Here is a 72,089-nt window from a genome sequence, read left to right as displayed (position 1 = left end):
TAAAAGTCTTCCATGATAAGCAGAAACTAAAACAATATGTGACCACAAAGCCACCATTACAAAAGATTCTGCAAGGGATCCTGCACACAGAAAGTGACACCCAACTTAACCATGAAAAGGCAGGCAGCACCAAACCACAGGATAAGAAAAAGCAAGACAGTAGAGAGTAACATCAAGTTAGGTACACACAATCAAACCTTCAAACAACTAAGATAACTAAATGGCAGGAATCACCACATACCTATCAGTACTAACACTTAATGTCAATGGACTTAATTCACCCATCAAAAGACACCGTTTGACAAAATGGATTAAAAAAGAAGATCCAACAATTTGTTGCTTACAGGAGACTCATCTCACCGACAGAAATAAGCATATGCTTAGGATGAAAGGCTGGAAGAAGATTTACCAAGCTAATGGCCCCCGAAAACAAGCAGGAGTAGCAATACTTATCTCTGACAAAGTAGACTTCAAACCTACATTGATCAAACGAGATAAAGAAGGACATTCCATACTAATAAAAGGGGAAATAGACCAAAAGGAAATAATAATCATCAATCTGTACGCACCCAATGTCAACGCACCCAATTTCATCAAACATACCCTAAAAGACCTAAAAGCATATATAAACGCCAACACAGTGGTTGTGGGAGACTTTAACACTCCATTATCATCAATAGATAGGTCATCCAAACAAAAACTCAATAAAGAAATCCAAGATCTAAAATATGCAATAGATCAAGTGGACCTAGTAGATGTCTATAGAACATTTCATCCAACCTCTACACAATATACATTCTTCTCAGCAGCCCATGGAACCTTCTCCAAAATAGATCATATCCTAGGGCACAAAGCAAGCCTCAGCAAATATAAGAAAATAGAAATAATACCGTGCATACTATCTGACCACAATGCAGTAAAAGTAGAACTCAACAACAAAAGTAAAGACAAAAAACATGCAAACAGCTGGAAACTAAATAACTCATTACTTAATGAAGAATGGATCATCGATGCAATAAAAGAGGAAATTAAAAAGTTCCTAGAAGTCAATGAAAATGAAAACACAACCTACCGGAACCTATGGGACACAGCTAAGGCAGTCTTGAGAGGAAAGTTTATAGCCATGAGTGCATATATTAAAAAGATTGAAAGATCCCAAATCAATGACCTAATGATACATCTCAAACTCCTAGAAAAACAAGAACAAGCAAATCCCAAAACAAATAGAAGGAGAGAAATAATAAAAATAAGAGCTGAAATCAACGAAATAGAAACCAAAAAAACCATACAAAGAATTAATGAAACAAAAAGTTGGTTCTTTGAAAAAATAAACAAGATCGATAGACCCCTGGCAAACCTGACTAAAATGAGGAGAGAAAAAACCCAAATTAGTAGAATCAGGAATGCAAAAGGGGAGATAACAACAAACACCATGGAAATCCAGGAAATCATCAGAGACTACTTTGAGAACCTATATTCAAATAAATTTGAAAATCTAAAAGAAATGGACAGATTTCTAGATACATATGATCATCCAAAACTGAACCAAGAGGAAATTAATCACCTGAATAGACCTATAACACAAAATGAAATTGAAGCAGCAATCAAGAGTCTCCCCAAAAAGAAAAGTCCAGGACCTGATGGATTCTCTGCTGAATTCTATCAGACCTTTAAAGAAGAACTGATACCAACCCTCCTTAAACTGTTCCATGAAATAGAAAGGGAAGGAAAACTGCCAAACACATTTTATGAAGCCAGTATTACACTTATCCCAAAACCAGGCAAAGACACCTCCAAAAAGGAGAACTATAGGCCAATCTCCTTAATGAACATTGATGCAAAAATCCTCAACAAAATAATGGCAAACCGAATTCAGCAACACATCAAAAAGATTATCCACCACGACCAGGTAGGCTTCATCCCAGGGATGCAGGGGTGGTTCAACATACGAAAATCAATAAACGTAATAAACCACATTAACAGAAGCAAAGACAAAAACCACTTGATCATCTCAATAGACGCAGAAAAAGCCTTTGATAAGATCCAACATCATTTCATGATAAAAGCTCTAAGAAAACTAGGAATAGAAGGAAAGTTCCTCAACATTATAAAAGCTATATATGACAAACCTACAGCCAGCATTATACTTAATGGAGAAAAATTAAAACCGTTCCCTCTAAAATCAGGAACCAGACAAGGATGCCCACTATCTCCACTCCTATTCAACATAGTACTGGAATTCCTAGCCAGAGCAATTAGGCAAGAAGAAGGAATAAAAGGAATACAAATAGGTAAAGAAACTGTCAAAATATCCCTATTTGCAGACGACATGATCCTATACCTTAAAGACCCAAAAAACTCTACTCAGAAGCTTCTAGACATCATCAATAGCTATAGCAAAGTAGCAGGATATAAAATCAACATAGAAAAATCATTAGCATTTCTATACACTAACAATGAGCAAACTGAAAAAGAATGTATGAAAACAATTCCATTTACAATAGCCTCAAAAAAAATCAAATACCTAGGTGTAAACCTAACAAAAGATGTGAAAGACCTCTACAAGGAAAACTATACACTTCTGAAGAAAGAGATTGAGGAAGACTATAGAAAGTGGAGAGATCTCCCATGCTCATGGATTGGTAGAATCAACATAGTAAAAATGTCGATACTCCCCAAAGTAATCTACATGTTTAATGCAATTCCCATCAAAATTCCAATGACATTCATTAAAGAGATTGAAAAATCTACTGTGAAATTTATATGGAAACACAAGAGGCCACGAATAGCCAAGGCAATACTCAGTCAAAAGAACAATGCAGGAGGTATCACAATACCTGACTTCAAACTATATTACAAAGCAATAACAATAAAAACAGCATGGTACTGGCACAAAAACAGACATGAAGACCAGTGGAACAGAATAGAGGATCCAGATATGAAGCCACACAACTATGAGCAACTTATCTTTGACAAAGGAGCTAAAAATATACGATGGAGAAATAGCAGCCTCTTCAACAAAAACTGCTGGGAAAACTGGTTAGCAGTCTGCAAAAAACTGAAACTAGATCCATGTATATCACCCTATACCAAGATTAACTCAAAATGGATCAAGGATCTTAATATCAGACCCCAAACTCTTAAGTTGATACAAGAAAGAGTAGGAAATACTCTGGAGTTAGTAGGTATAGGTAAAAACTTTCTCAATGAAACCCCAGCAGCACAGCAACTAAGAGAGAGCATAGATAAATGGGACCTCATAAAACTAAAAAGCTTCTGTTCATCAAAAGAAATGGTCTCTAAACTGAAGAGAACACCCACAGAGTGGGAGAAAATATTTGCCAATTATACATCAGACAAAGGCTGATAACCAGAATATACAGGGAACTTAAAAAACTAAATTCTCCCAAAACTAATGAACCAATAAAGAAATGGGCATGTGAACTAAACAGAACTTTCTCAAAAGAAGAAATTCAAATGGCCAGAAAACACATGAAAAAATGCTCACCATCTCTAGCAATAAAGGAAATGCAAATTAAAACCACACTAAGATTCCACCTCACCCCTGTTAGAATAGCCATCATCAGCAACACCACCAATAACAGGTGTTGGCGAGGATGTGGGGAAAAAGGAACCCTTTTACACTGTTGGTGGGAATGTAGACTAGTACAACCACTCTGGAAAAAAATTTGGAGGCTACTTAAAAAGATGGACATCGATCTACCATTTGATCCAGCAATACCACTCTTGGGGATATACCCAAAAGACTGTTACTCCAGAGGCACCTGCACATCCATGTTTATTGCGGCACTATTCACAATAGCCAAGTTATGGAAACAGCCAAGATGTCCCAGCACTGACGAATGGATTAAGAAAATGTGGTATCTATACACAATGGAATTTTATGCAGCCATGAAGAAGAACGAAATGTTATCATTCGCTGGTAAATGGATGGAATTGGAGAACATCATTCTGAGTGAGGTTAGCCTGGCTCAAAAGACCAAAAATCGTATGTTCTCCCTCATATGTGGACATTAGATCAAGGGCAAACACAACAAGGGGATTGGACTATGAGCACATGATAAAAGCGAGAGCACACAAGGGAGGGGTGAGGATAGGTAAGACACCTAAAAAACTAGCTAGCATTTGTTGCCCTTAACGCAGAGAAACTAAAGCAGATACCTTAAAGCAACTGAGGCCAATAGGAAAAGGGGACCAGGAACTAGAGAAAAGGTTAGATCAAAAGGAATTAACCTAGAAGGTAACACCCACACACAGGAAATCAATGTGAGTCAATGCCCTGTATAGCTATCCTTATCTCAACCAGCAAAACCCCTTGTTCCTTCCTATTATTACTTATACTCTCTCTACAACAAAATTAGAGATAAGGGCAAAATAGTTTCTGCTGGGTATTGAGGGGGGCAGCAGGAAGGGGTGGAGTGTGTGGTAAGGGAGGGGGTGGGGGCAGGGGGGAGAAATGAACCAAGCCTTGTATACACATATGAATAATAAAAAAAAAAAAAATAAAAATAAAAGATATTTTTGGTCAATATGTAATTGATCTTGCAAAGAGACTGTATGAATTAAAGAAATTCTTATATATTATTTTAAAAAATTTTTTGAACTTCCATTCACCATATTGTGTATTAAATGGGATACTTGTTAAAAAATTTAAGAATGTGTATCACTGAAGAGTCTTTTTCATAGCAAATTAGAATGTAGGTAGACAGTATCTGAATGATGGGGAGAAATTAACAAGAAAAACAGGAGGTGTGTCACGAAAGTACCACTCCCAGAGAATGAAGAAAGAAGGGGAAGGAATAGGGAGAGGTGCAGGTAGTAGAGATGGAAAGGAAAAGAAAGAGGTGGGGACATAGAGATCAAGCTGGAGAGGAAGCAACCCAAAGTCATGGGATTTGAATGCAAACATTAAAATGAGAGAAATAGAATGGAGAAAAGATGTTGTTGGGAAAACAACAACAGAAGACTGAAACTAGATTCTGTTTCTCACCCTATACCAAATTCAACTCAAAGTGGATCAAAGGCATTAATCTAGGGCTCGAAAACTTGAAACAACTACGGGAAGTAATAGGAAATACACTGGAACATATATATAGAGAGAGAGAGAGAACGATTTCCTAAGTAGAATTCAAAAGGCTCAGCATCTAAGAGAAAAAATGAGCAAATGGGAGTGCATCAAACTAAAAATCTTCTGCACAATAAAAGAAATAGTCACTAGACTCAAGAGTCTTCCCACAGAATGGCAGAAATCATTGCCAGCTATTTATTCAATAAGTGACTAATATCCAGAACATAAAGGAAATAAAAAACCTCAACCCCCCCAAAAAGTCAAAACTTCAATGAAGAAATGGTGACATGAGGTAAACAAGGAATTGTCACAAGAAGAGGTACAAATGGTCATTAGATCCATGAAGAAGTGTTCAACTTCCCTGACTATGAAAGAGATGAGAATCAATGCTACACTAAGATTTCACCTCACCCCAGTAGGATTCACAGTCTTCAAGGGCAAAAGCAACAACAAATGCTGTTGAGGATGCAACAAAACAGGAACCCTTACACACTGTTGGTGGGTATACAAGTGGTACAACCATTAAGAAAACAGAGTGGCAATTCTTCAAAAAGCTAAATATAGAATGGCCATATGATTCAGTGATATCACTCCTGGGCATATATCCTAAGGCACGTAAGTCAGGATACCACAGAGACATCTGTACACCAATGTTCATTACAGCCCTATTCACAAAAGCCAAGGTATAGAAACAACCCTACAACTGATGATTGTATCAAGCAGAATGTGGTATGTATATACAATGGAGTTTCACTTTACCATAAGGAAGAATGGCATGATGTGATTTGAAGGGAAGTAGATGCAATTGGAGGACACCATGTTAGGTGAAGTAAGCCAGGTTCAGAAAGACAAAGGCTGCGTATTTTCTTGCTTATGTGGAAGATAGATCCAAAAGATAAACATATACACAAAACCAAACATGATCATATACAAACCCACATGTAGAAAATGTTTGTAATAGTGGAACTACTCTATGGAATTCAGGGAAGGAGGGAAAGGAAAAGAGAATGATAGAGCATCAACAATATCATAAAACATAATATTTATGAAAGTGATGGATATTTTGATATTTACTGAAAGTTGTTGAAAAGGGGGATTGGGAGGGAAGGGGTGAAGGAGAGTAATAAAAGGGGTGATTGGAGCAAAGTAAAGCATAATCACAATGGAGATACCTAGAAAGAAACCCCTTTGAACAATGACCTAGAAGTTAATAACAAAAGACAGCACTGTAAAATTTGTACAGTGAGTGTGGGATGATACTCATGGGAGGGGAAGGGTGAATGAGGAGATTAAGATTAAGAAACATGGTTGATGGACTTCATATCTGTATATGAAATAGAGCAATGAAACTTCTTGCAATTGCTTAAATTGGGGTGGGGAGGGTGTGGAGCAAGAGAGGTGATAGGGACAATCTAACCAATATACAATATATGCCTATTAGGAATTGTCACAATGAATCTCCCCTATACAACAAATATATCCTAATAAAAATATTTAAAAAGAAACCAATGGAGGTATTAAAAGATTGGAAGTACAACCCATGCTCAGCAGATCAGCAGAATATATATTGTGAAAATAGCTATACTACTGAAAGCACTCTATGTGTTCAATGAAATCCCTATCAAAATTCCAATAACCTTCTTCCCTGAGATAGAAAAGGCAATCCTAAAGTTCATATGTAAGCAAAAAAGACCTCAAAGCAAATACTTTAAAACAACTGAGGCCAATAGGAGAAGGGGACCAGGAACTAGAGAAACGGTTAGCTTGAGAAGAATCAACTTAGAAGGTAACACGCATGTACAGGAAAGCAATGAGAGTCAACTCCCTGTATAGCTATCCTTATCTCAACCAGCAAAAACCCTTGGTCCTTCCTATTATTGCTTATACTCTCTCTTCAACAATATTAGAGATAAGGGGAAAATAGTTTCTGCCTGGTAGTGAGGGGTTGGGGGGGTAAGGGAAGGAGCTGGGGGTAAGGAGACAGGGGGAAGGGGGGAGAAATGACCCAAACATTGTATGCATATATGAATATAATTTAAGAGAGAAAAAATAAATAAAAGGAAAAAAAAGACCTCAAATAGCCAAAGCAATCCTGGGCAAAAAGAGCAACACAGGAAGTTTCAGTATACCTGACATCAACCAATACTATATATACAAAACAGAGCATTTAACCATAAAGAAGAATGAGTTTTGCAGAGTCATGTCTCCCTCATCATCCCATACTGTTCAGCAAAAGAATCAGGAAGTTTAAAATGTCTAAGATTGGATACTGTTTTCAAACCAAAAAATATTACCATACAAGATTGAGGTATGTTCACAGAAGGTATGTGATACATGGACCTGGAACAAAAGGGTTTATTACTCATTTCAAACCTGAAAGAAAGAACAATAATGTCACAAGGGTGTATCCATTCATCTAAAATCCTCAAGAATTACAAGATAATGCATGAAATCCATGAACACCATGCAAGGACAGATGTGTGTCACAGCAGAAGAGGCTCAAAAGAGGAAGTCACGATCATCCATCATGCATTGCAACAGAATCTGCTACTACTTTACCTAATAGGAAGACACTGCCTTCATATAACAGGACAGTAAATTAATCTCTCTCTCTCACTCTTTCTCTCTCTCTCTCTCTTTCTCTCTCTCTCCCTCAATAGAAAGAGTGAGAGATGAACATTGACCATGTTGCAAGGCTATATGTGGAACAAGGTTCCTTAATAAGATATTCTGAAACACAATTGAAACATTTTATGAAGAAAACTAAGAGACTCAAAAATACTTCCATCACAAATACTTCCATCTCAGAGTTTATCTTTCCCTTTATACTTCAGAATGATTGATCCTGCGAGCAGAACAGGCTTTAGGAGATTCAGACACCAAGGTGGATGTGGTTGTGTGGCAATGAGGGACTACCAAAAACCAGGAGAGAGGAAGGGGGAGAAAGGTTACTGAAGACCACTTCAGCCACATAGTAATGACAAGGGAGAGTGAATGAAAAGAAAGCATATCCACAAATTTTCAGAATAAATTGCTTGACATCTATTGGGGAAATATAGAATAATCATGTGCCATACCACACAAAACACCAGTTAATTTTTTCTATTGCAACTTTAGTTTTCTTTCATTTTTAGTCTCTCAATTTTTAAGATTATTATTGTAGTAACAAATTATCAGAAGCCTACACAAAAGCATGCAAAGTATAACTCAATCACATTGCTTCAAGAAGACTTGACTTATAGTAAATTTGGCTTCTTGTGTCACTCCACATATTTTCAACATCTGAATAAATAAATCAACTCTTAAACTTACTGATTCAAACTTTGCATATTAAAAAATGAGTATTTCTCAAGAAATTCTGAAGACCTTCTCTATGTATTTAGAAAAGGAAAATATTTCTTTAAAAGGAAGATGCCTTTAAATAAAGAGAAAGACCAGTTACAATGTATTAAAATTAAAAACTTTTCATCATCAAACAATGGAGAGAGGCCTTTATAAAGCATCATAACATAATTTTTTTTTCTGATTGCTATTCACACTTGTGCCTTTTTGGGGCTGAAATATCCTTTCATGTTTGCCATTATCTGATGGTCAGGGTGTTTCTAATTATGCTCAAGATTCTCTCAGGGGATGAATGATGAAACATCTGAAAACACTATAAAATATGTTAAGTTATAAGCTTCTCCTGAGATTAGAGTGTTTTCTATTCTGTATCCAACTAAATCCAAGGCTGGATGCACTGAAGTAGTGGCTCTTGAACACAAAAGGGCTGACAGTTGGGAAACACACATCTGCTTCATTAGACATGCTCACCAGGAAACAGTTAGGATTAAAATCAAAAAGACTTGAAAAATGAAGGGTAAGATGTTAAAATAGACGAAAATAAATTACTCACCAGGAGAAAGGTAGTTTTGGGAGCTCTTGTCCCAGGAGAGGATTTGGGGGAGATTTGGTGCTACAAATATGTTGCACCAGTGATTGTGATTGTCGAAGATGAAAACCATGGAGCTGCTGGTCCAGGGCATAAGTCTCACAGATGAAGCATCAGGCAATGTCAGCAATGATGGATGCAGTATTTTATTAGTTTTTCATGAAACGAGAACAGTAGCTATTAGCACAGCTATTTAAAAAACCCCAAGGACAAGTGACATTTAGTGGAAAAAATGGAGCCTTTTCTTCTTCATGGGAATGTAGATGGGGCCACAAAAATAGAGTATAGTATGAATGCCCCTATTATTTGTAAATACACATATCATGTGAACAACCAATAACACATTTGGGTACTTATGCAAAACTACTGAAACCAAGATTATGAAGCATGAAGAGAGAGTTGCACTTCTTTATTCATTACAAAAGTGTTCACAGTAGCCAAGATGTGCTGAACATGTACATAGGAGGATCTGCACAAGGAATTGGTGCTATAAATGTGTCACACTTGCTACTTCTGCCTGTATAGAATGAGAACTCAAGAGTCACTGGCAAAGATTATGAGGCACACAGAGAAAATATCAGAGAATGCTATCAGTTCTGCACTCAGTATTTTGCTGTTCTAATTTTCTTTTTTGGTGGAACTGGGGTTTGAAATCCAGGTCTTACAGTTGTTAGGCAGGTGCACTACCCTTTGAGCCACTCCACCAGTCCTGCTATATTTTTCTTGACCAACACTGGGATGGTAATAAAACTCCAAGCATGTGAGGAAATATTTGCAGAAGTACATGCAAAGCGGGTTAATCTATGGAATATATAAAGAACTCAGCTCATTAGGAAAAATTCCAGTTTAAAAATGGGCTGAATTTCTTAGTAGGTGTTTATCTAAAGAAGTTATACAATGGTGAAAATGTCTATTACCTTCATTAATCATTAGGAAGATGAAATGAAAACCACAATGAGATACTATATCTCCAGAAAAAGAATAGCTATTATCAAAAATATCAAATTTATATTATACCCAAGTTTACAAGGGATCCATGATCTATGCATGTCTTCATACAAACTTTTTATTTTGTATTTTTGAGGATAGTGATTCTTGTTATTCAGTGAGAAATAACAGCATTAGTGAGTGCTGAAATGGTGAATAGAAGTCTGGGGCCATCTATTTCATGCCCACATTCTCTTGATTAGGTTTACTTACAATTAATCTAGGAGGGAGCAATATCAGCATTAATGGAAAGCTTATTAAGGGATCCAGTTTATATACCACAGCCATGAGAATCATTCTACCTTAGAGAGAGTATGCACAGAAAATGATTTGTGTGCAGAGGGCACGCAAGGAGCAAATTTGGCCTAAGTAGATCACAGCACAGTCTTCCAATCCTTAACACACTTTAAACACAATTCCACCTGTGCCTTTCTCACAAAAACCTCTATACTAATCTGACGGAAAGCATTAATGTTCTTTTTTTTTTTTTTTTTTTTGCCAGGGAGTTGTCTCATTTCTTTTTTTTTTTCATTTTTCTTTTATTATTCATATGTGCATACAAGGCTTGGTTTATTTCTCCCCCCTGCCCCCACCCCCTCCCTTACCACCCACTCCACCCCCTCCTGCTCCCCCCCTCAATACCCAGCAGAAACTATTTTGCCCTTATCTCTAATTTTGTTGTAGAGAGAGTATAAGCAATAATAGGAAGGAACAAGGGGTTTTGCTGGTTGAGATAAGGATAGCTATACAGGGCATTGACTCACATTGATTTCCTGTGCGTGGGTGTTACCTTCTAGGTTAATTCTTTTTAATCTAACCTTTTCTCTAGTTCCTGGTCCCCTTTTCCTATTGGCCTCAGTTGCTTTAAGGTATCTGCTTTAGTTTCTCTGCATTAAGGGCAACAAATGCTAGCTAGTTTTTTAGGTGTCTTACCTATCCTCACCCCTCCCTTGTGTGCTCTCGCTTTTATCATGTGCTCATAGTCCAATCCCCTTGTTGTGTTTGCCCTTGATCTAATGTCCACATATGAGGGAGAACATACGATTTTTGGTCTTTTGAGCCAGGCTAACCTCACTCAGAATGATGTTCTCCAATTCCATCCATTTACCAGCGAATGATAACATTTCATTCTTCTTCATGGCTGCATAAAATTCCATTGTGTATAGATACCACATTTTCTTAATCCATTCGTCAGTGCTGGGGCATCTTGGCTGTTTCCATAACTTGGCTATTGTGAATAGTGCCGCAATAAACATGGGTGTGCAGGTGCCTCTGGAGTAACAGTCTTTTGGGTATATCCCCAAGAGTGGTATTGCTGGATCAAATGGTAGATCGATGTCCAGCTTTTTAAGTAGCCTCCAAATTTTTTTCCAGAGTGGTTGTACTAGTCTACATTCCCACCAACAGTGTAAGAGGGTTCCTTTTTCCCCGCATCCTCGCCAACACCTGTTGTTGGTGGTGTTGCTGATGATGGCTATTCTAACAGGGGTGAGGTGGAATCTTAGTGTGGTTTTAATTTGCATTTCCTTTATTGCTAGAGATGGTGAGCATTTTTTCATGTGTTTTCTGGCCATTTGAATTTCTTCTTTTGAGAAAGTAAAGTTTAGTTCACGTGCCCATTTCTTTATTGGTTCATTAGTTTTGGGAGAATTTAGTTTTTTAAGTTCCCTGTATATTCTGGTTATCAGTCCTTTGTCTGATGTATAATCGGCAAATATTTTCTCCCACTCTGTGGGTGTTCTCTTCAGTTTAGAGACCATTTCTTTTGATGAACAGAAGCTTTTTAGTTTTATGAGGTCCCATTTATCTATGCTATCTCTTAGTTGCTGTGCTGCTGGGGTTTCATTGAGAAAGTTCTTACCTATACCTACTAACTCCAGAGTATTTCCTACTCTTTCTTGTATCAACTTAAGAGTTTGGGGTCTGATATTAAGATCCTTGATCCATTTTGAGTTAATCTTGGTATAGGGTGATATACATGGATCTAGTTTCAGTTTTTTGCAGACTGCTAACCAGTTTTCCCAGCAGTTTTTGTTGAAGAGGCTGCTATTTCTCCATCGTATACTTTTAGCTCCTTTGTCAAAGATAAGTTGCTTATAGTTGTGTGGCTTCATATCTGGATCCTCTATTCTGTTCCGCTGGTCTTCATGTCTGTTTTTGTGCCAGTACCATGCTGTTTTTATTATTATTGCTTTGTAATATAGTTTGAAGTCAGGTATTGTGATACCTCCTGCATTGTTCTTTTGACTGAGTATTGCCTTGGCTATTCGTGGCCTCTTGTGTTTCCATATAAATTTAACAGTAGATTTTTCAATCTCTTTGATGAATGTCATTGGAATTTTGATGGGAATTGCATTAAACATGTAGATTACTTTTGGGAGTATAGACATTTTTACTATGTTGATTCTACCAATCCATGAGCATGGGAGATCTCTCCACTTTCTATAGTCTTCCTCAATCTCTTTCTTCAGAAGTGTGTAGTTTTCCTTGTAGAGGTCTTTCACATCTTTTGTTAGGTTTACACCTAGGTATTTGATTTTTTTGGAGGCTATTGTAAATGGAATTGTTTTCATACATTCTTTTTCCGTTTGCTCATTGTTAGTGTATAGAAATGCTAATGATTTTTCTATGTTGATTTTATATCCTGCTACCTTGCTATAGCTATTGATGATGTCTAGAAGCTTCTGAGTAGAGTTTTTTGGGTCTTTAAGGTATAGGATCATGTCGTCTGCAAATAGGGATATTTTGACAGTTTCTTTACCTATTTGTATTCCTTTTATTCCTTCTTCTTGCCTAATTGCTCTGGCTAGGAATTCCAGTACTATGTTGAATAGGAGTGGAGATAGTGGGCATCCTTGTCTGGTTCCTGATTTTAGAGGGAATGGTTTTAATTTTTCTCCGTTAAGTATAATGCTGGCTGTAGGTTTGTCATATATAGCTTTTATAATGTTGAGGAACTTTCCTTCTATTCCTAGTTTTCTTAGAGCTTTTATCATGAAGTGATGTTGGATCTTATCAAAGGCTTTTTCTGCATCTATTGAGATGATCAAGTGGTTTTTGTCTTTGCTTCTGTTAATGTGGTTTATTACGTTTATTGATTTTCGTATGTTGAACCACCCCTGCATCCCTGGGATGAAGCCTACCTGGTCGTGGTGAATAATCTTTTTGATGTGTTGCTGAATTCGATTTGCCATTATTTTGTTGAGGATTTTTGCATCAATGTTCATTAAGGAGATTGGCCTATAGTTCTCCTTTTTGGAGGTGTCTTTGCCTGGTTTTGGGATAAGTGTAATAGTGGCTTCATAAAATGTGTTTGGCAGTTTTCCTTCCCTTTCTATTTCATGGAACAGTTTAAGGAGGGTTGGTATCAGTTCTTCTTTAAAGGTCTGATAGAATTCAGCAGAGAATCCATCAGGTCCTGGACTTTTCTTTTTGGGGAGACTCTTGATTGCTGCTTCAATTTCATTTTGTGTTATAGGTCTATTCAGGTGATTAATTTCCTCTTGGTTCAGTTTTGGATGATCATATATATCTAGAAATCTGTCCATTTCTTTTAGATTTTCAAATTTATTTGAATATAGGTTCTCAAAGTAGTCTCTGATGATTTCCTGGACTTCCATGGTGTTTGTTGTTATCTCCCCTTTTCCATTCCTGATTCTACTAATTTGGGTTTTTTCTCTCCTCATTTTAGTCAGGTTTGCCAGGGGTCTATCGATCTTGTTTATTTTTTCAAAGAACCAACTTTTTGTTTCATTAATTCTTTGTATGGTTTTTTTGGTTTCTATTTCGTTGATTTCAGTTCTTATTTTTATTATTTCTCTCTTTCTATTTGTTTTGGGATTTGCTTGTTCTTGTTTTTCTAGGAGTTTGAGATGTATCATTAGGTCATTGATTTGGGATCTTTCAATCTTTTTAATATATGCACTCATGGCTATAAACTTTCCTCTCAAGACTGCCTTAGCTGTGTCCCATAGGTTCTGGTAGGTTGTGTTTTCATTTTCATTGACTTCTAGGAACTTTTTAATTTCCTCTTTTATTGCATCAATGATCCATTCTTCATTCAGTAATGAGTTATTTAGTTTCCAGCTGTTTGCATGTTTTTTGTCTTTACTTTTGTTGTTGAGTTCTACTTTTACTGCATTGTGGTCAGATAGTATGCATGGTATTATTTCTATTTTCTTATATTTGCTGAGGCTTGCTTTGTGCCCTAGGATATGATCTATTTTGGAGAAGGTTCCATGGGCTGCTGAGAAGAATGTATATTGTGTAGAGGTTGGATGAAATGTTCTGTAGACATCTACTAGGTCCACTTGATCTATTGCATATTTTAGATCTTGGATTTCTTTATTGAGTTTTTGTTTGGATGACCTATCTATTGATGATAATGGAGTGTTAAAGTCTCCCACAACCACTGTGTTGGCGTTTATATATGCTTTTAGGTCTTTCAGGGTATGTTTGATGAAATTGGGTGCATTGACATTGGGTGCGTACAGATTGATGATTATTATCTCCTTTTGGTCTATTTCCCCTTTTATTAGTATGGACTGTCCTTCTTTATCTCGTTTGATCAATGTAGGTTTGAAGTCTACTTTGTCAGAGATAAGTATTGCTACTCCTGCTTGTTTTCGGGGGCCATTGGCTTGGTAAATCTTCTTCCAGCCTTTCATCCTAAGCATATGCTTATTTCTGTCGGTGAGATGAGTCTCCTGTAAGCAACAAATTGTTGGATCTTCTTTTTTAATCCATTTTGTCAAACGGTGTCTTTTGATGGGTGAATTAAGTCCATTAACATTAAGTGTTAGTACTGATAGGTATGTGGTGATTCCTGCCATTTAGTTATCTTAGTTGTTTGATTGTGTGTACCTAACTTGATGTTACTCTCTACTGTCTTGCTTTTTCTTATCCTGTGGTTTGGTGCTGCCTGCCTTTTCATGGTTAAGTTAGGTGTCACCTTCTGTGTGCAGGATCCCTTGCAGAATCTTTTGTAATGGTGGCTTTGTGGTCACATATTGTTTTAGTTTCTGCTTATTATGGAAGACTTTTATTGCTCCATCTATTTTGAATGATAGCTTTGCTGGGTAGAGTATCCTGGGGTTGAAGTTATTTTCATTCAGTGCCCGGAAGATCTCACCCCACGCTCTTCTTGCTTTTAATGTTTCTGTTGAGAAGTCTGCTGTGATTTTGATGGGTTTACCTTTGTATGTTACTTGTTTTTTCTCTCTTGCAGCCTTCAATATTCTTTCCTTAGTTTCTGAACTTGTTGTTTTAATGATGATATGTCGTGGAGTAGTTCTATTTTGATCTGGTCTGTTTGGTGTCCTGGAGGCCTCTTGCATTTGTATGGGAATATCTTTCTCTAGATTTGGGAAATTTTCCGTTATTATTTTGTTGAATATATTACGCATTCCCTTTGCTTGCACCTCTTCTCCTTCTTCGATGCCCATGATTCTCAAGTTTGGTCTTTTGATGGAGTCAGTGAGTTCTTGCATTTTCTTTTCACAGGTCTTGAGTTGTTTAATTAGTAGTTCTTCAGTTTTTCCTTTAATTACCATTTCATCTTCAAGTTCTGAGATTCTGTCTTCTGTTTGTTCTATTCTGCTGGATTGGCCTTCCGTTTTGTTTTGCAGTTCTGTTTCGTTCTTTTTTCTGAGGTTTTCCATATCCTGGCTGTTTTCTTCTTTATTGCTGTCTATTTTTGTCCTGAGTTCATTTATCCATTTATTCATTGTGTTGTCTCTTTCACTTTGGTGTTTATACAGTGCTTCTATGGTTTCCTTTATTTCTTCTTTTGCTTTTTCAAATTCTCCATTTTTATTGTCTTGGAATTTCTTGAGTGTCTCCTGTACATTTTGGTTGACCCTATCCAGTATCATCTCTATAAAATTCTTATTGAGTACTTGTAGTATGTCTTTTTTAAAATTATTCTTGTAGGCTTCATTGGGTCCTTTGGCATAGTTTATCTTCATTTTGTTGGAGTCTGGCTCTGAGTTTCTGTTCTCTTCATTCCCCTCTGGTTCCTGTACTAATTTTTTGCTGTGGGGAAACTGGTTTCCTTGTTTTTTCTGTCTTCCTGTCATTGTCCTTGGTGTTGTTACTGTCCCTGTACTGTGTGTAATTAAGTATTTTCTAGCTTGTAATAATAACTGGTAATATTGAGAATGGAAAAGTGAGCTGAGATGGAAAGCAAGAAGTTAAAGAAAAGGGGAAAACAAATATACAGACAAGAGGGAGAAAGCTGAACAAGGTATCAGACAAGAGAGTTTCAAAGGTATAAACAGGGAGTGTTAGTGTACTAATCGACAGTAAGCTGAACAGACAATAGAGTGACAGAGAGAGGATTGAAAATCAAAGATAAAAAAAATAAAAAATAAGTATATGAAAGTAATATCTATTTATAAAAATGAATTAAAATAAAATGGAAAATAGAAAATTAAAAAAAACAAAAAAAAACCAAAAAACCAAAAAAACTTCCAAGTTTATATGCAATGCAATTTCAGTCTTAATAATTTGGATGTCCGTCTCAATCTCCAGTCCTGGAGTTGGTGCCTCAGATGTTGTTCTGTAGTTGTCTCATCAAAGGGGATGCATAAAGTAGAACAAAACTACACTCACACACACACAGAAGAAAAAAAAAAAGCCCCACCAAGTGTCCCCAGTTCAAATGCAATACAGTTTCAGTAAGTTTTTCGGCTTGCAGGTGTAATTCGGTTGTTCTCTCATCAAAGGTAGGGAGAAAAAGAAAAAAAAGCGTCTGGAGGCAGTTCTGAGAGTGGTATCTGCAACTGTGGCTTGCCTGCCTGCTGCTCTCAGCTTGTAGCTGGCGGCGTTATTTATGCAGATCTCTGGGGTGAGCTTAGCACTCACCTGGTCCCACAGGCTTTGTTTGCTCAGAGTTCTCCTGTGCGGGGGAGGGGGGCCTCTGCTACAGGCTTTTCCCTTTCCAAGCACTGGGAAAGGCGACACTGCCCCGCGTTGTCAGGCCTGCGTGTTTATTTACAGTTCACGTGGGAAGTGGGTCTTCCCTCCTCTCACAAGCGTCCCCGCTCCTGGTTGCTGGCGCACCCTGCTCCCGCCAGAGCCTCTCCGGCCCGCCCGGCTCGTTTATTTACAGTCCCGGGAAGGATTCCCTTCCCCCAATCTTCAGCGCTCAGGGCGCCCCACCCTCTTTCCGGCGTGTCTTAACTGTTCTTATTGCTTAGTACTCAGTTTCTCTTTTTTTCCTGGGTGGAGGTCAGTCTGTCCAGGGGGCTATGCTGCTCTGGCCCAGGCTTGTCTGTGGGGGAACCGCGGTACCGCGAAGCTCACCTGGTCCGCGTCTTCCCAAGCCGTATGGGCGCCGGCCACTGGCGGCCCCGGGGGCCCTCCTCGGTTCTCCGTTTAACGTGAAGTGGAGATTCTCTGCGCCGGCTGGAGATGTGGAGGAGTCAAAGTTATGCCTTTTCTCGGTGATTATGCCTGCAAAGTGTGTCTCCAGCGTCTCTCCAAGATTTCACTATAGGAGGGTCGCTTTCTGCTTCCTACCTCTAGCCGCCATCTTGGAATTCCTCTGCATCATTTTCTAAAATAAAAGTGGTACTAAGAAATATTTCACCAGTCTGGAAACAAATGCAATCATATTTCCTCCTAAATAAATGCAATTTACATGCTGGAAAATGTCACAGTTCACTGCTAAATATAGTCTACATTGTCTGGACAACATATATCTGTATAATAAAAATGAAAGTAAATAGTTTAAGTTTGAAATCTTCAAACAAAATAAGAACTATTGAAATCTAACAAAAAGGAAGCAATAAGGTATAGAATATGATCATAAATTGACCAAAAATCTTATGAACATTTGACATTCCCTAGAGTTGTTATTACACAAAGGAAGGAAAAATCAGATCACAAATGACATGATGATTCTCTTCACACAGAATGGTATGAAAGGGCTATTAATATGTTTTTCAAAGGCTATTGGAGGAGATGGAGAGATACTGATTCTTCTGAATAAAGAGGGAGAAATTAAAATGTATGTAAATTTAGCTCTACTGTGTAATATGAAAATATACTTGATCTATCACATCCTGACATTTGTTCCAATTATTGAGAAAATACATCGTGTTAGATATTTATGCATTATCAGTGTCTATTTTAATGTCACCTCTAGTTCTTCCAGTAGGCACAAAAAATAAAAAGCAATAACAATACCATACAGACAACCAGAATAGAGAGCCCAGAAATAAACAAATGCATTTAAAACCCTTTTCTTTTCAGAACAGGGGCTTGAAATCAAGGTTTACAACTTAAGACATGCTTCCATTCCTTTTTTGTGAAGGGTTTTCTGATATAGGATATCATAATCTATTTTGCCCAGGCTGGCTTTGAACTATGATCCTCCTGATCTCTGCCTCCTGAGTAACTAGATTACAGATGTGAGCCACTGGCACCTGGCCCATGTTTTTCTGTGAAAACCAAGAAAATGCAATATGGAATGAACAGCCTTATTTGATAAATGGTGTTAGGAAAACTGGATATCCACATGGAGAAAAAAGAACTTAGTCTCTTATCATTAACAATTACAATTATTAGCTCAAGTTTTATTAAAGACTAAACTCTAAGACCCAAAAGTTTGAAAGTACTAGAAGAAAACATGCAAGGAATCCTTCACGATATAGGTCTGGGCAGAGATATTTCAGCTATAACCAAAATGCCAATAGGACTAACATCAAAGAAGGTTCTGTACAACAAAGGAAACAATCAACAGGGCAAAAGGTCAAACTTTGTTATGTGATTCACATACCTATATTCTTTTCTCACAGAAGAGGAATAATATTTATATAACATACATATCAAAATGGGTTAAAATCTAGAATATATACAGAACTAAAAAGTCTCCTTAGGAGGAAAATCCTATTGAGAAAGGACTGAAGTATTTAGTATGCATTTATCTAAAGACTCCATGTAAATGGTGAGCATATCTATTAACTTCATTAGTCATTAGGAAAATGAAATCAAAACCAATTGAAATACTAACCTCACCATACTAAGAATAGCTATTATCAAAAACCCAAAAATAGTAGGTTCTATCCACTTAGATATTAACAAAAGACAGGACTGTGAAATACATACAGTGTGTGAGGGGAGGTGAATGAAGATTAGGGTGAGGGAATATGGTTGATATATGAAATAGAACAAAGAAACCTCTCACAATAGTTTTAACGATGGTAAGAAGGGGTCAATGGGGGAGAGACAGTGGGAGTGATCTAACTAATGTACAATATAAGCTTATTTGCAATTGTCACAATGAATCCCTCCAATACAATGAATATACCATAATAAAAATTAATGAAAAAATAATAGGTTCTGATAATGATGTGTGTAGGAAGAAGACCCCCCTACTAGCTGTTGGTGGTAATATAAATTGTATACCCCATTTGAAGAACAGTATGGACATTTCTCAAAAAGTCCAAAGACAGACCTACCTTTTGATCCATTATTCCCACTCCTGTCCATATACATAAATAAAAGGAAACCAATATAGCTAAAAGACACCTGCATTTCATTGTTCACATTGGCAAAGTTATGAAATCGAGCTAAATGTCAGGTGAAGGAATAAATGCAATGTGGATTTGCACAATGAAATACTACATTCCAAAAGTTTGAAACCTGTCATTTGTGATGACATAGCTGATCCTGGAGGACATGTGATTAGGTGAGATCAGGTAAGGGAGGGGGTAGGGGCAATAGGGAGAAATGACCCAAGCATTGTATGCACATATGAATAATAAAAAAAAAATAAAAAAAAAGAAAGTCATGCAGTGTATGACTTCACACGTAAGTGTAGTCTAAAAATCTCATCTCATAGATGATCAGAGGAAAACAGTAATTGACAGAGACTGGAAAACAAGAGGGTGTAATTCGTGCTATTAGTTTATAGGAGGAACTGGTTTGGTGTTCTATGGTAGAGTAAAACATTTGTAAACAACAATCATGCATTGTGTACCTAAAACTTTATACAACAGAGATTTGAATGTACTCATCATAAAGAAAGGATAAGTTTAAGGTGATGAATAGATTATGTACCTGCATTGAACAAGAGAAAGCAAGACCATAAATCAAAATAGCATACCATACACTGTGAATTTGTGAAAACTAATAGACTTTTAAAAAGTAACCCTGAACTATTTCTGCAGCCTGACTTTCTTCATCCTCACATCTATCATATTGGTTTTCTTTTGTTTTTGTCAACAGTGGGGTTTGAACTCAGGGCTTTGTTGCTTGTAAGGCTGGTATTCTCGCACTTATGCTTCCAGCAGACATCCACAGTGTTTGGCTCCTGTTTTTTGCAATTCATTTAAATAAATTATGGGGATAAAAAGAAGATATAAAAGGTGGATCCCAATATCTGAATACACAGCAGAATGTGAGAAACTTTACCTCTCAGTATATTGTGAAGATCAACTCAGAATACATTAGAGGTTTCCAGCAGAGGGCACAATGACATATATGAAAATTAAGGAACATTTCTTTAATGTTGTTTTCCAAAAGTAGACTTACTTGGACTTAATGGACTTCTCTGGCCTTTAATCGTATTTAAAAGGCCAGAAAAGAATTTGTTCTTTGAAGATGGTGATTTTTGTTCTTCAAAGGTGTTTGTTTATTAGGAATTACTTTGCCTGCTTTCTATGGATTACTGACAATCTAGCCAGAGCAGTATCACCAACTAATGGGGAACTTATTAAAGAAGCCATTTCATACTCCAGCCAGCAGATTCAAAATTTCATGGGGCATAGCATGGACACCAAAAAATTTCTGTGAGTAGGTCACAGGGTGGGCTTCCATTATGCTCCAAGGGCTACTTTACACACATAATTTCACCTGTGCCTTCATACAGTATTTTCATCTGATTGAAAATATTGATGTTGTTTTAATTAGTTGATTCCAGAATCAACCATGATGGCTCAGGCTTCATTTACAGCAGTTGAAATTATCCTTTCCAAAGTAAAGTTACAAAGCCTTCCCTCTCTGTTTGGTCAGACAAACAGTGTGGTCCATATTCCCATGGCTATAACAGAGTGTAGTGATTTTGCTGCTAGGAACCACATGACCTTGGAAAACCAGAAATGCACATTTTGGTCTTGTAACATCTGCTATTTCCTGAATCTGTGTTGTGCGAAATCAAGGGAGATGGGTATTTTCTGCATTTGAAGGACTTTGCCTGTTGGAGGGGAGAGCAGGTGAAAGGGGTTTGCTGATCTCTTTAAAGGCAGATTCACAAGAGGAAGGTATGATTTGTGAAGTAAATCTTGCCTGAGAAGGAAACCCAGCGAAGGGTAAGGAAGAGTAAAAGATGTCTGGTTTTCAGGTAAATTCATCCCTCTACTATGTCTACTTTTCTGTCTGGAATATTGTACATTTAGAACTTGAACATCTTTACTTTTCTACTTCTGAGGTTCTTATTTAATGTGTTCCTTTCCAATTACTTTTGTTGTACTTCTTTTGATAAATCAAGTTTAAGTCTTTAAAATGCTTCTTCCCTTGAGCATGGTGACAGAGAATGAGTATAAAATGGGGGAGAAGGAGTTATTTTGATTAAGGCACAATATATAAATGCCTGAAGTATCAAGGCAAAACCCCCTTGAACTATCAATATACACTTAATTAAGAAGGCGGGGGTGTGGGTGGAAAAGGGAGAACAATGGAGGGGGTAAACCTAAAATACATTGTAAGCACATATGTGAATATCATGTGTCTCCTTGTATGACTATTATATGCTGATAAAATAATTGAAAAATGCTTCTCCTCTCATAGCAGAGATGCCTATTCATTTTGTTCTCTCCATGTTCTTTTTGTTTGTTTTTTGGTGGTACTGAGGTTTGAACTCAGGGCCTCATGCTTGCTAGTCACATGCTCTAAAACTTGAGTCACTCCACCAGCCCTTGGTGTTGGACGTTTTTGAGATACAGTCTCACAACCTATTTGCCTTCACTGGCTTCGAACATTGATCTTCCAGTTCTCTGTCTCCTGAGTAGCTAGGATTATAGGTGTGAACCACCAGCACCTGGCTTCCACGTTCTTTTTGTCAGGACAAATTCTGTAGGAAATCATGACCTGCAATGATGAAAATGTCTCTGGAATGAGAGATGTACATGGAAACTTGATTCCCCAAGTCCTGTTGAGGATGGGGTTGGGGTGTTAGAGATAAGTGAAGAAGCCAATATGCAGATTGTGAGTTTCATCTGGGCGCTCAGTTAGTTCTTTGTGAACAAGGCAAAGCATAATGAAGTTCATTGCCTAAAAAATCTCATGAATTTATGAAAAAAGTGGAAGAATTAGAAGAATCTTACTCAGTATACAAAGAAGTTGTGTATATTTAACCACATTAGAAATTGCAGGAATGGCATACATTTGTGTCTTGGACTTTTCATAGACTTGGTGGTTATTTATGAGTATATCTAAGGTATGGTTCAATTTCCTCTTTGTTTTTTGGTCACTAATATCGCTATTTTGGCAGATATGATGTAGTGTCTGTGTTTGTTGTCACCTGTTATCGATTTGTCCTGTAATAGTTGATGCTGACTTCATTCACTTGATTAACGTGCTCTGTGTTAGATTGCACCACAATAGAAATGTTTTCTTTACCTTTAATTATTATCTCTGTTAGATTTGCTGAGTGAGTGATGTGCATAAACTATTACATTCAATGCAGAAACTCGACTTTCCTCTTAATTTCTTTTCACTAATACCATCCATTGGAGAAGGAAGCCCCTCCCACTCATTTGCTGGAGAAACTGTCTTTTGCAAATGGAAATTCTGACACAGACCTGTGTTCTGTGCTTTTCCATTTTATTCTACAGAGATGAGACAGATTTGCTATATTTTATTATTTCTTTGTATTATCTGAAAACACAAGAATCAACATTTTCTACATATATGATATTCCTAATGTATTAAGTACATATAATAAGAACAACAAAAGTTGAAAAACCATAACTCAGAAATAGTAGTATATGTTTTCATTTATATCATTTAATGTGATTGTCTAACATAGATAAAAACTCATTGTATGCAGATGAAAATTAAGACACAATCCAATATATTCTATTTACTTTCAAGCTCTCTGTTGTATCACTTTTATGCTCATAGAGTTATTAGTTTTAGGCACATACATATATGTACAATATACATTATTGGACCTTCTCATTTGCATTATGCTACTTGGTAAGGAATTCAGTTATGAAAAGTGTATGTATTTTATCTGTGTATGTTGGCCTGTATATTCTTATTTGATAAATCTTTGATCTTATGAACTAGCACAAAACCCAGGAACTTCTTTATACTACGTAGGTGATAAAATATTCTAATAGAGTGAGAGTAAAAATATCATATATTACTTTTTTGTTTTTTCATGCAATTATATTTGATGAACTTCTAGATCATTGGACTGTTACTTTTATTTCAGGGTTCGCTGACATTCTGGGATGTGGCCATCGAGTTCTCCAAGGAAGAGTGGGAATTCCTGGACCCTGCTCAGAGGGCTCTGTACAGGGATGTCATGTTGGAGAACTACAGCAACCTGACTTCTGTGGGTAAGAATATATTTGTTTCAGAATTCCTAGCTCATCTTCACATTTCCTTTGTAGTCTATTTTGTGTCTTCTTTGTGTAACTCTCAAATATCAGACTTCAAAATTCATTATGTGTTTCTTAGTATTAAATAGCACATTACCATGACATTTTATCTTGTCTTTAACCTTCACATTTTCAAAGTGAATGTGCCTCCTACATCTAGATCAGTGGCAAATTTAGAAATGCAGTAAAATATAATACTGTGGGCCATATCCTAAAGTCAAGTTCCCAATCATTGGTTTTGATTCAGTAGTAGTTTGAGGAAATGAGGATCTGAAAATTGAAAATGTTTCCTAATGTTCCAAAGTACCTGTCAGAAAATAGTGTTTGGGGGATATATTTGTATAGGCTTCATTATGTTGTTTATAATTCCCAGTGCTTTCTACAGAATCTCCAGCAACACTTATATTCCTTTTCGTAATATGCAGGTCTCACTGTCTCTAAACCAGACCTAGTCACCTATCTGGAGCAAAGAAAAGAGCCCTGGAAAGTGAAGAGATTGGAGACAGCTGTGAAACATTCAGGTAGGCAGAGATGAATGAATTAGGGGGACTCAGGTTAGAAGTCCAGAGGACCGGAAATTGTGGATAGTAAACCTGCTGGTTTTTTTTCATTTTTCTTTTATTATTCATATGTGCATACAAGGCTTGGTTCATTTCTCCCCCCTGCCCCCACCCCCTCCCTTACCACCCACTCCGCCCCCTCCCTCTCCCCCCCCAATACCCAGCAGAAACTATTTTGCCCTTATTTCTAATTTTGTTGTAGAGAGAGTATAAGCAATAATAGGAAGGAACAAGGGTTTTTGCTGGTTGAGATAAGGATAGCTATACAGGGCATTGACTCACATTGATTTCCTGTGCGTGGGTGTTCCTTCTAGGTTAATTCTTTTTGATCTAACCTTTTCTCTAGTACTTGTTCCCCTTTTCCTATTGGCCTCAGTTGCTTTAAGGTATCTGCTTTAGTTTCTCTGCATTAAGGGCAACAAACGCTAGCTAGTTTTTTAGGTGTCTTACCTATCCTCACCCCTTCCTTGTGTGCTCTCGCTTTTATCATGTGCTCATAGTCCAATCCCCTTGTTGTGTTTGCCCTTGATCTAATGTCGACATATGAGGGAGAACATATGATTTTTGGTCTTTTGGGCCAGGCTAACCTCACTCAGAATGATGTTCTCCAATTCCATCCATTTACCAGCGAATGATAACATTTTGTTCTTCTTCATGGCTGCATAAAATTCCATTGTGTATAGATACCACATTTTCTTAATCCATTCGTCAGTGGTGGGGCATCTTGGCTGTTTCCATAACTTGGCTATTGTGAATAGTGCCGCAATAAACATGGATGTGCAGGTGCCTCTGGAGTAACAGTCTTTTGGGTATATCCCCAAGAGTGGTATTGCTGGATCAAATGGTAGATCGATGTCCATCTTTTTAAGTAGCCTCCAAATTTTTTTCCAGAGTGGTTGTACTAGTCTACATTCCCACCAACAGTGTAAGAGGGTTCCTTTTTCCCCGCATCCTCGCCAACACCTGTTATTGGTGGTGTTGCTGATGATGGCTATTCTAACAGGGGTGAGGTGGAATCTTAGCGTGGTTTTAATTTGCATTTCCTTTATTGCTAGAGATGGTGAGCATTTTTTCATGTGTTTTCTGGCCATTTAAATTTCTTCTTTTGAGAAAGTTCTGTTTAGTTCACATGCCCATTTCTTTATTGGTTCATTAGTTTTGGGAGAATTTAGTTTTTTAAGTTCCCTGTATATTCTGGTTATCAGTCCTTTGTCTGATGTATAGTTGGCAAATAATTTCTCCCACTCTGTGGGTGTTCTCTTCAGTTTAGAGACCATTTCTTTTGATGAACAGAAGCTTTTTAGTTTTATGAGGTTCCATTTATCTATGCTATCTCTTAGTTGCTGTGTTGCTGGGGTTTCATTGAGAAAGTTCTTACCTATACCTACTAACTCCAGAGTATTTCCTACTCTTTCTTGTATCAACTTAAGAGTTTGTGGTCTGATATTAAGATCCTTGATCCATTTTGAGTTAATCTTGGTATAGGGTGATATACATGGATCTAGTTTCAGCTTTTTGCAGACTGCTAACCAGTTTTCCCAGCAGTTTTTGTTGAAGAGGCTGCTATTTCTCCATCGTATATTTTTAGCTCCTTTGTCAAAGATAAGTTGCTCATAGTTGTGTGGCTTCATATCTGGATCCTCTATTCTGTTCCACTGGTCTTCATGTCTGTTTTTGTGCCAGTACCATGCTGTTTTTATTGTTATTGCTTTGTAATATAGTTTGAAGTCAGGTATTGTGATACCTCCTGCATTGTTCTTTTGACTGAGTATTGCCTTGGCTATTCGTGGCCTCTTGTGTTTCCATATAAATTTCACAGTAGATTTTTCAATCTCTTTAATGAATGTCATTGGAATTTTGATGGGAATTGCATTAAACATGTAGATTACTTTGGGGAGTATCGACATTTTTACTATGTTGATTCTACCAATCCATGAGCATGGGAGATCTCTCCACTTTCTATAGTCTTCCTCAATCTCTTTCTTCAGAAGTGTATAGTTTTCCTTGTAGAGGTCTTTCACATCTTTTGTTAGGTTTACACCTAGGTATTTGATTTTTTTTGAGGCTATTGTAAATGGAATTGCTTTCATACATTCTTTTGCAGTTTGCTCATTGTTAGTGTATAGAAATGCTAATGATTTTTCTATGTTGATTTTATATCCTGCTACCTTGCTATAGCTATTGATGATGTCTAGAAGCTTCTGAGAAGAGTTTTTTGGGTCTTTAAGGTATAGGATCATGTCGTCTGCAAATAGGGATATATTGACAGTTTCTTTACCTATTTGTATTCCTTTTATTCCTTCTTCTTGCCTAATTGCTCTGGCTAGTAATTCCAGTACTATGTTGAATAGGAGTGGAGATAGTGGGCATCCTTGTCTGGTTCCTGATTTTAGAGGGAATGGTTTTAATTTTTCTCCGTTAAGTATAATGCTGGCTGTAGGTTTGTCATATATAGCTTTTATAATGTTGAGGAACTTTCCTTCTAGTCCTAGTTTTCTTAGAGCTTTTATCATGAAATGATGTTGGATCTTATCAAAGGCTTTTTCTGCATCCATTGAGATGATCAAGTGGTTTTTGTCTTTGCTTCTGTTAATGTGGTTTATTACGTTTATTGATTTTCGTATGTTGAACCACCCCTGCATCCCTGGGATGAAGCCTACTTGGTCATGGTGAATAATCTTTTTGATGTGTTGCTGAATTTGGTTTGCCATTATTTTGTTGAGGATTTTTGCATCAATGTTCATTAAGGAGATTGGCCTATAGTTCTCCTTTTTGGAGGTGTCTTTGCCTGGTTTTGGGATAAGTGTAATACTGGCTTCATAAAATGTGTTTGGCAGTTTTCCTTCCCTTTCTATTTTGTGGAACAGTTTAAGGAGGGTTGGTATCAGTTCTTCTTTAAAGGTCTGATAGAATTCAGCAGAGAATCCATCAGGTCCTGGACTTTTCTTTTTGGGGAGACTCTTGATTGCTGCTTCAATTTCATTTTGTGTTATAGGTCTATTCAGGTGATTAATTTCCTTTTGATTCAGTTTTGGATGATCATATGTATCTACAAATCTGTCCATTTCTTTTAGATTTTCAAATTTATTTGAATATAGGTTCTCAAAGTAGTCTCTGATGATTTCCTGGACTTCCATGGTGTTTGTTGTTATCTCCCCTTTTGCATTCCTAATTCTACTAATGTAGGTTTTTTCTCTCCTCATTTTAGTCAGGTTTGCCAGGGGTCTATCGATCTTGTCTATTTTTTCAAAGAACCAACTTTTTGTTTCATTAATTCTTTGTATGTTTTTTTTGGTTTCTATTTTATTGATTTCAGCTCTTATTTTTATTATTCTCTCATATTTGTTTTTGGATTTGTTTGTTCTTGTTTTTCTAGGAGTTTGAGATGTATCATTAGGTCATTGATTTGGGATCTTTCAGTCTTTTTAATATATGCACTCATGGCTATAAACTTTCTTCTCAAGACTGCCTTAGCTGTGTCCCATAGGTTCCGGTAGGTTGTGTTTTCATTTTCATATCTTCCAGGAACTTTTTAATTTCCTCTTTTATTGCATTGATGATCCATTCTTCATTAAGTAATGAGTTTTTTAGTTTCCAGCTGTTTGCATGTTTTTTGTTTTTACTTTTGTTGTTGAGTTCTACTTTTACTGCATTGTGGTCAGATAGTATGCCCAGTATAATTTCTATTTTCTTATATTTGCTGAGACTTGCTTTGTGCCCTAGGATATGATCTATTTTGGAGAAGGTTCCATGGGCTGCTGAGAAGAATGTATATTGTGTAGAGGTTGGATGAAATGTTCTGTAGACATCTACTAGGTCCATTTGATCTATTGCATATTTTAGATCTTGGATTTCTTTATTGAGTTTTTGTTTGGATGACCTATCTATTGATGATAATGGAGTGTTAAAGTCTCCCACAACCACTGTGTTGGTGTTTATATATGCTTTTAGGTCTTTCAGGGTATGTTTGATGAAATTGGGTGCATTGACATTGGGTGCGTACAGATTGATGATTATTATCTCCTTTTGGTCTATTTCCCCTTTTATTAGTATGGAATGTCCTTCTCTATCTTGTTTGATCAATGTAGGTTTGAAGTCTACTTTGTCAGAGGTAAGTATTACTACTCCTGCCTGTTTTCAGTGGCCATTGGCTTGGTAAATCTTCTTCCAGCCTTTCATCCTAAGTATATGCTTATTTCTGTCGGTGAGATGAGTCTCCTGTAAGCAACAAATTGTTGTACCTTCTTTTTTAATCCATTTTGTCAAACGGTGTCTTTTGATGGGTGAATTAAGTCCATTAACATTAAGCGTTATACTGATAGGTATGTGGTGATTCCTGCCATTTAGTTGTCTTAGTTGTTTGAAGGTTTGATTGTGTGTACCTAACTTGATGTTACTCTCTACTGTCTTGCTTTTTCTTATCCTGTGGTTTGGTGCTGCCTGCCTTTTCATGGTTAAGTTAGGTGTCACCTTCTGTGTGCAGGATCCCTTGCAGAATCTTTTGTAATGGTGGCTTTGTGGTCACATATTGTTTTAGTTTCTGCTTATCATGGAAGACTTTTATTGCTCCATCTAGTTTGAATGATAGCTTTGCTGGGTAGAGTATCCTGGGGTTGAAGTTATTTTCATTCAGTGCCCGGAAGATCTCACCCCACGCTCTTCTTGCTTTTAATGTTTCTGTTGAGAAGTCTGCTGTGATTTTGATATGTTTACCTTTGTATGTTACTTGTTTTTTCTCTCTTACAGCCTTCAATATTCTTTCCTTAGTTTCTGAACTTGTCGTTTTAATGATGATATGTCGTGGAGTAGTTCTATTTTGATCTGGTCTGTTTGGTGTCCTGGAGGCCTCTTGCATTTGTATGGGAATATCTTTCTCTAGATTTGGGAAATTTTCCGTTATTATTTTGTTGAATATATTACGCATTCCCTTTGCTTGCACCTCTTCTCCTTCTTCAATGCCCATGATTCTCAAGTTTGGTCTTTTGATGGAGTCAGTGAGTTCTTGCATTTTCTTTTCACAGGTCTTGAGTTGTTTAATTAATAGTTCTTCGGGTTTTATTTTAATTACCATTTCATCTTCAAGTTCTGAGATTCTGTCTTCTGTTTGTTCTATTCTGCTGGATTGGCCTTCCGTTTTGTTTTGCAGTTCTGTTTCGTTCTTTTTTCTGAGGTTTTCCATATCCTGGCAGTTTTCTTCTTTACTGTTGTCTATTTTTGTCCTGAGTTCATTTATCCGTTTATTCATTGTGTTCTCTCTGTCACTTTGGTGTTTATACAGTGCTTCTATGGTTTCCTTTATTCCTTCTTTTGCTTTTTCAAATTCTCTATTTTTGTTGTCTTGGAATTTCTTGAGTGTCTCCTGTCCATTTTGGTTGACCCTATCCAGTACCATCTCTATAAAATTCTCATTGAGTACTTGTAGTATGTCTTTTTAAAAATTATTCTTGTGGGCTTCATTGGGTCCTTTGGCATAGTTTATCTTCATTTTGTTGGAGTCTGGATCTGAGTTTCTGTTCTCTTCATTCCCCTCTGGTTCCTGTACTAATTTTTTGCTTTGGGGTAACTGGTTTCCCTGTTTTTGTGTCTTCCCGTCATTGTCCTTGGTGTTGTTACTGTTCCTGTACTGTGTGCAATTAAGTATTTTCTAGCTTGTAATAATAACAATGGTAATATTTAGAATGGAAGGGTGAGCTGAGATGGAAAGCAAGAAGTTAAAGAAAAGGGGAAAACAAATACACAGACAAGAGGGAGAAAGCAGAACAAGGTTTCAGATAAGAAAGTTTCAAAGGTATAAACAGGGAGTGTTAGTGTACTAATCGACAGTAAGCTGAACAGACAATAGAGAGACAGAGAGAGGATTGAAAATCAAAGATAAAAAAATAAAAAATAAGTAAATGAAAGAAATATCTATATATAAAAATGAATTAAAATAAAATGGAAAATAGAAAATTAAAAAAAAAAACTTCCAAGTTTATATGCAATGCAGTTTCAGTCTTAATAATTTGGGTGTCCGTCTCAATCTCCTGTCCTGGAGTTGGTGCCTCAGATGTTGTTCTGTAGTTGTCTCATCAAAGGGGATGCATAAAGTAGAACAAAACTACACACTCACACACACACACACACACACACACACACACACACACACACACAAAGAAAAAAAAGCCCCACCAAGTGTCCCAAGTTCAAATGCAATACAGTTTCAGTAAGTTTTTTAGCTTGCAGGTGTAATTCAGTTGTTCTCTCATCAAAGGTAGGGAGAAAAAGAAAAAAAAGCGTCTGGAGACAGTTCTGAGAGTGGTATCTGCAACTGTGGCTTGCCTGCCTGCTGCTCTCAGCCTGTAGCTGGTGGTGTTATTTATGCAGATCTCTGGGGTGAGCTAGCACTCACCTGGTCCCACAGGCTTTGTTTGCTCAGAGTTCTCCTGTGTGGGAGCCTCTGCTACAGGCTTTCCCCTTTCCAATCACTGGGAAAGGTGACACTGCCCCTGCGTTGTCAGGCCTGCGTGTTTATTTACAGTTCATGTGGGAGGTGGGTCTTCCCTCCTCTCCTCTGAAGTTTTCCTCCCACTGCCACTTTCAGAAGCTTTCCTGCTCATGATTGCTGGGCGGTGCTGCTGCTCCTGCCGGCCACCTTGTTTATTTACAGTTCACGTGGGAAGTGGGTCTTCCCTGCTCTCCTGTGGAGTTTTCCTCCCTCCTCCACTCTCACAAGCTTCCCCGCTCCTGGTTGCTGGGTGCGCACCCTGCTCCCGCCAGAGGCTCTCTGGCCCGCCCAGCTTGTTTATTTACAGTCCCGGGAAGGATTCCCTTCCCCCAATCTTCAGTGCTCAGGGCGCCCCACCCTCTTTCCAGCGTGTCTTAACTGTTCTTATTGCTTATTACTCAGTTTCTCTTTTTTTCCCGGGTGGAGGTCAGTCTGTCCAGGGGGCTATGCAGCTCTCATCTTCCCAAGCCGTATGGGCGCTGGCCACTGGCGGCCCGTGGGCCCTCCTCATTTCTCCGTTTAACGTGAAGTGGAGATTCTCTGCACCGGCTGGAGATGTTGAGGGGTCAAAGTTATGCCTTTTCTCAGTGATTATGCCTGCAAAGTGTGTCTCCACCGTCTCTCCAAGATTTCACTATAGGAGGGTCGCTTTTTGCTTCCTACCTCTAGCCGCCATCTTGGAATCCCCTGTAAACCTGCTGTTACCCTGGAAATAGATTTTGAGAATCATGGGTTCATTTCACTTGCTGTCACAGAGGGTTTACTCCTTCTTTGTGCTTACCATGTTCTTAAATCTTCTAAGGCTCCCCCTGCCCTCCAGTTGTTTTCTAGCACACTCTCAGTAAGAGCTTAAAGTCCTGGTTCATGTGTCAGGACATGAATGATCTCGCTCTTCTACTTCCTTTGCAGGTCTGTAACTCCTAGGCAGCTTTCAGGAGGACTCTAACCTAAAACATTTTAACATACAAACACCATCATGAAGGAGTTTCTGTAACTCATAAAACTATTAAATAGGAGGCAGACAAGGAATGACAGTTAAAAAGGAGTAATATAGACCAGTTGGATTTTATCAAAATACATTATATGCTGTTTGGAAATATCACAATGAAACCCCTTTGTTTTGCCATATATATACAAGGACATCAGTGAATTTTGTCTGAAGCAATTATTACTACAGTTTCTCAGGGAAATGTTTCTAGGCGATTTTTTGGTGATATTTGGGGCTGAACTATGGGCTTTGCACTTGCTAGACAGACACTATACCACTTGAGCCACACTACCAGCCTCAGGTCAAGGTTTCTATTTCCTGTATTCATTCTAATTTTGCTAATAGAAGTTCTTCTTGAATGATATTTATTTCTTCTTCCCCATTTATTTATTTAATCCCTTACTTATTTCTGTATGAATTCGTAAATACTAATTTTTTTCTTTACAATGTAAACCATTGTTATTTAGTTTGTTGCTCAAATAATTTCACTTTTAGAGATTGAAAGCTCCTTTAGGTTGGCTCCTGTGTTCTTTTCCTCCTGCATCCTTTTGCTGTGCCCTCATCATATTTTTGAGCACTTCCAACTATTTCTTTTAACAGAGTGTCTGTTGCATTCAGAAGAAGTTATGAATACCTTTGAATTGGTTTTCACTATCCTTCACTGCATGTAATGATAAACTCTGAGCAACAGCATCTTGAGAAAAGTTTCTCTATTAATATTTAAATAATCATTTGTTAAATTTCTCTCATAAAAGCATTGATGAAATTTGCAGTCACTTCCTTGCCACAGAATGCATGCCATTGATTCAAAGTTCCAAGTTCTCATAGGTGCAGAACCAACATTTAAAATTGTTGTTATCTAGTTGTCTTTGCTCTTGCTTATCTTAGTGAGCATCTTTGAGATGGTTATTTTGAATTATGCAGGTCATTCATAAATCACCATTTATTTTATTTCTGGAGTTCATTTGGTTTCTGTGATTGAATCATACTTCCCAATTATTTTATAATTTTAAATTTTTTTACTGTTCTGGGCAGGGATACCTTGTTGTATTTACAAAGTTCTTACAATATATCATACTTGAATTCATCCCCTCCCATCATTCTCCTTTATCCATCCCCCATTCCTGGAATAGTTTTAACAGGTATCATTATTCCATTTACATACATGTGTATACAGTATTTGCACTATATTCTTCCTCTCACACACTTTTCCTATCTACTCCCCCCACTCACAATTACTAAACTCCCCCCAAACAGACCTGTTCCACCCTGCTATTCTCCAATTTTGTAAAAAAATTGATATTTTATTTAAGATAGACACAGAGGAAGTTTCCTTGTGACATTTCCATATGTATATGTATTATAACCAAAATTGGTTCATGTCTATTTTTCTTCTTTCTGCCTTAGTCCCTTTCTTATGGTGATATCAACAGGTTCCCAATTCTTTGTGTGCTTTGTTAAATAGGGTTGAAATTCTAGCATTTAGAAAACTATTATTTGTAGAATATTCCAACAGTTATGGAAAATAGTAGGACAATTCCTCAAAAATTAAAAATAGAAGTATCACAGACTTACTAAGTCTCACTGCAGGGCATGTATCCAGAAAAATCCTAGAAAACTATGTTGAAGTGATATCTGCACAAACATGTTTTCTAAGGCATTATTTATGATAAGCATTGTATGGAATCAACTTAAGAGTCCATCAAGTGTGAAAGAATAAAAAATGTGATATCCACAATGAAATGGTATCCAGTCATACAGAAGAACATTACTGGGGTTGGGGGTCTGGCCCAAGCGGTAGAGTACCTGCTTTGCACATACAAAGCCTTGAGTATAACACACAAAAAAATAAGTGCATCATTTTTCTTGTGAAATAGATGAACCAAAGGACATATTCTTTAGTTAAACAGGCTTTTCATGAATAGACAAGTGGCACATAATCTAAATTTTATGGGGATAATGAAATCTTGATATCACACATATAGAAAGTAAAATGTTATCTGCTATGTGAACACTTTTTCATATTTTTATTGTTATATAAAAGTTGTACAGGGGTTTTGTTGTGACATTTTCATACATGTGTGTAATGTACCCTGATTTGGTTCATCTCCTCCATTATTCTCCACTTTCCTCTCCCCTTTCTTAAAATGACTTTGACAGGTTTTAATGTTCCATATTCATACATCTATGGAAATATGTCAACCATATTTGTGCTCCTTTACCCTATTCATTTAGCATCACCCTTTCATTAGTACCCTACCCTTTTTGTTAATGTTTTTATAGTATATTATATTTGTACAGGGGTTTCCATGTGACATTTCCATATATGCTTACAGTATACTCAGGTTTGAGTCATCCCCTTCACTATTCTCCCTCTTCCCCTTTCCCTTCTTAAAATAGTTTTAACAGGTTTAAGTGTTACATATTCATACAAGTGTACAAACTACACCAACTATATTCATCTTCCTTTAGTCTCTTCATTTATCCCCCTCACACTAGTCACTAGTACCCTTCCTTTAACATGACTCATTTTACATTCCTGTTCTTCATTGTTTAAGTGTGTAGTCATTATTCAGTGGTGTTTTTCTTGATATTTTGCCTGTAAATGTATAACACTTTAACTAGTCTAACTTTATCTATTATTCTTTGTTAACCTTCTTTCCCTTGTTGAAAATTGTTCACTTTTTTCCCCTGAAAAATGTTCAGCAGTTTTCAGTTCATTTTGCTGTGTCTTGTTCCTGCAGAGATGAGATATATTTCAAAATTATTTACTCTCTATCAATCTCTTCTTTCCCTCCTCCATTTGTCTCCTCTAACAGAACCAGTACTGGAAATATATACATTTATAAATATATATACATATATAAGTGTATATATATATATATATATATATATATATATATATATGCTTGTGTTTGGCTCTATCTAACACATATTTCAGAAAACATGTGACTTTTGTCTTTCTGAACCTGGCTTCACTTAACATGATCTCTGGTTCCATCCCTTTACCTATGAACAATAAAATTTCATTCTTCTATATGGATAAGTAATACTCCATTTTATATATATATAACTATATATTATATATTTTTTCTTAATCAATTCAGTTGTAGGACAACTGAGCTCTTTCCATTGCTTAACTATTATGAATAATGCTGCTATAAACATGGGTGTGCAAGGATCTTTATTATATCCTGGCTTACATTCCTTCAGATACATGCCCTGGAGTGGTATTGCTTGATAACATGGAAGTTCTATTTTCAGTTCTTCGAGGAACCGCCATATTGCTTTCCATACGGGTTGTACTAATATATATTCCCACTAATGGTGTGTAAGAGTTCCCTTTCCCCCAACATTTGTTGTTGTTTGTGTTTTTGATGATAGCCCTTCTAGCAGGAGTGACATAGAGTCTTAAAATGATTTCATTTTCATTTCCTTAATTACCAGTGATATTGAGCATTTCTTCATATGCTTTGACCATCTGTATCTTTCCCTTATGAAAAAAATTGTGTTCAGTTCATTTGCCCATTTCTTCATTGGGTCATTGATTCTTGTGGAGTTTAGATTTTTGATCTCCTTGTAAATTCTGGTTATTAATCCCTTGTCAGCTGTATAGTTGCCAATTTTCTCTCATTAGTGAGCTGTCTCTTCAGTCTGGTGACTGTTTCCTTTCTTGCACAGAAGCTTTTCAGTTTCATATAGTTCCATTTGTTCACCCTTTCTCTTAATCACTAAGCTGTTGGTGTTCTAGTTAGGAAGTTATTGTCTATGCCTATATGTTCCAGTGCATTACCTAGTCTTTTCTGGACTAGTTTCAAGGTGTTAAACTTCACATTAAGGTCTCTGATCTGCTTTGAAGTAAAATGGTACCATGTCAAAGACATGGATCTAATTTCAGTCTTATACATGCAGATATCCAGTTTTCCCAGCAACATTCATTAAAGATGCGGTCTTTTTCCAGGGTATGTTTGGACTCTTGTTAAAAATCAGATGGTAGTAGTTTTGTGGATTTATGTCTGGACTTCTGTTCCATTGGTCTTTATGTGTTTTTGGTGACAGAACCATGATTTTTTTTTATTGTTATAGCTCTGTAGTATAGAATTGTGATACCTCCAGCATTGCTTTTTTTGCTCAGTATTGACTTGGCATTCAAAGTTGTTTGTGCTTCTGTATGAACTTCAGGTTAGATTTTTCAACCTAAAAAATTTTCTCTGTGAGGAATGCCATTAGAATTTTGATGGGATTGCACTGAACATAAAGATTGCTTTTGGTAATATTGCCATTTTTATGATATTAATTCTGCTGAGAAATGATCACAAAGATCTTTTCAATTTCAGTCATCTTCAATGTCTTTCATCAATGATTTATAGTTTTCATTATAAATTTGTTAAATTTATTCCTAGGTATTTTATTTTTTCAGACTATTGTAAATGGGATTTTTTTTCCTAGATTCTTTCTCAGTCTACTCATTGTTGATATATAGGAAAGTAACTGATTTTTGTGTCCTACTTTGCTGAAGGTGGTTATGATGTCTAAGAATTTTTGGTGTCATTTTTAGGTATAAGATCATGTCATCTACAAATAGTGATAATTTGACTACTTCCTTCCATGTTTGAGCTCCTTTCATTTCTTCCTCCTGTCTTAATGTTCTGGCTAGTAATTCCAAAACTATATTGAATAAAAATTGGGAGAGTTGAAACCCTTCTCTCCTTCCTGATTTTAAAGGAAATGATTCCTGTTTTTTCCCTATTTTATATGATGTTGGCTATAGATGTGTGATATGTGCACTTTATTATGTTAAGATTTATTCCCTCTATTCATAGGTCCATCCCAACTTATTGTGCATCAGAGAAGTCACACTGAAGAGAAACCCCACAAATGTGAAGAATGCAGTAAATCTTTTAGTTATCCTTCACATCTTATTGTGCATCAGAGAATCCACACTGGAGAGAAACCCTACAAATGTGATGAGTGTAGCAAATCTTTTGCTTATTCCTCATATCTTGTTCTGCATCAGAGGTCCCACACCGGAGAGAAACCATACAAATGTAAATATTGTGACAAATCCTTCTCTACTTCCTCAAACCTCAGTAAACATGAGAGAATACATAGTGGAGAGAAACCATTCAAATGTTGTGAATGTGACAAATCCTTTAATGATTGCTCAAGTCTTAGAAACCATACAATAATCCATACTGGAGAAAAACCCTACAAATGTGAGGAATGTGACAAAGCCTTCAATAATTATACAAACCTTACTCAACATCAGAGAATTCATGCTGGAGAGAAACCCTACAAATGTGAAGAATGTGGAAAATCATTTACAGTCAGCTCTAATCTTTCAAGACATCAGAGGATTCATACTGGAGAGAAACCCTACAAGTGTGAGGAATGTGGCGAGTCATTTAAGTTCCACTCTAGCCTCAGCAGTCATAAAAAACTTCATTCTAGGGAGACACCTTAGTTTCATTCTAATGTTAGGGATGTGTCAAATCATTTATCAGGTGCTCAACCCTCAGAAAACATTACAGAATTCATATTGAAGAGAAATTTACAAGACAAACAATGTACAAAGTTCTTTAATCAAGACATCTTATTTATACAGGGTAGTAACCAAAAAATATAAAGAATATGATAAATGCTTTTCACTGAATACTCAACAGAAAGAATTCAGTATATATATATATATATATATAAAATGAAGGTGAAGTATTATGCATTGAAATCCACTGACAGTATTAAAAATGTAATAATGTAAAAATGTAATAAATATAATGAGTGAGAAATTCAACTAAAAGGACTTAGACACTAACAATTTCAGACCTTATGGAAAATCAAAATATGGAGATCAATCAACAGTCAGAGCAATTACATAATTTGTTTCTAGAATTCAAAGGAACAGGATTATTGATGTTTGGGGAGGTATATTATATTCTAGAACACATTTGTGTTGCCAGAACTAGAGATTTTGCAGGAAAAAATGCACTGTAGATTAATTTCATGCTCCAGTCAATTCAACCTATGTCTCATTTCTGAATGACTGTATGAAAACTTTTTGCTTCATTAGAGTTATGAGAGTCAATACTATGTTAGGAAGGCATTATTATTACCATTTATACTATGAACAGTGGCAAATGTAAAATCCATTGTGAAAATCAAAAGGTGCATCTTCTTTGTGCTTCAATTTTCACCAGGATGGAAGTTCAGGGAATTGTTCTTCTACATTAAAATAAGAAAGAAAAATTCCGATTATTTGAAATGTATCATATTACCAGTTACTCATTAAGGAGAAAAACTGGCAAGTCCATTAACATAAACATGAATTTCCAAGGGCTGGTGGAGTGGTTCAGGTGGTAGAGTGCCTGCCTAGCAAGAGTGAGGTCCTGAGTTGAAACCCCTGTACCTCCACAAAAAATGAAAACTTTTCATAGTTGGAGTAGTTTGAGATCTTCAATAATATTGGTTGTAAGAAAAATAAATAAAACTTCCTAGACATCAGAGAAAAAGGAAAGCTCCTTTTTGATAAGTTGCAAATGAATCCCACACCACCGTTAACTAACATGCTAGTCTTGTTGTTCAGAATGGACAGTGCTGACCTCCAGAATCTTTACATCAGAAGAAACCTGGTGCTTCTTGAGTATTTGTTATCCATATTTTGACTAGGCAGCATGCAGCAATTTCAAAAGTACTATATCTAGACTATGTGTAAGTTTAATTTGTTTTAAAATAAGGCTTTTTAATGTTTTAAAACTGAATTTTAATGACTGAATTATTACCGTGACAGAAATATATTTATCTCTCCAAAATTTTCTTCGGACTAAGGGAAACACTGATTAAATCAATGTCTATTACTACATAATTGTGTGACAGCAGAATAGTTTCCCTTTTCCAGAAGATTTAAGCTGTAAATATCTTGAATAATGTTAGAATTAAGCTTCAAATAACTTGAATAATGTGATACTTAAAAGTATATTTTGAGTTATGGGAAATTATGGTTACAATACAACTATGCAAAAGTATAATTGGAATCCACGGTTTATGACTATTGAATTTTATTTATGAAATTTTACTTAATTGTCTTGCATATGCCTCTTTCTGAGCTTGCAGAACAGAGTTGATTTTTAATTTATATATGGAAATGATATATTAATATGTTATATTAAAATAAGGAGTAGGTATACTAAAAATTCATGTGTGCATCCATTCAAAAGGACAAGGATGTAGTGACTTAAAGCAGGTAAATTCACAATAGTTGGTGCATTGTCAGCTATTTTTAACTGTGAGAAAATACGTGAAATCTAAAAGTGGAAAGATTTATTGTTTTTCATGGTTCAGATACTTCTGTCTGTGGTCATTGGTTCCATTTCTGTGTGCCTCTGAATATCATACTTCCAGAGGTATGTTACAGATGCTTGTGGCAGCCAAGAAGTATAGGTTAGAAGAAAAGTACAAAGTATACTCTTCAAAGTCACACCCCCAGTAACTTGCTAACTATAAATAGGACCCATCTCATAATAACCTATAAAGCTATGAACTCTGTGTTAGAGCCCTGATGACCCAATCACCCCTCAATACCTTACCCCTGAACACTGGTGCTCTGTGAGTTAAGTATTCAACAAATGAGACTCTTGGGGCATTTGATATCCAAACCCAAGCAGGCGGTAATATATTAGGAAAGACAAAAATCAGCAGTTACTGAAGAACATGTAGTTTCTCTACTTTACACGAAATTCAATTCTCAAGAATCTTTTGTCTCCAGAGTGCAGAATCCATGTCTAAAAATTCTTTTTATTACATATTACTTGTGTAAGAACTAATGCATGATTTATAAAACATTATTTTCATTTCAATCTCAGGGAATTTAAGAATGTTTTCATGAAATTTAATGGTTCTGGGGATTAAAGTTATCAATAACTCTACAGTGTACTTATTCAACAAATAGTCATTGACTAGTAAACTCCATTTTCTCCCCTCTTACATAGAGAAGAAAATCACTTAAGTCATCTACTTTAGCTTTTGCTCCTCTCATTTAAGGGTTTATATTAAAATTCTTGTTTTCATAGAACTAACATTAGTTGAAAATAGGGAACAAGCATATCATAGGCTTGGTCTGATTCATTCTCAAACTATCACACTGAGTACTTGAATTTAGGAAGTTGAATTTTGATGTTGGCATTTCCCAATTACAGTGTCTGACCCTCAATTTCATACCTACATACATATGCATCACAGCCATTTCATTTTCTACATTTAGTGATTCTCAGCAGTAAAATGAATTCTGAGTGGGGCCTAAGAAGGCCTGGAGCACTTGTCTTTTTCTCTTGTGTTTCCTGTCTATTTCAAGATGTTGTATGTAGCCAATAGAGGGGAGACACCATCTCCCAGGTTACAATGATCAAGTGTCCTTCTTACCCTGTAAAATCCTTAATTTTGTCTTTGATCCTTCTATCTGTCCATTTTGCTAAAGGGCCCTGGAGTCTGGAGCTTCTGGGGCTTCCTTTGATTCAGGTTCTCCTTTTTCTTATTTGAGCCAGCATCTGAAAGTAAAAGGCCTGTTTCCAGCACATCATGAAGCACATTCTTTTCCTTGATTTGTGTACAAAGGCTTTAAGTTCCTGAGTTTTACTTACAGAAATAAGTGATGAGTCACCAGCAATCTCAAGCTGATTTCAAAGATAACACAAGGGCATATTTTGGAATTGGATATCAGTTAAAGGACCTAGGTATATGGCATATCAGTTGCCGGAGAAGTCAAGATATCATGGTCCTTCTCAGTTACCACTCCATAGAGGCATCCAAGAAGGAAGAACATTTGTCTAAAAATGGTAATATTGAACCAGGGTGTGAGTATTGGAAAACATAAACTGTACACAACACTAAACAAGGAAGATGGTTTCTCTTCAGAGACTCTGAATAGGTCAACCAAGCAGATGAATGTAATGCAAGCCAGGTAGGCTTGAATATCAAAGTAAAACTAGATGTAGACAAAGCTATATTTAAACCCACACTCTAGGTTCCCTGCAGACCTTTGGGCCTCTGATTTCCAAACCTCCACTCTGCATGGTTTCTTCTCTTTCAGGGGAAACACATGACCCCACTGCTCTTCTCTCTTGTTTCTTCAGGTTCTTTTCCTCAGTGGATCTTTGAGGCTTGGGCTTCTGATAAGCTTTGCTCATTAACTCTTGAATCTCCTAGGTGTAAGAAAAATAGAAAAAATTAAATAGAGACTTTAGGTAAAAATTTCACATTCTCTACATCTCCAAGAAAGGAGGCAGTGGACTCACTGACCATGAAGTCACTCACTTTCACCATATTTTAACATTCTCAAAGTTGTTGTTCCATTCTGTGACCATCTCCTCACATCTATTCACTCCTAGAATAGAACACTGCCTGTGAAAAGACTACTTGATTTATACATGGTGAATTTTGGTTTGCAATCTTGCATAAAAGCATTATGGGTTCTTGGATTTACCCAGCTACTTTCTCTAAGCTCAGAACCTCTATCATATTTATCAGTGCCTATCAAAGAGCAACCATCAACTGTTGATTATTTTCCCATAAGCTTCCATACTGCTCACTATTTTTACAAAATTACTACTTAAAGATGCTAGGACAAATCATTGCAAAGCTTTGATATGTAATAATCTAAAGAGCATTTTTTATGATTCACATAAACCCCTAACCTCATGCCAGTTTTCACAGGGAAGCTGGCACAAAGCCACATCAGTACATTCAAGTTATAGATGGAAGTCCAAGCAAACTGTAGGTTTAAATTCACACCAGGAAACTCTCAAATAAAAGATATATAATGATACAAACAAGATAGAAGCCTCCAGGCATGTTCAAGCATAAATCCACAGCTCACAATTGTGGACCATACACAGAAATATCTAAACCATGAAAAACAATGGCTTAATTAAGGTCTCTGATCTGCTTTGAATTAAAATGGTACCATGTCAAAGACATGGATCTAGTTTCAGTCTTCTACGTGCAAATATCCAGTTTTCCCAGCAATATTTATTAAATATGCCTTCTTTTCTCCAGGGTATATTTTGGACTCTTGTCAAAAATCAGATGGTGGTAGTTTTATAGATTTATGTCTGGACTTCTGTTCCATTGCTGGGGTTCTATTAAGGAAGTCCTTGCCTGTAACTATTACTTCCAGAGTGTTTCCTGCTCCTTCCTGTACTTACTTCTAAGTTTCGGGTCTGATATTAAGGTCTTTGATCCATTTTGAGTTGATACTAGTACAGGGTGATAAACATGGATCTGGTTTCAGTTTCTTGCAGATGGATAACCACTTTTCCCAGCAACATTTGTTGAAGAGGCTGTCTTTTCTCCATCATATATTTTTGACACCTTTGTCAAAAATAAGGTGGGCATGGCTGTGTGGATTCATATCCAGGTCTTTGATTCTGTTCCACTGGTCTTCATGTCTGTTTTTGTGCCAGTACCATGCTGTTTTTATTGCTATTGCTTTGTAATATAGTTTGAAGTTGGGTATTGTGATATCTCCAGCATTGCTCTTTTTGCTGAGTATTGCCTTGGCTATTTGCAGTCTTTTGTGTTTCCAAATGAACTTTGGGGTAGATTTTTCAAACTCTGTGATGAATGCCATTGGGATTTTGATGGGAATTGCATTAACCATGTAGATTGCTTTTGGTAATATAGCCATTTTTACTATGTTGATTCTACCAATCCATGAGTGTGGGAGATCTTTCCACCTCCTGTAGTCTTCCTCAATCTCTTTCTTCAGGGGTTTGTAGTTCTCCTTGTAGAGGTCATTCACATCCTTTGTTAAGTTTACTCCTAGGTATTTGAATTTTTTTGAGGCTATTGTAAATGGAATTGTTTCCATATATTCTTTCACAATTTGTTTATTGTTGGTGTATAGAAAAACTAATGATTTTTGTAAGTTGATTTTGTATCCTGCCACCTTGCTGTAGCTGTTTATGGTGTCTAGGAGTTTTTGGGTAGGGTTTTTTTGTCTTTAAGATATAAGAACATGTCACCTGCAAAGAGGGATATTTTGAGAGTTTCTTTACCTGCGTGTATTCCTTTTATTTCTTCTTCTTGCCTAATTGCTCTGGCTAGGAATTCCAGGACTATGTTGAATAGGAGTGGGGACAGTGGGCACTCTTGCCTCATTCCTGATTTTAGGGGAAATGGTTTCAGTTTTTCTCCATTAAGTGTGATGTTGGCTATAGGTTTGTCATATATACCCTTTCCAATTTTGAGGTACATTCCTTCTACTCCTAGTTTTCTTAGAGCTTTTATCATGAAGCAACACAGGATTCTTTAGGTATGTGTTGGTAAATTATCTGAACCTGTAGACCAGGTCACACATTTAGGAAGTTTAGGCTAATGTCCTACCAACTTAAATAAATTACAGAGAGTAAGCCCAAAAGGTTCCCTTTTGTTTCTGCAAGATACAGCATTCAAAGAGCAGAATTTTATTTCAGGAAGAGACTCATACTATAGGAATGGCTTCTTCACAGGACCAACATAAGGCACACAGGATAGTATTGAGAGGAAAACAGGATGAAAGATGGGTCTGGAGATGTAATTAAGTATAGTGACAGGGCTATAATAGAAGCCAGATGCAAGGCAAAAACTGAGAATTAGCATTGCAGTTAAGACCTTGAGAGTCATGTGCCTATTCCAGGGTACTTCCATTATTCAAAGTATACAAGCTGAGAGTGTCCACAATATATTTTCCTAGATGACTTCTATTTTCAGGATGACTTGAGAACCTGTATCCAACCATGCTATGAAACTGAAATCAACCACACTTGTTCCTCTACTTCTAATTCCCAAGAATGTTCAAATTGACCCTCAAAGCTGCTTAAGTAAAAGCTGTGGGGGGAAAATGAGATCAGGGTACAAAGGGAGAGAGTGACCAGTGCTAGAATGCAGGGACCTAGCAAGGAACTTTCCCTTCCAGTTCCTAGCAGGCTCCTGATTGCTTCACACTCAACCACTTGGACTTATGAAATCATTGGTTCATCCAAAGCTGTATGTCAATTTGGGACCCTCTCCCCTTCTACTTGAGGCCAAGAAGAGGATGAATTGCTAACAAAGCACATTGACAAGACTGTTTCAATTGTATGTCTCTCACAGAGCCTCATTAACAGGATAGTGAGGGGCTGCTACTCCCAATTCTCCCTGTATTTGGATCAGACAGAATTTGCTATTCATGGGAAACTTCTCTTGGCCCCCCACCTAGTACAGAAAGATTTCTTGTATTTTCATTTTGCAGAATGAAATTGCATGTCTTCATGATTCCATACTCATCACACTAGATAGGAAATGTGAAGTATCTAAGATTGGACGCTATTGGCAAACAAAAAATATCCAACTGGGTTGAGAGATTCTCACTGAAGACATGGGGTGCCTGGATCTGGCATAAAAAGCTTTATTATTCCTTTTATACCTGGAAGCAAGAACTGAAACATCATGTGTGTTTGTTCATGTCCTTACCTTCGCAGGAACCACAAGAGCAAAGCATGATGCACAGGAATATCCTGCAAGCACAGATTGGTGTCACAGCTGAGGAAGCTCAAGTGAGGAAGTCCTAACCATTAAACAGGCATTGCAATAAAGCCTGAACCTCCTCCTTGGCTTTAGATGGAAGCATTATCTTTAAGATACTGGTCAGAAAATTATCATTCTCTTTGAGAGAGAGAGAGGGAGACAGAGAGCGAGAGGGGGAGAAAGAGAGAGAGAGAGAGAGAGAGAGATTACCACTCTCTTGAAATGTTGGTTCTAAAAGAGATTAAATGTAACATAGATGACACTATTTGTGAAAAAAATCCTGAAAGACTCACAAACATTCCATACTATCTAACAGACCATCCCTTTCCCTTCTAATTTGGAAATAATCAATTCTATGAAGAAAAGAGGTTTAGAAACAAAGGTAGATCTCAGTTTTGTGCTGATCTGTGACTGTTAAAACCAAGAAAGAGGAAGAGGAGGAGACATGTTACTGGACAATTTTCCAAAGAATATTTGGAATGCATACATGACAAAATCCTGAATGCCATCACTATATTTTGGATACTAGTCCCACAAAGGCCAGTGTGTATTAGGCCTGCTTACAAGTCTGTGTTGCCATTGGGAAGTGGAAAATCATTGGAGGTAGAGCCAAGCAGAATGAAGTTAAAACATGTGGGCATGCCCCTGAAGGAGATATTGGCCATCCAAACATTTCTCTTTCTATTTGTTTCGCAACTGCTATTAAGTGAGCAATTTCACCTACCTTGCACTCCCACCCTGTGGGTTGATTTGCCACTTGCCCTAAAGCAAAAGGTTAAGTGATCATAGCCTGAATTTACCAAAATATGGAGAAAAATAAACTTCAATTCTTTTTTAAATCTTGATTAATCTTAGGTATTTTGTTCAGCAGTAAAAAGGTGACACAATTACTAATCACAGGAGACATACAGATCACACCTTATTGAGTACCAAGTCACACCTGTTAGGATGGCCATTATCAAAATGATAAAAATAGGCTGAGACTGGTGGCTCTCAACTATAATCCCAGGTACTCAAGAGGTGGAGATTGGCTTGATTATTGGTTAAAGTATGCCCAGGCAGAAGTTAGGTGGACCCCCAAATCAATCAACAAACCAGATATAGTAGCACATGCCTGTCATCTCAGCTAGATGGGAGGCCATAGGTAGAAGGCAACCCTCAGAAAAATGCATGAGAGTCGACATAGAAAATAGCTAAAAAGGCAAAAAAGTTCTGTGGGTGCAAATGTCTGTACACCCCAGTACTACTAAAAACAAAAACATAAGGTAATTACTGCTGTATTGTATGTGAATAAATACAGCCCATTACAATGTTGTCAGAGATGTAATGGGTTCAGTCATCATGGCAAATAGTATGGAGGCTCCACAATAAATTAAACCTAAAACTTTCATGTGGTGCAGAAACATCCCCTTGGGAATATAGCCATATTTCCATATGTTTGCAGTGGAATGTGATCTTGAGAAAGATGGACGACTTATCTTTTGTGAAAATGTTAATGGAACTTAAGGACAGTGCAAAATGAGTTAAGCCAGCAGAAGAAGACAAATTCTATATTATCTCCCTTATGTAGAATGTGGTAAAGCTAAGAACATTGAATGGTAAGGGGCCATTTACCACTGCCTGGAATGTATGGGAAATCAGAAGATGTTGGCCAAATGACACAAAGTTGAAACTGTAGGATGAACAAATCTGTACATTTAATGTTCATTGTGAAAGTTAAGTTTTCCATTGCTTCAAATCAAATTTATCTATCAAGGTAACCTTCATTAATTCTGGTAGGCATATTATGTTTTTTGTTATTTTTGCTACATTTTATTTTATGTTACCTCATTTGCACCCTGATGTTCACTGTAAGTTTTATTTATATAACCTATTATCTGCAGGTTAATATTATTTCTTTGAATTTTTTTGTTTCCCTTTAGTTTTTACATTAAGTCTTTTTATTAGGATATGTTGGTTGTACAGGGGGAATTCATTGTGACAATTCTATATAGGCTAGGTTAATCTTTCCATTTACTGTTTAGATTTCATACACATATGTGTATATATAAATGCATATTATAAAATGTATACACATTATTATGCCTATAAGATTAGTGCATATATGTGACTTGTATGTTTGTATGTATGACTCTACATTCATATATACACATATTTATATGCACACACACCTGAGCTCTGAAAGCTATGTTGATTTATCTGTTTCTCTCCTTGGGGAAATGCCCTTAATAAGACCTCCAATAAAGTATTAAGTAGTGGAGGGAATGTGGGTTCTCAATGTTCATTTTGAATTTAAGACTGACTTATGTCAGCTACACTTTCAAACTAGTTTGTATAGAGTTACACGATTGGCCTCCAGTGAGTTATATCTTGGTGCAATGCTCTTCAATATCCTCTTCTCTTGTCAGTCCCTGGGTATCTTTCACACTGGTAACCACAAGCATATTAATGGTCTGATTTAAGAGACTGGGGAACTAGAGAATGATTATAAGACAAACAACTTCTTACAGATGTGCATGATCCAGTAGGGCATAGCTTCATAGTTGATGCCATTTTAATATAATGTCAGTTCCTCCAGACTCACGCTTTCACTTTCCCTGCTGCCCCCATATGAGACACTCTCTGCCACAGATGGAAAAGGAGTCATCTCCTCTACATGCCCATCTGGCTCTATGGAGATGCATACTACAGGCAGGCCAAAAGCATTTAATTGTTTCTGGGAATTTGGAAATAATTAAGTTTCATATGTACAACTACAAAACCTGCAGTGTCATTGACACCAGGTGGGGAGCTGATCATTTCTGTCCTGTAAGAAGGTTAGGTCACAGAATCATTAACATTCATCTCTATGCCTGCCTGCATTCCTCCCCCACACAACATGACTCATGTGCCTTTCACCCTGAGGGCACCATCCTGGTAGTGGGAAGGAAACAGGTGTTTTCTTTTTCAGTCTGAGAGGCAGAGTCTGCAAGAGAAGCAGGAGCAACAGGTACAGTGCTATTATCTGGAGATGGAAGTCTTCTGGGGTAGAGGTTGACTTGACACCAAAGCCACTCAGCCAGGAGAGAGATTCCTGAGGTGTGGACAAAGCTTGTGGGCAGGGACTGGGGTTCCTAGGCTCTATGTTGAACCTAATGACTGCTAACATGTTCCCATAAACCTTCACAGGTCCTGAACACTGGATCTAGGTCCATGCAGGAATATAATCTGAATTGTATGATGTCTAGGCATCTAATTTGAAATTAATCTGACTTTGAAAGAATCACTGGCAAATTTTCATTCTTAGTACTGTTTTTTTTTCTGTAAAAGTCTCCATATATGTTAATAGAATGGAACAAATTGAGCCATCCAACTGTGCATAGCAGTTCAATTAGTAGCACTTGACAAAATGAGGTTATCTTGTCCTATGTTGGATTTGGTGTGCTTAATTAAGTCAGTAACTTGATCTGTACTGAAAATATATTGGCAATATGAAGACTCTAGTGTTTTTGAGATTGTTGTGCAAATTTCCTCACTCTACACATTATAGAAACAGATATCTGTTATACACTAACATACAATGTTTCTTTTTAGAAATTCTTAGTTTGTATTAGTTATATGAAATAATGGTCTTCATACATTTCCACTCATGTATATAATGCATTTTGATCATATTAAATCCTCTTTTGTCTTCCTTTCACCTTTGCACTGATCCCTTCCCTCTTCCTAAATATTCCCCTCCTCCTTTTGTTGTTATATTTTATTTGGTTACAAAAGTTTACTAATGTACTTTGTCTTTCTCTTCAATGTCAAATACAGTAGCCTATGGCATGAGCTCATTATATGCTCGTACCCATTTCCCTTTCACATCTTCTATTGTATTTTATTCTTTTCCAAGTCACATAAGTAGTTTAATTCATTTTTCTGAATTAGTGAACACAAAAATGCATGCTTGCTATCACACAATAATTTTGCTTCCTCCTACATACTCTATCAAAATCAACACATCACACCCCAAGTATAAGTCAAACACCAATATTTCTCTAAGTTATGTCACATGTGCTTTTTGAAAGATATGATATGAATACTGCTATTTACTACACTAATATTTATCCATCTATACACCTAAGTATGATAAGGCAAATTACTCAAATTATATACATTTTTTCAGACTTCTAAGTCAAAGAAGTGGGTAAGAATGTATTTCTGGGATGGAGGAGAAAGAATAGGGAAGAAAAGTGAATCAGAGAGAGATGAAAAACACAGTATTTGAAGAAAATGTGAGATGAAGACTGAAAATGGAAACAGAGCAAAAGAAACCAGAAAAGCTAGTAATTCCAGGTGAATCAGCAAGAAATCAAAGACACCTGAAATCAGAAGAACACATTGGGAGGGGGAGATGAAAAAGAAGTGAGCAGGAATGGAGTGAGAGCAGAATTTAGTCTATGTATGGTGGAGATTACACAGAGGAAGGGACAGAGAGAGCAAAGGAACAGAGAGAGAGAGGGAGACAGAGAGAGAGAGAGAGACAGAACAAAGGAGAAGACTATAGAGAATGGGAGAGAGAGAGAAAAGGAGAACTGGGAATGGTAGGGGTCAGATGGAGAATGGTCAGAGGGCAGGGAAAACAGGAGCAAGGAGGATGGAGAAAAGAAGTGTGAGAGAGGAGAAAACATAGCTTAGAAAATGAATACAGAAAGGGAAGATAAGAGTAAAGGAAATGTAAAATGAACCAGTGACATTATGGAACAAAAACTTGCAAGGAGCTAATGACATTGGAGAAAATCATTAGGGGATGAGGAAGAACACTAGGAATTTCATAAACAGGGTAGAGAAAAAGATAGATTTATGGAGCCATAAGAATATGAAAATAAAGCATCTAACAGAAAAGAGAAAAAATAGTTGAGGGTTAAAAAATAAATATAAAAAGTGAACATTGTTCATTGATTATATTTTATTAAATGTATTTGTGGTATAAAGATGGTCTTTTAATCATTGCTTCCCTTCAATCCTATATATTTTGATTCATTGTATACAAATACATATATACACATGTAACACACACATATATAAAAAACTGATTATATATATATGATTAGATATATATATCATTATCTAAATATATATAATTATATATTCATAGATATATAGATATACACACATACACATTCACAGGAATAAAGAACTGCCATCTGCTCCTTACAAAGGGAGCTGATGGGTCAAGGGTGCTGATGGTGGAGAAGAAGGAAGCTAAAAACTTCTCTCCCATCCAGGCCTAAAGTGAAAACTTACCCTATATGGATAAAACACATAATTTAATAAAATATGAAGTGTTATTAACAAATATTACACCATGATGGAAAGCAAAGGATGCAACACTACCCAAATGCAATTTTGTCTTAAATATATGTTATTTATCTGGTGAAAAACGCCATCGTCCACTGTAAAATGTAACTGTATTGTGTGAGTAATAGATATATCTGTATTTACAAATGAAATGATGTAGTTTAAATTTTGGATCTCCACATAAAATAAGAAAAATTGAAACCCAACATAAAACCAGAATGAAATTAGGGAAATAATATGAAACAAAAATTGACCAAAAGTAACCATGGACTTTTTATAAACACTTGGTATTCCATGGAGTTGTTTTTACACAAAGGAAACACAAATCAAACAGCAATTAACATGATGATTCCCTTTAACACAATTAAAAGGTTTTGAATGTAAGTACCCAAAGGATAGTGGATGAGATTGGAAAGATACTGCTTCTTCTGAATGAAGTGGGCAGATTAAGATGCACATGAATTTAGCTCTACTCTATAGTATAAAAATACTCATGAACCATCAAACCCTGACACAAGTTCCAATTATTGAGAAAAAATACATGCTTTTTAGGTATTGATGCATCATTAAATCTGTTGTAAGCTTTCACCTATGTCACTCCATCTTGGCACAAAAAAGAATGGTAATGATGCTGATGATCGATGATTATCATAATAGTTGTGCTGCTAATAATAATAATTATAATAATACTCTAAAGACAACCACAATAGGGAGTCCAGAAATAAATACAGGTAGTTAAACCAAATATATTTGTCACAGAACCCAAGATAATGCAATGGAGAAAGAACAACCTTTTTTCAATAAATGATGTTAGGAAAACTGGATATCCAAGTAGAGAATGTAATCCCATATCTTCAACCAATTACAATTATTGAGTCAGGTTTTATTAAAGACTGAACTACAAGACCCCAAACTTTGAAACCACTGGAAGAAAACATATAAGAAATCTTTCAGGATATTGGTTTGGATGAAGAAATTTCATATATGACTCAAATTCACAAGCAACAAAAACAAAAGTTGACAAATGGGACTGCATGAAGCAAAGCAAGCAATCAACAGAGCAAGGAGACATGGGCACCACATGATTTGTTCTGAGAGAATGCTACAGGAGGAAGGCTTGCCTAAAGTAGGACACAGGCAAGACTTCTGATTATAAGCCCAGGAACACTTTAAAAACAATTTCACCTGTGCTTCCCCCACAGACTAAGTCTACTAATCTAAGTGAAAATACCAAATAATTTCCCCCAGCAAATGCTAATAGAAGCCAGGAGAATCAGAAATAATTACTTCGCCTTCATTTAAGACAGTGGAAATTATTCTCCTTTCCAAACTGATTTATTAAGACCTCCTTTATCTGGGTTTGGTAGGATATTCAGCGTGATTTATATTTCAATGGCTAAAATAGAAACTATTGATTTTGCTGGCAGGGACCACCTGAAGTTAGTAAAAGAGAAATATACATTTTGTTCTTACAGGATTCACTAATTTCTGAATCTCTGTTGTGACAAATGACTGGGGACAAAGATCTTTTGGGCATTTAGAGGATCACGTACCTGTGTGTGTTTAGTGGGATCTGGTGAAAAGGTTTTGCTGATCAGTTTAAATGCAGATTCTCATGAGAAAAGTGGGATTTGTTAAGGAAATCTTACCTGAGAGGGAGAGGAAGGGATGACAGATTCTCAGGTAAATCCATCCTAGGTAAGTGACCATATCCACTTTCCCTCATGGAATATTGTATATTTAGAAATTGAAATCATTACTTTTCTACTTCTGATGTTCTTGCCTACTGAGTTTCTTTCTTTTTTTTTAAGGCACTTGGCCCTGTAATCTGTAATCTTTTTTTTATTTTTTTATTATTCATATGTGCATACAAGGCTTGGGTCATTTCTCCCCCCTGCCCTCACCCCCTCCCTTACCACCCACTCTGCCCCCTTCCTCTCCTCTCCACCTCCTCAATACCCAGCAGATACTATTTTGCCCTTATTTCTAATTTTGTTGTAGAGAGAGTTTAAGCAATAATAGGAAAGAACAAGGGCTTTTGCTGGTTGAGATAAGGATAGCTATACAGGGAGTTGACTCACATTAATTTCCTGTGCATGTGTGTTACCTTCTAGGTTAATTCTTTTTGATCTAACCTTTTCTCTAGTTCCTAGTCCCCTTTTCCTATTGGTCTCAGTTGCTTTTAAGGTATCTGCTTTAGTTTCTCTGCGTTAAGGGCAACAAATGCTAGCTAGTTTTTTAGGTGTCTTACCTATCCTCACCCCTCCCTTGTGTGCTCTCCATTTTATCATGTGCTCAAAGTCCAATCCCATTGTTGTGTTTGCCCTTTATCTAATCTGAGTTTCTTTCCAATGACTTTTGTTGTGCTTCTTTTGAGAGGTAAGTTTAACTCTTTACAATGCTTCTCCATTCAAAGCTTTCCATTCTGGATACTCCAGCTTCTTTTTGTCAGGATGAATTCTCACCAGGGATACATGCTGTGAAATGTTGAAAATGAGGCTGTAATAGCAGATGAACAGGAAGCATGATGATACCCAATCCTATGGGTGGTGGATATAGATGTTTGGATAAAAGTGAAGAAGCCAACATGTAGATTGTAGGTCTTATCTTGCTGCTCTATTGACTGTTTGTGAACAAGGCTTACATAAATGCATATTGAAACATTAGGGATTTCATCCCCTAAAATAGTTCAAATTTATAAAAAATGTAGAATTAGAGGAGTATTGCTGTCTCAGGATATAAGTGTAAATTTTTAAATACATAAGAAATAGCATACATTTATCCATTGAACTTTACATGAAATTCATGAATATTTTTAAATATATTTATGTAATGGTATAATTTCTTTTTGGTTTTTGGACACTAATATCACAGCAAGATGGTGTGCCATCTGTGTTTGTTGTCACCTGTTATCAATTTGTCCTATGAGAGTTGATGCTGATTTCATTTACTTGATTAATGTGCTCTGTGCCAGATTCCACAACAGGAGAGATGTTTATCTTTCTGTTTACCATGGACAACTGCCTCAAGGTGGCTTACTGGGTGTTTCACATATATGACATTCAAATTTCCTCTTTTTTTCCCACTGGTACCATCTATCAGAAACAAAGACTCTTACCTTCCTTTGTGAAACAAGGGGCTTTTACAAATGGAGATTGTGACACAGACCTATGTTCTGTGGGTTTCCATTTTACTTCACATAAATGTCACAGATATTCTATATTGTATTACCCATTGTACTTTCTAAAACACCCAAAAATCACATAATGATTAATTTTCTAAATATCTCATATACTTAATATATAATACAAACTATAAATGTTGATAAACTGTGAACTCAGAAATAATAGCTCATCTTTACATGTGTATTATTCCTTGTATTTTTCTCAATAACATATAAAAACTCTTACCAACACAGATGAATATTAAGCCATAATTTATGAAATTCAATTTATTAATAGAGAAGCTACTGCATAATTTTGGTGCACATATATTTAATTTTAATCTGGATATATACAACATACACATTATGGAACAGTTCTTGCTGAATTGTCATTTTTGTTAAACACCTAAATAAGGAAACTATTCCTAAAATTTGTGCATGTTTTGTTCTCTGTGTATGTTGGCCTGTGTATATTGTTAGATAAATTTTAGGTCAGATAAACTGCCACAAAGCCAAGGGTCTTTCATATTCTGCAATGTACGACAAAGTATTCTAATAAAAATAAGTGATATCATAGATAGTTTTTGTGCTTTTATTCATTTATATGTGAGAAACTACTAGAATGTCAAACTTTTATTTATATTTCAGGGTCTGTTGACATTCAAGGATGTACCCATTGAGTTCTCCCAGGAGGAGTGGGAATGCCTGGAACCTGTTAAGAGAGCTCTGTACAGGGATCTGATGTTGAAGAATTACAGAAACCTGGTCTCTGTGGGTGACATCTTTTTTTTTCGGAATTTCTAACTTGCCCTCAAGGTTCCTTTGCAGTCTGTTTTGTTAGGATGTCTGCTTTGTGTGAATAAGTTTCAAATACCAACCTTGAAAAAATGTTTTACTTTCTTGATATTGAAAAACACATTGTCACCACATTTTGTCTTGTCAACCTTCCCATTTTTAGAGTTCATGTTCCTCCTTCACATAGGTCAGTGGCAATTTCACATATTCAATAGATATTATATGGCGGGTCACATCCTAAAATCCAATTTCAAACCTGTGGTTTTCATTCAGAAATAGTTTAAGTGGGGCGAGCATCTGAAAATTGAAAGTGCTTCTGAAGTATTCTAAAAAAAAAAAAACAGTGAAGGGGTGTATTCCAAGATGGTGTCTAGAGGGAAGAAGCAGAAAGCATGCTTCCTGAAGTAAAATCTTGGTGAGACACTGGAGATACACCTTACAGGAAAAACCACCGAGAAGAGGCAAAACTCCGACTCCTCTGATTGCTCCACATACCCAGCCCATGCATAGCATCCACACTCCATGTTAAATGGAGAAAACAGGAGGGCTCCTGTGCCACCAGATGCCAGCTCCTACCGGCTCAAGGGACACAGACCACCAAATTAGCTAAATGACATGCGGTACTCCCACAGACAACCCTGGGCCAGATCAGCATAGCCCCCTGGACAGACTGACCCCCACCCAGGGAAAAAAGAGAAAAAAACGAAACTGGATAAACAACAACAACAAAAGACACGTAGCAAAGAGGGTGGGGTGACCTGAGTGCCAAAGAACAGGGGAGGGGCAATCCCTCACAGAACTATAAATAAAGAAGCTGCCAGAGAAGGCAGGAGTGGCAGCATCTGCCCAGCAACCAGGAGTGGGAAAGCTTGTAAAAGTAGTTGGGTGAGGAAAGCCACACTGGAGAGGGGGGAAGGGACACTTCCCATGTGAACTGTAAATAAACATGCTGGCCAGAGAAGGTGGGTGTAGTGCAACCTACCCCAGTGTGCTTGGAGAGGGGAAAAACTTGTAACAGTGGTGGTTGCACCCAGGAGGACTATAAATAAACAAAGCCTGCAGGGTTAGGTGAGTGTTAAGCTCATCCCTGAGATCTGCAATCAATAAAGCCTCCAGCAACAGCTGGCTGACAGTAGTGGGCAGGTGAGCCACAGCCTCAGATAGACATTCACAGAACTGTCTCCAGACACTTTTTTTCTTTTCTCCTCCTTTGATGAGACAACTGAACTACAACCTCATGATGAAAGAGATAGTGAAATTGTACTGCATTTGAACTTGGGATATTTCATTGTGTTTTTTGTTTGTTTGTTTGTTTATTTTGGTTTTCCCCCTTTGATGAGACAATGACAGAACTACTTCTGAGACACAATCTCCAAGATTGGAGGCTGAGGACTAACACCAAAATTATTAAGATTGAAACTTTATTGCATTTGAACTTGGAATTTTTTAAAATCCTCTTCCTGTCTCTAAATTCCTGTTTAGCTTACTATTGATTAGTACACTATCTCTCCCTGTTTATTTCTTTGACACTGATTTTTTTGTTGTATGTTGTTTTGGGGTTTTGTTTGTTTGTTTCTTTTTCCCTTTCTCTTTACCCTCTTTGCTTTCCATCTCCTCTCACCCTTCCATTCTAGATATCACCATTGTTATTATTACAAGCTAGAAAATACTTAATTGCACACAGTACAGGGACAGTAACAATAGCAAGGGCAATGATGGGAAGACAGAAAAAAGAGGGAAACCAGTTTCCTCCCAATAATAAATTAGTACAGAACCCAGAGGGAAATGAAGAAGACAGATACACAGATCCAGACTCCAACAAAATGAAGATAAACTGTGCCAAAGAACCCAATGAACCCACAAGAACAACCTGAAAGAAGAAGTCATCCAAGTAATCAATGAGAATTTTATAGAGATGATACTAGATATGGTCAAACAAAATGTACAGGAGACACTCAAGAAATTCCAAGACAACAAAAACAGAGAATTTAGAAATCACAAGAACAAATAAAAGAGACAATAGAAGCACTGTACAAACACCAAAGTGAAACAAAGAACACAATGAACAAAGAGAAAAATGAACTGAGGATGAAAATAGACAATATTAAAGAGGAAGGGACTCAGGATATGGAAAACTTCACAACAAAGAACAAAACAGAAATGCAAAACAAAATGGAAGGCCAATCCAGCAGAATAAAACAAAAGGAAGACAGAATCTCAGAACTCAAACGTGAAATGGTAATTAAAGGAAAAACCAAAGAACTATTAGTTAAACAACTCAAGACATGTGAAAAGAAAATGCAAGAACTCACTGACTCCATCAAAAGACCAAACCTGAGAATCATGGGCATTGAAGAAGGAGAAGAGGTGCAAACAAAGCAAATGCATAATATATTCAACAAAATAATAACAGAAAATTTCCCAAATCTAGAGAAATCTATGCCCATACAGGTGCATGATGCCTCCAGAACACCAAACAGACCTGACCAAAATAGAATTACCCCATGGCATATTATCATTAAAACAAGTACAGAGACTCAAGAAAGAATATTGAAGAGTGTAAGAGAGAAAAACTAATAACATACAAATGTAAACCCATCAAAATCACAGCAGACTTCTCAACAGAAACATTAAAAGCAAGAAGAGCTTGGGGTGAGCTCTTCCGGGCACTGAATGAAAATAACTTCAACCCTAGGATACTCTACTCAGCAAAACTAGCATTCAAAATAATGGAGCAATAAAAGTTTTCCATTATAAGCAGAAACTAAAGCAATATGTGACCACAAAGCCATCACTACAAAACATTCTTCAAGGGATTCTGCACACAGAAAGTGAAACCCAACATAACCATGAAAGGGCAGGCAGTACTAAACTACAGGAAAAGTAAAAGCAAGAAAGTAGAGAGTAACATTGATTTAGGTACACACAATCAAACCTTCAAACAATTAAGACAACTAAATGACAGGAATCACCACATACCTATCAGTACTAACACTTAATGGACTTAATTGTCCCATCAAAAGGGACCGTTTGATGAACTGCATTAAAAAGGAAGATCCAACAATTTGTTGCTTACAGGATACCCATCTCACTGACACAAATAAGCATAGGTTTAGGATGAAAGGCTAGAAGATTTACCAAGCCATTTGTCCCCAAAACAGGCAGGAGTAGCAATACTTATCTCTGTCAAAGTAGACTTCAAACCTACATTGATCAAAAGAGATAAAGAAGGACATTCTATGTTAATAAAATGGGAAATAGAGCAAAAGGAAATAACAATCATCAATCTATATGCACTCAATATTAACGCACTCAATGTCATCAAACATACCCTGAAGGACCTAAAAGCATATATTAACTCTAACACAGTGGTTGTGGGAGACTTTAACACCCCATTATCATCAATAGATAGGTCATCCAAACAAAAAATCAATAAAGAAATCCTAGATCTAAAATATACCATAGATCAAATGAACCGAGTTGATGTCTACAGAACATTTCATCCGACCTCCACACAATATACATTCTCAGCATCCCACGGAACCTTCTCCAAATAGATCATAATCCTAGGGCATTGCTAAGCCTGAGCAAGTATAAGAAAATAGAAATTATACCATGCATTCTATCAGATCAGAATACAATAAAACTAGATCTCAACAACAAAAATAAAGACAAAAAACATGCAAACAGCTGGAAACTGAATAACTCATTGCTTAATGAACAATGGGTCATTGATGAAATAAAAGAGGAAATTAAGATGTCCCTGGAAGTCAATGAAAATGAAAACACAAACTATCAGAACCTATGGGACACAGCAAAAGCAGTCCAGAGAGGAAAGTTTATAGCCATGAGTGAATATATTAAAAAGACTGAAAGATCTCAAATCAATGACATAATGCTACATCTCAAACTCCTAGAAAAACAATAAGAAGCAAATCCCAAAACAAATACAAGGAGAGAAATAATAAAAATTAGAGCTGAAATCAATGAAATAGGAATTAATGAAACACAAAGCTGGTTCTTTGAAAAAATAAATAAGATTGATAGACCCCTGGCAAACCTCACTAAAATGAGGAGAGAAAAAACCCAAATTAGTAGAATCAGGAATGCAAAAGGGGAGATAACATCAAACACCACAGAAGTCCAGGAAATTATCAGAGACTACTTTGAGAACCTATATTCAAATAAATTTGAAAATCTTAAAGAAATGGACAGATTTCTAGATACATATGAGCATCCAAAACTGAACCAAGTGGACATTAATCACCTGAATAGATCTATAACACAAAATGAAATTGAAGCAGCAATCAAGAGTCTCCCAAGAGAGAAAAGTCCAGGACCTGATGGATGCTCTGCTGAATTCTATGAGACCTTTAAAGAAGAACTGATACCTACCCTCCTTAAACTGTTCCACGAAATAGAAAGGGTAGGAATATTGCCTAACACATTTTATGAAGCCAATATTACATTATCCCAAAACCAGGCAAGTACACCTCCAAAAAGGAGAACTATAGGCCAATCTCCTTAATGAACATTGATGCAAAAATCCTCAATAAAATAATGGCAAACCAAATTCAACAGCACATCAAAAGATCATTCACCACGATGAAGTAGGCTTCATCCCAGGAATGCAGGGGTGGTTCAACATACGAAAATCAATAAACGTAATAAACCACATTAACAGAAGCAAAGACAAAAACCACTTGATCATCTCAATAGATGCAGAAAAAGCCTTTGATAAGATCCAACACCATTTCATGATAAAACTCTAAGAAAACTAGGAATAGAAGGAAAGTACCTCAACATTATAGAAGCTGTATATGACAATCACAGTCAGCATTATACTTAACGGTGAAAAACTGAAATCATTCCTTCTAAAATCAGGAATAAGACAAGGATGCCCACTATCTCCACTCCTATTCAATATAGTACTGGAATTCCTAGCCAGAGCAATTAGGCAAGAAGAAGGAATAAAAGGAATACAAATAGGTAAAGAAACTGTCAAAATATCCCTATTTGCAGACAATATGATCCTATACCTTAAAGATCCAAACCACTCTACTCAAAAGCTCCTAGACACCATCAACTGTTATATCAAGGTAGCAGGATATAAAATCAACATAGAAAAATCATTAGCATTTCTATACACTAATAATGAACAAACTGAGAAAGAATATATGAAAGCAATTCCATTTACAAAAGCCTCAAAAAAATCAAATACCTAGGTGTAAACTTAACAAAGGATGTGAACGACCTCTACAAGGAACACTATAAACTTCTGAAGGAAAAGATTGAGGAAGACTATAGAGAGTGGAGAGCTCTCCCATGCTCATGGATTGGTAGAATCAACATAGTAAAATCAACATAGTAAAAATGGCTATACTACCAAAAGACATCTATGTTTAATGCAATTCCCATCAAAATCCCAATGACATTCATGAAAGAGATTGAAAAATCTACTGTTAAATCTATATGGAAACAAAGAGGCCACGAATTGCCAAGGCAATACTCATTAAAAAGATCAACACTGGAGATATCACAATACCTGACTTCAAACTATATTACAAAGCAATAGCAATAAAAACAGCATGGTACTGTCACAAAAACAGACATGACCAGTGGAACAGAATAGAGGACCCAGATATGGAGCCACACAACAATAACCAACTTATCTTTGACAAAGGGACTAAAAATATACAATGGAGAAAAGACAGCCTCTTCAACAAAAACTGCTGGGAAAACTGGTTAGCAGTCTGCAAAAAACTGAAACTAGATCCATGTTTTTCATCCTATAGCAGTATGAACTCAAAATGGATCAAGGATCTTAATAATAGACCCCAAACTCTAAAGTTGTTATAGGAAAGAGTAGGAAATACCTTGGAATAAATAGGCATAGGCACTAATTTCCTCAACGGAACCCCAGCAGGTCAGCAACTAAGAGACAGTATGGATAAATGGGAATTCATAAAACTAAATAGCTTCTTCTCAACAAAAGAAATGGCCTCTAAACTGAAGAGACCAGCCACAGAGTGGAAGAAAATATTTGGCAGTACACATCAGACAAAGGACTGATAACCAGAATATAGAGGGAACTCAAAAAACTAAATTCTCCCAAAATTAATGAACCAATAAAGAAATGGGCAAGTGAACTAAACAGAACTTTCTCAAAAGAAGAAATTCAAATGGCCAAAAAACACATGAAAAAATGCTCACCATCCCTAGCAGTAAAGGAAATGCAAATTAAAACCACACTAAGATTCCACCTCATCCCTGTTAGAATAGCCATCAGTAGCAATACCACTGCCTTAGCTGTGTCCCATAGCTTCCAGTAGGTTGTGTTTTCATTTTCATTGACTTCAAGGAACTCTTTAATTTCCTCTTTTATTTCATCAATGATCCATTGTTCATTAAGTAATAAGTTATTTAATTTCCTGCTGTTTGCATGTTTTTACCCCTATTTCTTCAAGACCTCTTTTTCTTTTCTTGGTTGAAATGAAATTCTGTCAAGTTAGGAGCCATCAAGACTATTTAAATTTCACCAGGTATTTATTGCTGAACATACTTCTTTGTTTAGAGAGTCTTTTGTGATTTGCAGGGGTCTTGAAAAATTGTTAAATATTTACTTTGTCTATGAATTCCATTGATGACCTCATAAGACTACACTTAAAATTGTCATACCTACAAAAATATTTACAGATTTTGTCCATCCTTGTGACTTTCAAAATATACATAATGTCTTTTATTGTATTTCTCTATGTGTTCATTCTAACAGTCTGTATTGCGTTGATGAATTATATGTGTTTTGTCCATTATTTCTTTTTTTATTATTCACTTATTCCCATGTGCATACATTGTTTGGGTCATTTCTCCACCCTGCCTCCCTCACATACCCTCTTCCCCCTCCCCCCTCACTTCCAGGCAGAACCTGTTCTGCCCTTATCTCTAATTTTGTTGAAAAGACATAAGCATAATAAGGAAGACAAAGCGTTTTTGCTAGATGAGTTAAGGATAGCTATACAGAGAGATTCCTAGCATTGCTTTCATGTACAAATGTGCAACAACCCAAGTTGATTCATCTCTAACTGATCTTTACACTGGTTCCTGATCCCCTTCTCATGTTGACCTCTGTTGCTTTAAGGTTCCCATATTAGTTCCTCTGGAGTGGGGACATCAAATGCTTTCATGTTTTGGGTTTTCTACCAATTCCTGTATCTCTAATATGTGCTTATCCCTTGTCAAGTGATCCAAGTCCAACCACATTGCTGTATTTGCCCTAGATCTAAAGTCTGCATATGAGGGAGAACATATGATTTTTGGTCTTCTGAGTCTGGCTAACCTCCTCAGAATGATGTTCTCCAGTTCCATCCATTTACCTGCAAAAGATAACATTTCATTCTTCTTCATGGCTGCATAAAATTCCATTGTGTATAAATACCACATTTTCTTGATCCATTCATCAGTAGTGAGGCATCTTGGTTGTTTCCATACTTGGATATTGTGAATAGTGCTGCAATAAACATAGGTGTGCAGATGCCTTTGGAGTAACCTGTGTCACATTCCTTTGGGTATATCCCCAGGAGTGGGATTGCTGGATCATATGGCAGATCTGTGTTTAGATTTTTAAGAAGCCTCCAAATTTTTTTCCAGAGTGGTTGCACCAGCTTGCATTCCCACCAACAGTGTATGAGGGTTCCTTTTTCCCCACATCCTCACCAACACATGTGTTTGTTGTTGTTTTTAATGTTGGCTATTCTACCAGGGGTGAGGTGGAATCTAGTGTGGATTTGATTTGCATTTCTTTTATGGCTAGAGATGGTGAGCATTTTTCATGTGTTTTTTGGCCATTTGAATTTCTTCTTTTGAGAAAGTTCTGTTTAGTTAAGTTGCCCATTTCATAACTGGTTCATTGATTTAGGAGAGTTTAGTTTCTTAGGTTCCCTGTATATTCTGGTTATCAGTCCTTTGTCTGATGTGTAGTTGGCAAATATTTTCTTCCACTATGTGGGTGGTCTCTTCAGTTTAGAGACCATTTCTTTTGTTGTTCAGAAGCTTTTTAATTTTATGAAGTCCCATTTGTCCATGCTTTTTCTTAGTTGCCAAGCTGCTGAGGTTCTATTGAGGAAGTCCTTGCCTATACCTATTAGTTCCAGAGTGTTTCCTGCTCCTTCCTATAATAACTTCAGAGCTTCAGGTCTTATATTTAGGTACTTGATCCATTTTGAGTTGATACTAGTGCAGGGTGATAGACATGGATCTAGTTTCAGTTTCTTGCAGATGGACAACCACTTTTCCCTCAACATTTGTTGAAAAGTCTGTCTTTCCATTGTATATTTTTGGCACCTTTGTCAAAATTGAGGTGGGTATAGTTTTGTGGATTCATATCCGGGTTCTCAATTCTGTTCCACTGGTCTTCATGTCTGTTTTTGTGCCAGTACCATGCTGTTTTTATTGCTATTGCTTTGTAATACAGTTTGAAGTTGGGTATTGTGATACCTCCAGCATTGCTCTTTTTCTGAGTATTGCCTTGGCTATTTGTGGTTTCTAGTGTTTCCAAATGAACTTTAGGGTAGATTTTTCAATCTCTGTGATAAAGTCATTGGGATTTTGATGGTAATTGTATTAAACATGTAGATTGCTTTTGGTAGTATAGCCATTTTTACTATGTTGATTCTACCAATCCATGAGCATGGGAGATCTTTCCATCTTCTGTAGTCTTCCTTCATCTTTTTATTCAGTGGTTTGTAATTTCCCTTGTAAAGGTCATTCACATCCTTATTTAAGTTTACTCCTAGGTATTTGATTTTTCTTGAGGCTATTGTAAATGTAATTATTTCCATATATTCCTTCTCTGTTTGTTGTTGGTGTATGGAAAAGCTAATGATTTTTGTATGTTGATTTTGTGTCCTTCCACCTTTCTGTAGCCATTTATGGTGTCTAGGAGGTTTTAGGTAGGGTTTTTTGGGTCTTTAAGGTATAGGATCATATCATCTGCAAATAAGGATGTTTTGAGAGTTTCTTTACCTATTTGTATTCCTTTTATTTCTTCTTCTTGCCCAGTTGCTCTAACTAGAAATTCCAGTACGATATTGAATAGGAGCAGGGATAGTGAGCATCCTTGTCTCATTGCTGATTTTTGGGGAAATGGTTTCAATTTTTCGCCATTAATTATGATGTTGGCTGTCGATTTGTCATATACAGCCTTTAGAATGTTGAGGTATATTCCTTCTATTCCTAGTTTTCTTCAAGCTTTTTTCATGAAGTGGTGTTGGATCTTGTCAAAGGCTTTTTCTGCATCTATTGAGATGATCAAGTGGTTTTTGTCTTTGCTTCTATTGATGTGCCTTATTACATTTATAGACTTGTGTATGTTGAACCACCCCTGCATCCCAGGGATGAAGCTTACTCGGTCATGTTGTATGATCTTTCTGATATGTTGTTGGATTTGGTTTGCCATTATTTTATTGAGGATTTTTGCATCCATATTCATTAATGAAATTGGCCTATAGTTCTCCTTTTGGAGGTGTCTTTGTCTGGTTTTGGGATGAGAGAAATACTGGCTTCATAAGATGAGTTAGGCAGTGTTCCTTCCCTTTCTATTTCATGGAACAGTTTAAGGAGGGTTGGTAGTTCTTCTTTAAATGTCTGATAGAATTCAGCAGTGAATCCATCAGGTCCTAGATTTTTCTTTTTTGGGAGACTCTTAATTGCTGCTTCAATTTCATTTTGGGTTATAGATCTATTCAGGTGATTAGTATCCTCTCAGTTCAATTTTGGATGGTTGTAAGTATCTAGAAATCTGTCCATTTGTCCATTATTTCTTGTCTTCAATCTCTGTGCCTTTTAAAAAACATTTTTAACATCCTTTGATGTTCCCAATTTCATGACTTCTTTAATTGTCCTTGTTCTTGCTTAACCCAATGAGCATCTTTGAGATGGTTTCTTTGATTAGCAAAATAATTCATAAATATCCATTTCTTGGAGTTGATTTCTAGAGTTTATTTGGCTACTCTAATTAGGTCATTTTCCCTAATTCTTTGTATGTGTTGTGAAATATGGTTGTGAATATGTGTTTTAAAAACTATCTAAAAAACTATTACTTGTATAATATTTCATCAGTTATGGAAAAATAGTAGATCAGCCCCTCAAAATTAAAAATAGAAATACCATTGACTCCCTCTATCTAACTACCTGGTATTTATCCAGAAGAAATGAAAACTATGTTGAAAAGATATCTGCATAACCATGGTTACTAAGACATTGTTTACAAAAGCCAATGTATGGAAGCAATCCAAAAGTAAACCAAGTATCAATGAATAGAAAAATTTGTTATGTGCATTTAAATGTAGCATATATGCATATAGATATTTATTTATATGCATATACATACATATTTAGAAATAGTGTTCCGACATAAAGAAATACATCATTAGCACTAAAGGTGTGGCTCTATTGATAAGAGTATCTTCCGCACAAGTGTGAAGTCAGGTTCAAATCCTAGTACTACAATCATCATTTTATTTATGCAGTAGATGAACCAAAAGTACATATTCTTTACAGAAAAAAGCTTTTCATGAATACATAAATGTCACATAATCTAACTTTTATGGGGCTATTGAAATGTTGATCTCACAAATGAGGACAGTAAAATGTCAGCTGTCAGTCTTTACAGGTGAAATATGTTTGAGATATATTAAAGGAGAGTTATCAATATATTGTATCCTTGGAAAATGGTAAGAAAAGAGATATAAAATGTTCTCACTGCCAAATACTAAGATTCTGAAGTATTGTGTATGTTAATTAGAAAGATGTGTCAATTTCATGAGCTGCATATTTTGTAATTTAGAATGTTTTAAATAGTAATTATACACTCTTGTATCTGTCATTTTAAAAAATAAATAATCAAAGAGAAATCTGTCATAATGCAGGACTTATCTTCGACCAGAAAATCCTGACACTCTACAAACATGGTATTTTGAAGCTTCTCAATAATTTATCAAGTTTTGTCTTCACTGCAATTGTGTCTGTATGGTTTTAGTGGAGGAGGGATTGCTTTCCATTATTTGTAAGAATCCATAATCTTCTTTTTTGGGACAGTTTCTGCTGTTGTAAGAATGTTTAATCTTAGGTTGAGATGAATCAACACTTTAGCAATAATACACCTCTCTTCCCCTCAGCACATGAAAGATAATGGACCTCAGGGCATCTCCCCCCAAATGACAAAAGCATGAACTTGTGTTTTGTTCCATTACAGCTTCATTACTCAAATTATCCACTAGTATCTGTCTCTTCTGAGGAATAAAACAGGAATGGGGAGTTTCTTCTAAGCGCACTGGGAGCAGGAGGAAATGTTCTGAAAATATAACAAACTGCCCTTCCTTTGTCTATGTCACTCCCATGGATGTTGAAGTAAAAAACAAAGCTGAAAAATCATAACAGGTTTTTGCACTTTTTATAAAGGCATTAAGGTCAGTATATTGCATTGAAGTTTATGTACTTATGAGGAATGAGGTCCTGAAATTTTCTATCATCTTTCTATTGTTATCAAATTGGTGCAATTTTACATATTGGTTTTCTAAAGTATGTTACCCAGAGAACAACAAACAAAATAGTTTCTTATTTCCATTTTTTCCAGATATGTCTTATTATTACACCCAATCAATTTTTCCAGAAGAAAGTATGCAAGACTCATTACAAAAAGTGATATTAGAAGAACATGAGAGTATTGATCATGAGAATTTTCTCCAAATGCCTGCCTGGGATAGAAGACATTAATCCTAAGGGCAGAAACAATGTGAAAATAGACATATCAACATTGCAACAACTGTGCATGACAAAAACTTCACTACCAAAACAGGTGAAGATTATCAGACATCTTTCAACAATAATCACTTTATGTCACTGGCTTTTTCAGAATCAAGTGCTTCAGTAAGGAAGTGTCCACCTCAATCCTTGAAACACAAATTCATTCTGAATAGAAATATTGAAAATCTGAAAAGTAATGGTGACTATGAGATAAGCAATCAGTGGAACTATGGTGAATATGGGACAAGATCAAATGATAGTTCAATTACCTCTGTAGACAATAGGTTTAATTATAAAGAAAAACATTCTGAATGTGATCAGTTTGAGACATCCTTTACAAAAAGTCCACCAAAAAAATTAATTGCACCTTGTGCCAACATCTTCAATTTAGATAAAGATGCAAAAGCCTTAATCAACCCCATGAGCCTTCAAAGTCATCATGGTCCAGATAATTGTGAAAAATTTTACACATGTAATGAAACTAAAAAGAGCTTTACTGAGGGCTGTATTCTAAGTAATTACCAGGATACTTATATTGCAGAGACAACTTATGTAGGCCATGAATCACTCGAAGAAATTAACCATAAACCAAAATCTTAGCAATCCTCAGAGAACACATTTTCCAGAGAATTGTTACAGATGTGATAAATCTGAGGTCTTTAATCACTGCTCAAAACTTATTATCCATCACGATAGTCATACTCAAGAAAATCCTACCAAATGTAATGAATATAGCATAACAGTTAACCAATACTCAAGAAGTACTCAAAATGACAGGACTAATACTAAACAATATCCCAAGAGATACAGATGTAACAACCATAGGAAAGCCTCTGGCAAATTATTAAACCTAAATCCATCCACTGGAATACACAATGGAGAAGTACTTGGCAAAAGTAAAGAATGTGAGAAGTGTTTTAAGCAGTGTTCAAACTCTGGACAACATCAGAAAATCTACAATGGATGGAAGCCTTATGAATGTGAAAAGTATAGTAAATCTTTTGCTTCTTCCTCACAACTTGTAGTACACCATAGAATCCATAATGAGGAGCAGCACTACAAATGTAAAGAATGTGACAAAGCCTTCTATATTACTCAAACCTCACTACTCATCAGAGAATTCACATAGGAGATAAACCCCACAAATGTTAGGTGTGTGTGTGACAAAGATTATAATTATTCTTCACCACTTGTTCTGCATTAGAGAATCCACACTGGAGAGAAATCCTATAAATGTAAAAAGTACAGTAAATCTTCCTGACATCTTACTATACATCAGAGAATCCACATTGTACAGAAACCCTAAAAGTTCAAGGAGTGTGGCAAATCTTTTGCTTATTCCTCATGTCTTTGTGCACATCAAAGAATCCACACTAGAGAGAAAGCCTACAAATTAAAAGAGTATAGTAAATCTTTTTGTTTATTCCTCACATCTTGCTGTACATCAGAGAATCCATACTGGAGAGAAGCCCCACAGAGTAAAGAGTGAAATAAATCTTTTGATATTCCTTATGTTTTCTGTGCTTCAAAGAATCCACACTGAAGAGAAACCCTACAAATGTAGAGTGTAATAAACCTTTTTTATTTCTCACATTTTGCTGGGCATTAGAGAATCTGTACTGGAGAGAAACACTATGAATGCTAGGAATGGGGCAAATTATTTAAGTCCCATTTGCTACCATAACAAAATTAATACTAGATAGAAAATACACATATGTAATGAACAAGATAAATCATTTACCAGGTGCTTAAGGCTTAGAAAACACCATAGAATTAATACTGATATTGAACTGATAATGTGAAGAACTCTTTAATCAAGACACATCATATTTGACTTCAGAGAATTCATACTCATGAGACAAAGTGACAAAGGCTTTCAGTCTATACTCAGCATCAAAGAAATAATACTAAATAATCCCCATAAATGAAATGAACATAAAATGCATTTTATCCTTTGAAATCTACAGACACCATACAAAAAGTAAAAATGGAATGAATGTAGAGAACAATTAATCAAACATCAAATTGTATTAACAGTGGAGTGTTCATATTAAAATGGACTTAAACACAATTTCAGACTTCATTTAAAAGAAGACTTGGGAGAACAATCCAGAGAGAAAGCAGTTATATCGTTTGTTTCTAGGTCTTAAGAGAACAGGGACGTTGATGTTTGAGTAGATATGCTAAATCCTATGAATACATATGCATTGCCATTATTTGAGATTTTGCAGGACAAATACTATATATTAATTTCCTGCTCTAATAAATTTAACCTTTGTCTTATTTCTGAATGACTTTATGAAAATTTGTTGCTGCATTTTATTTAGGAGAGTCCACACTGTATGAGGAAAGCATCATTATTGTCAGCTGTTCCATGAATGAATAATATTAACTGTAAATCCATTATGAAAATCAAAAAGTATGTGGTTTGTGCTTGTATTGTACCCAGTAAAGAAGTCAGCCTGAGGCAGTTGTCCAGGAAAATAGTTCTACATTAAATAAGAAAGATTAATTCTGAAAAATAAAATGAGTCATATTCACAAATATTCATTCAGGAGAAAAATCTTGCCAGTCCCTTAATATGCAGATGCAGTTTCATAGTAGGAGTAGTTTGAAGTCTTCAATTGTATTTGTTGTGAGAAAAAATAATATATCTTTCCAGACACCAATGAAAAAAAGAACTCCCGGTGGAGAGTTTGCAAATGAATCCATGGTCTACATATATAACTTGTTAGCCTTGGTGGATAATTCTGAACTCTAGGATTACTACATCAAAAGAAACATGATTATTTTTGAGTAATTTTAATCTGTATTTGAACGAAGCAGCATGCTTGGAATTTAAGAAAAATTTATCTAGACTATGACTAAGTTAAATTTATTTTAATTAATAAACTGAAAGGCATTTTAATGTTTCAAAAGTGAACTTCAGTGACTGAATTATTATCCTGAAACCAACATAAACCTCTCCAACCTTTTTCCACACTATGGAAAAAGTTTAAAACAATATCTAATCCTATACAATTGGTTGGCAAATCAGAATCACTTCTCCTTGAGTCCGTTTTCCAGAGGAAAACTTCAAATTACTTGCAAATTGTTCTCACATTTATATTTTGAATTAACAGGACATTATGATGCAACAATAAAATTATGTGGGGTATAATTAGAATACATAATTTATGAGTACTGAATTTTATTTAACTTAAACAATTTCTTTACACATGCCCCTTTCAGGATTGCTGGGACAAAGAAAGTTTTTTTAATTTATATTGAGAAAAATGACACAAATACATTGTTTAAAAAGTAATATTGTACAAAGTAATGTGTATGTGTACCTGTTGGGGACCAGGCATGAACCCTGGTCTGGGATATAATGGAGTTTGCACAGCCTCTCCTACCATATTTTTCCCAGTACCTGGTGTCTTGACCTTTGTTCTCACATCTCCTTGAAGAATACAACCTGCTGTGTCTGCATACCAGTCCCCTGATGCAAAACTAGATAAAGTACCAGAACTGTTAGGAGACTCCCTGATGCCAGATTAATTAATACTTTAGATAAGGTGTCCTGTTTGCCTTGATGATTCCAGAACTGATGTGTTGTAATTAAGCTTCTATAGCCTTAAGAAAATTAGCCCACCAAACCTCATTCTTTTACCTTGCAACAAAGAGTTGTTAAAGCTTGATTTTTACCTGAGTCTTTTCTTTGTACTGACCTATTAAAATAAATACTCTGGCTCAGGTAGGTGTTCATGTTTCCCATCACGAACGTGCAGGCCTCCTGATCCCAATTTTCTGTTTTATGTCTTTATGTCTATTTGTGTCTTATTTCTCATACTCCGCCCCTCTTATTCAGGTTCATGCAGCATACCCACACAGGTTGCAGGCATGTACCTACTGAAAGTGCAAGGACATAATGGATCAACTCATATAAATTAACAAGAGTTAATGTATTAGCTTTCTATAACTGTGAGAAAATATTTGAGAATATCAACTTAAAGAGGAATATTTATTTTGGCTCATGATTTTACATATTTCAGTCCATGAGTGATTGGTTCCATATCTGTATATCTCTAGTGAGGCAGAATATCATTCTGCCAGGGGATTATGGTACAGGATGCTCTGATTGTGTCAGCCAAGAAATATGATGTAGAAGACAAGGACAAATGCATGGGCCCTTGTGACCTTCCTACTCCAAATAGGACCCAGAATAAATATTAAGCTATGAACTCTGTTTTGTTGCCCTAATGATCCAGCCATCACTCAATGGCTTCACCCGTGCATATTTCTTCTCTGGGCATTTCAACACATGAGCCACTGGGGAGCATTTCAGATCCAAACCAAAACAGATAATGACTTATTAGGTAAGATCAATATCAAAATTTTTCTAACAGATGGAATTTCTCATCTGTGCAGAAATTTCAATTCTCATATATCCCATGTCTCCTTGGTGCAGAATCTATGCCAAAAATGCTCTTGTTTATTGCATAAAATTGATGTAAGACTAATACATGACTTATACTCTGAATATTATATTATTCATATGACAACCTTGGGGGAATTAAAGATTGTTTTAATAAAATACTCATTCTCAAGCATTTATTAGAAGTCATCAATAATTCTACAGTGTACTTCTTAGGTAAATATTCTTTGTCAATTAACCCCATTTCCCTACTCTTAAAATAAACACTCTTATGTAGAGAAGAAAACCACTTTATTCATTTTTCATTAATTTATGCTCCTCTTTTTTAAGGGTATCATGAAATTTATTTATCTTATAAAGCTAACTTTTTAAAAAAGTCTACCACACTAACTCCCTGAATTTAGGAAATTGAATTTTTGATAGTTGCATTTCCCAATTATAGTTTCTCACCCTCTAATTTCACTTCTATCTACATTTGCCTCACAATCATTCTACTTTTTTACCATTAGTGATTCTCAGCAGTAAAATGAACTTCAAGTATAAGGTCTTGGAAGGTGGAGAAAGCTGTTGTATTTCACTTATGTTTTCCTATCTGTGCCTAGAGGCAATTGTTCATAAACCACAGAGGGGTGACTTCATCTCTTCAGGTTTCAGTGCTCAAGGACCTTTCTTAACCTGTAGTATCCTCACCTATGTCTTTGTCCTTCACTCTATCAGTCTTGCTAATGGGTCCTGGAGTCTGGAGCTGCTGGGGCTTCCTTGGCTTCAGATACTCCTTTGTTTTTGAGCCTAATGACTGGATGGAAAGGGGATGATTTTATCAATTCATGACATGCTTCCTTATCCTTGCTTTTTGTCCAATGATTCCAAGTTTTTGTATTTTATCTGTGGGTGAAGGAATATGTAGTTAGTGAGTTGGTAGCTACCACAAGCTGATTTTGAAGACAACACCAGGACAATCATCAAGTGACGCTAACACATACTAAATAAGAATGAATAACTAGTAATAGACACAACCATATATGCTTAAACCTGTTCACTAGGGTCCATGTGGACAGCTTGGATCTCAAAATTCCAAATCTCCACAGAAAACTATTTCTTCCCTCTCTTTGCAGAAGCCCTCAGCTCCAATACTCTGCTGTCTTGCTTCTTCAGCTTCTTTTCTTCAGTGGGTCTTTTAGAATTGGGTGTATATTCACACCAGGCCACTCACAAGTAAAACTTATACTGAGGGACATATATGAAGGAAATCTCCATACATGTTCAGGCAGAAATCTACAGCCCACAGCTGTGCCCTATGGAGAATCCCTCTGGGTTATACCCACATACTACTCCCTCACATTTTCACCCTCTCCTCTTGGTCTCCCTGTCTTTGTGAGATTGTGTGGGGACAGTTCACTGCTGTCTACCATTTTTTATTCATGATAAAGTGGGCTCCCATGGCCTGTCCTGGTATCAGAGGAAATTGCAACTGAACCTCCAAAGAGGTAACAACTACTCAATACTTTGTCATCAAATCAATCAGATGAATGGAAAAGGACCAAAACACAGCATCATTTCTGCATGCAGGAAGGGTAATTACTCCACAGGCAACACTGTGTTGGCTACTGAACTTCAAATGGCACCAAAGGAGGATAATTGAGATTAGGGAAACAGTGATGTTCCCTGGTAGGAAATAAGCAGCTCTAGCAATTGCATATCCTGATGGATTGCATGTCTATTTTAATTAGCAAGTTCTATGTGTTAAGGCACTGAAACCCTGTGCATACAACCTAAATCTGTCTCACAGTCAACCCAATTTGACTCCACCTTATTCCATCAACACCTCACGGGACATAGTGTCTCCCACACTTACATCTTTCTGTGGGATCCCACACCATTTTAATAAATGTTTACCTTGTTCCAGTGAGATAAATTTGAGGTCCATTGGTGTTAGTCCTGTCCAAATGTTCTGTTTCCTGTGGAAAATGGAAATTGAGACCTATGGATTCTTTGTATTCTTGGAATTTCCCATATGCAATCAGCACTTACATATCTTTAATTCCCATATTATCCTTTCATTAAAACTACATGTTCATGTACTTCTAACAGTAATATGATTTTCATGTGAGGGAGAAATAGCATGATAAATTAAAAAAACATTTCTTCACTAATCTTTACATATTTGAAATATGTGGCATTCATGCTGCTTATTCAAAGACCCTTATAATATACCATAGAACACTTGAGAAAACTGATGGTGACATTGCTTCCAAGAAAAATAAGTATTCAGAGACCCCAAATAATATTGTTTGTAAGAGAGTTTTAAATTTTATCATTGTGCAAAAGCAACACACATATATTAGAAACCTTTGAATTTTGAATTTTGCTTTTTTTCCAGGCTAACAATATGCCATCCATC

General features: G+C 36.4%; 1 protein-coding gene across 1 annotated transcript; it reads left to right on the top strand.

Annotated features, from left to right (window-relative positions):
- Positions 1–23,463: 23,463 nt before the first annotated feature.
- On the top strand, positions 23,464–37,116 carry LOC109678873 (uncharacterized). The gene is made up of 3 exons (XM_074057283.1): positions 23,464–23,578; positions 24,046–24,128; positions 36,502–37,116. The coding sequence occupies exons 1-3, from the start codon at positions 23,545–23,547 to the stop codon at positions 37,114–37,116; spliced, it is 732 nt and encodes a 243-aa protein (XP_073913384.1). The 5' UTR covers positions 23,464–23,544.
- Positions 37,117–72,089: the final 34,973 nt, after the last annotated feature.

The sequence above is a fragment of the Castor canadensis genome, chromosome 16 (assembly GCF_047511655.1).
Source record: "Castor canadensis chromosome 16, mCasCan1.hap1v2, whole genome shotgun sequence".
Lineage (NCBI taxonomy): Eukaryota > Metazoa > Chordata > Mammalia > Rodentia > Castoridae > Castor > Castor canadensis.
This window is presented reverse-complemented; position numbering and strand designations above follow the sequence as displayed.

What these genes read in the sequence shown, in the direction of transcription:
- LOC109678873 (XM_074057283.1), top strand. Translation starts at nt 23,545, where the DNA reads ATGTTGGAGAACTACAGCAACCTGACTTCTGTGG. An exon ending in CAGCAACCTGACTTCTGTGG is followed by an intron (nt 23,579 to 24,045) that starts GTAAGAATATAT and finishes CGTAATATGCAG; the next exon opens with GTCTCACTGTCTCTAAACCA. An exon ending in TGAAGAGATTGGAGACAGCT is followed by an intron (nt 24,129 to 36,501) that starts GTGAAACATTCA and finishes ATTGTGCATCAG; the next exon opens with AGAAGTCACACTGAAGAGAA.